Source organism: Pyrus communis, chromosome 14 (assembly GCF_963583255.1).
Source record: "Pyrus communis chromosome 14, drPyrComm1.1, whole genome shotgun sequence".
NCBI classification, from domain to species: Eukaryota; Viridiplantae; Streptophyta; class Magnoliopsida; order Rosales; family Rosaceae; genus Pyrus; species Pyrus communis.
The window spans coordinates 1,351,575-1,412,522 of NC_084816.1; the positions used below are offsets into that span (position 1 = coordinate 1,351,575).

The 60,948-nt window shown below is 35.3% G+C and overlaps 5 protein-coding genes across 6 annotated transcripts in view; all 5 read right to left on the reverse strand.

Moving 5' to 3' along the window:
• The window catches only part of LOC137715397 (multiple C2 domain and transmembrane region protein 5-like), a 3,942-nt gene extending 2,015 nt beyond the window's left edge, over window positions 1–1,927 (reverse strand). The window contains exons 1-2 of the mRNA XM_068454715.1: window positions 1,356–1,927; window positions 1–807 (exon numbers count right to left, since the gene is read on the reverse strand). The exon at window positions 1–807 is cut by the window's left edge and continues 2,015 nt beyond it. Of these exons, the coding sequence (XP_068310816.1) occupies window positions 1–547 (547 nt within the window). The 5' untranslated portion in view covers window positions 548–807; window positions 1,356–1,927. The remainder of the gene's footprint in view (window positions 808–1,355) is intronic.
• A 3,553-nt stretch (window positions 1,928–5,480) lies between these two features.
• On the reverse strand, window positions 5,481–11,260 carry LOC137715653 (DNA topoisomerase 6 subunit B). The gene is made up of 20 exons (XM_068454993.1): window positions 10,923–11,260; window positions 10,778–10,830; window positions 10,266–10,363; window positions 10,002–10,107; window positions 9,502–9,639; window positions 9,344–9,395; window positions 9,156–9,220; window positions 8,944–9,050; window positions 8,603–8,705; window positions 8,351–8,436; window positions 8,010–8,206; window positions 7,712–7,827; window positions 7,517–7,602; window positions 7,264–7,336; window positions 6,972–7,063; window positions 6,705–6,843; window positions 6,532–6,626; window positions 6,368–6,431; window positions 6,120–6,230; window positions 5,481–5,799 (listed from the first exon to the last, which is right to left on the reverse strand). Exons 1-20 carry the CDS (start codon window positions 11,014–11,016, stop codon window positions 5,650–5,652), a joined length of 2,025 nt encoding a protein of 674 aa, XP_068311094.1. The 5' UTR covers window positions 11,017–11,260; the 3' UTR covers window positions 5,481–5,649.
• Window positions 11,261–18,652: 7,392 nt separating this feature from the next.
• On the reverse strand, window positions 18,653–25,938 carry LOC137714745 (beta-glucosidase 12-like). Its single transcript, XM_068453884.1, has 13 exons — window positions 25,774–25,938; window positions 25,365–25,434; window positions 22,394–22,452; window positions 22,052–22,127; window positions 20,837–20,914; window positions 20,638–20,725; window positions 20,280–20,535; window positions 19,988–20,103; window positions 19,493–19,710; window positions 19,326–19,357; window positions 19,131–19,233; window positions 18,920–19,028; window positions 18,653–18,824 (listed from the first exon to the last, which is right to left on the reverse strand). The coding sequence occupies exons 1-13, from the start codon at window positions 25,936–25,938 to the stop codon at window positions 18,653–18,655; spliced, it is 1,542 nt and encodes a 513-aa protein (XP_068309985.1).
• Window positions 25,939–42,683: 16,745 nt separating this feature from the next.
• On the reverse strand, window positions 42,684–45,872 carry LOC137715770 (protein pxr1-like). 2 transcript variants are annotated; one of them, XM_068455117.1, is made up of 2 exons: window positions 45,538–45,872; window positions 42,684–44,355 (listed from the first exon to the last, which is right to left on the reverse strand). In XM_068455117.1, exon 2 carries the CDS (start codon window positions 44,308–44,310, stop codon window positions 43,897–43,899), a length of 414 nt encoding a protein of 137 aa, XP_068311218.1. In that variant the 5' UTR covers window positions 44,311–44,355; window positions 45,538–45,872; the 3' UTR covers window positions 42,684–43,896. The 2 variants fall into 2 exon arrangements, with proteins under 2 accessions (XP_068311218.1, XP_068311217.1); XM_068455116.1 differs by having other exon boundaries at window positions 42,684–44,358.
• A 10,273-nt stretch (window positions 45,873–56,145) lies between these two features.
• Window positions 56,146–58,779, reverse strand: LOC137716478 (G-type lectin S-receptor-like serine/threonine-protein kinase LECRK3). Its single transcript, XM_068455937.1, has one exon. The coding sequence runs from the start codon at window positions 58,701–58,703 to the stop codon at window positions 56,307–56,309; it is 2,397 nt and encodes a 798-aa protein (XP_068312038.1). The 5' UTR covers window positions 58,704–58,779; the 3' UTR covers window positions 56,146–56,306.
• Window positions 58,780–60,948: the final 2,169 nt, after the last annotated feature.

The window sequence follows — 60,948 nt, forward strand, 5'->3', positions numbered from 1 at the left end:
CAACTGTTGCAGCATCAGAATGCCATGCATCAGGAAACGCCTCGTCTGCTTGAGTTCCCATCCAAACTGCCAGCATCAGCTCTCCCTTGACCTTATCCCCCTTCCTGTCCTCCAGCCTATACCACTGCGGTGCCAATGGGCTATCTGGTGGTACGCGTTTTGGGATATCAGTGAGATCCATCATAACCCTGCCCATGAAATCATCCAGCACAACATCCTTATCTTTCACCACAACTTCCAAAACTGAAGCTTGAAGTCGATCTTTGGAGAAAGCAAACACCTGATTCCATTCAGGGTTAGACTTCTTCTCGAAATGCTTAGTAACTCCCTTATAGTTTCCGAGTTTTACTTCAACATAGGGATCAGAACTACCAGTGACATCTTTTGCAGGCAAATCCTTTGCTTTCACCACGCGAACGTAAAGGTATTGCATCTGTTCTACAAGGTCATAGGTGCATGAGAGCTTGTCACCCGTGATAGAGCCCGCGCCAATGTTTGGCGAGGTCTCTTTCAGAGCGAAATCTTGAGATGGTGGAGGCTTCTGCATTTTCTAGTTTGTGGGAATAGAAAGAGAAGCTACTCCTTAAACACCAAATTAACCGAGGTACACAAACAAATCGAATTTGATTTACAGAGATGCTATCAAAGCAAGTGAAACCTCAAAAGATTTCCAACACCAGCAATCATTTCCTTCCTAAAGATGCATATTTTTTTCTGTGAAATGGAACAGAAATTATCTCAAAGGTAAAAGAGATAACTTCACCAAGAACTTCAAAAGAAAGATTCCCTGAAGAATTTCTTGACAACCTGCAAATTCAAAGAATCAATGTATTACTCTTCCATATAGTAACCCTCTTTTGGTTTCTTTGAGAAGAAAGTAGAGAGAGAGAGATTCAAAGGTCACTTCCCTTTTCCATTTTTTGGATCACTGAGAAAATAAACTTCAGAACAACCAATACATATTTTCTATTCAATCAATACATTTTCTGAGCAACCAACCATATTAACTTCACAGTACAAAAAACCAAATCAGAAAGTGTACTAAAAGAAGAAAAATAATCAAAGTTAGCTTTATATCAACAACTCACAGATCCAGCGCAGAAACCCCATCAAGTCAAAGACAACAAGTAAGCTCAAATTTCAAGGAAACTTGCACATAACTAATCACACCTAAAGAAAAAAATGGGTTTTCAACAACTCGTAAAAAAAACACCAACTTCTAGAAAATCTTAAACGCAAGCAAGCATTCATTGTTCATCTTCACAAGCAAATTAAGTGACCTACAAAAAAAGAAGAAAGTATGGGAACAGGAAAACTATACAAGTAATGCCAACTTATTAGAGTTACACACTGACCTGAGGTAGCTAAAAGTGCTTTTCTTCAACGTGCTTCCATGGAAAGTCTTCAAATTTAAGAAAAATGGGAAAATTCAGTTTGTAAGAAAGAAGAAAAAAGGCCAGCTGAAGAGAGTGAAGAGTGTGTGGGGCTGAGATCTGCGAGAAAGACTGAATCTTCTCTCTATAAAGAGCATGGACAGAAAGAAACCTACTGAGTGCCAACTTTTCACTTTTTTTTTACAAATTTTTTATTTTATTTTTTAGTTCTTATTGTTTTGTGTAAGAGAGGGCATTGCACACGAGAAAATTTTTAGTGTAGTGGGAACAAAATCTGATACATCAAGTATTACAAAATAATGGGTTGAAAGTTTTTCTTTGAAGTATTTAACCGATTATTTGTGACACTTGTTGCACTGAGCCGTGTTTTATTTACCATTAGAAATTTTCGTTACACATGTGCGAGAAGATTATGGACAGTTTTGGCATCATCTGGTCTTGGATTGGTGTTCCTCGGTGATATGAGAAAATTTGTCTCTTTTATTTTATATGTTTCTTGGTTTCTTCATCATGTGGGGTGGTTTGGTAATGAATTGAGCATTTTGGTCACGCATTTGTAATATTTTAACATAAACAATGTGTAGAAACTCTAAGATTTTTATGCGAAAGTGCATGTATCATCTATAACTCATAACATCGTAGTATTGAAGAATAGGATCTCATGTCGGTATATGATAAAATAATATATATATATATATATATATATGAGAGATTTCGTCTTTAATATCACTAAGATTTTTACTTAAAAGGTGAAAATTGAAAAATAATATATCAAATTATGCAAGCTAGGAGAATCCGAAGGACTTTTAGCCTTAATCGCAAGTGTAAATTAATTTAGTCACAAAATTAAAAGCCTACCACAAACCATTTTATAGGGTAAGTAAAAAGTTTCAATCACTTGATTGCCAGTTCTAGACATTACTTATGGTTTTTATTTTATTTTATTTCATTATACAACGATGTTCTACTATAAAGAAAAGTGACAATTGTCATACGATCATGAACTATCAGCCTACCAACCTTAGATTTTTTTTTTTTTTTAATAATACAAGATATTCTATTCTAAAAAACTAACGACGAACGTTTATTACATAATAGACCAGCATTAAACTCGACAATTTTCAAAATCGACTTTTACCTATGCCAACTTTTATATTCTTCCCATATAGCTTGTTTTACATACTAAGGTTGAAGAGTTATTAATTGATTTTGAATAATGCTTGCCTGTTGAAAAAAAAGTAGCAAATCTTACTGAAATGAACAAGTCTCTAATCATAAATGAACATGTGGTTAAACAAAGAATTGAAAATTTAAACCAACATCACTCCAAACAAATGAACACCTATCCTTTTTCAGCATGACTTACTATTTTTTTCAACAGTCAAACATTATTCTTGATTTTTATGAGATGTTACCTTAGAAAAAGGCCAATAGCTTTACTAATTCTCGCATGGGAAATGAAAATATGAATTGATTGATGAGGGTACATATCCTTAAAAAGGTTAAAGTCACATCATTAAATTGATGACCCACAGTAGTTCTGTTCATAGCAGTAACATTTTCTTATGTAAAGGACTACATTAGGGTGAGGTTGTTCCCAAAATCATTGCATTCAACTCATGTCATCGAAAAAGTTCTCAGTGTATTAAGAATATGGGCACATACGCTAATACATTATATAAGTACAAAAAAAATAAAAAAAAAAACCCTATTTCCTATTTATATATGACATATCGTCCCATAGTATAAATACATTGAAAACTATCCAATGTCGCCATATGTATGTGTAAGTGTAAATAATATATATTAATTTCCTTAATTGAAGGAGAGAGAAGGTGACGTGAACTAAGGGGTATTTACCATATGTTTGACAAAACTCTTGTGTTTTGTTTTGCAATTAAAATAAAGAGGAGAATAATTTACGCACAAGTCTTATTTTTTCATGCACACTATTATTTAACTATAATTTTTTATTTATTTCAAATTTATCAACTTTTTATTTTTATTTTTATCTATAAAAATTCACTCAAATCTTAAAGTATATAACTGTTGAATCAAGAGTTTAAGGTTTCTTTGTAGAATCATATTCGGTTATTTTCTTTATTACAAATGAATGTCTTAATAATTTTAGATTTGTATAATTTTTTTGCAAAAATGATCCATGAATAATGTTATAAAAGATAGACGGTTAAGATCGTTAAAATACGTTAAGGGAGTGGGTTCTATAAAAACGTATGTAAAGAATTGTGTAAAACAAGTGGTGCCACGAGATCCACTCTCATATATAAATGATTTAAAACTTTGTATAAAGTATTTGATTACATGATTATTGGCCACCATGGATACAACTTCAATTCTGAAAGTGACATATGCATCAAATTATATGTCACAAACTAATTTATTTGGCCATACCGATGGCCAAAAATTCGATTTCTTGTGATATGGATGTTTCATGGGGCCAATATTGAAAGCAAAAGATAACCATCCACATTCATATACAAGAATTAAATTTGCAAAACTTATGCCCACAATGCTGGCAGTTGAAAAATAATGAGAAAGAGATTGTTGTTAGGTATCATAGGATAATGAATTAAATTTCTATTTTTTTTAGATATTAAAAAAAGATAAAACCTTTCTCTCTTTTGGTATTTAATTTATTATTCAGCAAGTATTGCCAAAATTTTGAACGCTTGAAAGACGAAGGTATTCATAGGTGCGGACAATCAGACCATATGATCCTCCGCTCATATACACGAGAAACGCCTCACTTCTTTGAAGTTTGAATCCCATTCCTTATGTTTGATGCACATAAATGGATTAAAAATAAAAATAAAAAACTAACGAAAAGTCCAAAAAAACCTCTTTTGGTGAAAAACCATTTTTAAAGGTATAATGAATAGTATCAGAAAAAATGTATAAATGTGATTTTTCGTTAAAAGTGAAAAATACCGAAAATATTTTGTTAAACCTTTCAAAAAAAGAAGTAAAACGTATGAATATGGAGAATATGAGCAACTATTAACTAAATTAAAAATAAAGAAACTAAACAAAAAGAAGAAAATGAATTTTTTTTTTTGTTTTGAAGTTGGAGTCGTATTTTGTAGGTGTGTTAGGTGGAACCATCAAGTTCACCAAAATGGCGAGATGACCAGAAAATAAACCCTACTTCGGTGTATGGTTGTTGACCTTTTCCTGATGTGACACACATAGTTGTCATGATTTTTGACCATGCGCAAGCACATGCACAAGGCGTGCACTTTAGGTTATGCAAAGCCAAAAATGAAAACGAGAGTTGATTTTCACGTGCTTAGTTTTTTACGCATATTTTGTTATTTTAAGTCATTGAATTGAATAAATAAAATAAAATATGTCCATTAACTCGAACAATTGAATCTTTATCCTCATAGGTATGTATGTACACTATTTTTTACTTTCTGCACATCTTTTTTTTTCTAGCTGTAGGATTGAAATGGGCTTGTTGGTAGAAGAAGGCCATTTGTCCACACAAGTCTCGTACATGAGTTTACTGCTCATTTGTATCCTCTTCGGACTTTAATTTCTAGAGTCTAAAGACTAGGAATCTCGACCCTTGATTTGTGTGAAAGAGAGATCGGAGCTATTGGTTTGTGTGAGGTGGACTAACAGATTTAGTTAATGAGGATCATCAGATTCAATTTAAATGATCCGAATTGCCTAGTCCTTAAACTCTAGACAATGAGATCCGAAGAGAATATATGTCCATACTTTCATTGCATCTCAAAGGAAAAGCAACTTTTTGATAGTAGAAAACCTTCATTTTAGTACATTTTGGTTTAAGAGGCTTTTAGGGGTTCCATTTTTCGGATAACTAAAAATTGCTCTCTAAAATATTCGGTTTGTATCATTTTGGCTCCTAGATTCTTTTTCATCCCAAATTGGTCTGTAACCATTTTGCTTTCACCGGCTTCTAGATCTTCCCAGCTTAGGAGGTGTCATGGTGACAAGAGAAACTTACTCGAAACCCGCTGTACTTGTTTCCTCTGACATGATTAGTCACGTGAGAAGAGAGATAAGAAGAATGGGTAAAAATTCTCCCCAAGCTAGGAATATCAAACGAACTGAATCAATCATAAATTCATAATTCAGCTTCAAGGATGCCTTTTCAATCGTTAGCTTTGAATAACATACAAACTGAAACAATCAGTAACAGCATGATTCTCAGACATAGTTTGCAGTTAGAAATGAACTAGAAGATGTTGAAATATCAAACCAATTCCTAGCGGAACAGCCGAAAGACAAATGTGGGACTATGCAAATCAATAAAGCTATCTTCAGCTGCTTCAAGTGACTGCAGAAATATCGCTTCTCTGGGTTCCTCACTCACTCCGGTTTGCGTAGCGTACTCCAATGCCATCTCATAGTCCACCTGAAAATTTTGAGTAGGGTATGTGTTTAACATCAGCTTATCTACTGGACTACATAAATGTCTACATCCACCTTCGTCCCAGTTTCTAACCAGATGTTCTCATAATCACATTGGTTTCAAGATAAAAATACCGTTAGTTCCTCACTACAAGCAATGCATAAGTAATAATAAGCAAAGTATAGTTGAGTACCAATTTTTCCACAGCTACCGATGATATGCATACTGACCCCCGACACCAAAGTAAATAAATACAAAGTGCCGAAAAAGGAAAGAAAAGCCACACGAAAATTGTTATATGAGCAGTTAAGGCATCATCCCACCTGTTCAACATGTTGTAAAAGCTTTTCCTTAAGTATTTCTTTTGTAACTGTTTGATTTGATATTTCCTTGTACATTTCATCGCGTTGCTTCTTTGCTGCATGTGATTGTTCCTGTTGGCATGTACAACTTTCATTAAGTTGTAATCACTTTTCCTTTTATTGTTTCCTAGCCTTATTTAGAAGGACCTCTTGTAAATCAGTTTATTTACGTCTATGAGAGATGAAAAATAAAATCATTCTATTCTCACCGAATTCTGCGCTTTGATCTCCTTCCACGCATCATAAAAAACAGTACAAGCATTATCGAGATACCTGCAAATTCACAGTTAGATTGCTTCAAATCCTACAGGGAGTGGAGAATGATCATTCGCATCAAATTAAGAATAAAGGCCAAACGAATGATTAGTTTTACTTGCTCAAACTTCGCTTTCTCTCCTGCTGTTCACGAGCTTGCATTTTCTTCACTATCTTGGTTTTTAGCTGGATGCAACACTGTTGAAGGGCAGACTGTCGAGGTATCGTTGTTACATAATTTGATTATATATTATACATTGAATGAAGAAAAATTATAATATAGCCACTGACCTTGACAGCTGAAGCTATTTCAGTTATATCATCTCCGATATACTCCTTCCCTGTTCCTTTAAAGGGTATTTTTGTGCTTACAATGCTCACAAAGACACCAATCTTATCCTGAGTTTGGTTGATCTTGTAACTACTCCAACTAAAAGAATATTTTTCACATTGTGTTATATATAAAAACTAGACTGCTATCTCCCTTCTTTTTTCTACACAATTCTCAACCTAAAAAGAATAGAATTGCAAACAATGAGAAAGTTTACTATGACTTACTTGATTCTCTTAAGAGCGGTCCTGGTGACAACATCAGCACCTTGTTCGAAAAGAAGTGGAATTCGGTTTGCAAATCGGAAAATATTCAAACCCTAAAATGGAAACCCAAAAACTTCATAAATGTTCATTGGATAAACAAATCAAATTCTAACATACATTTTGTAGTACTCAAGTAATAATCAAGTAAAATGGCATCTAAAGAAAATATGAGCGAGAAGAACAAAATTCCAGTTTACGATTTGTTAATTCCTTAGTCTATATTAACCATCATTATTAATACAGAATCACCTACTTGCTTGACATCTTTTCCACCCACACTGACACCAGCTTCCACAATGAATGGGTGGCCTTCAAAAACTCGGGCACTGTATAGAATATGAAGTAAAGAAACAGCGTTTGGGTACAAAGTCAATCATGCTTGTGTACAAAGTCAATCAATCAGTAGAAAACACAAATAGGCGCATAAAGAATAGTAGCAGTCAGCTGTTTACAGGAATTCTTAGAAAATAAATCACATGAATTAGCAAAGTTAGAATTCAAATAACCTTCCAGAATAAGTTGCGACCATGTCTGGATGCAGCTCCTTTATAATTCCTAGACGAAGATTGTATTCCCCTGCAGGACTCAGACACTGAAAACAGCGAGTAAATAATAGCCCAAAGTTCCAAACCACATAGCCAAGACTATCTATTCTATGCTGACTGATGTAAAGCGAACAGAGACCAAAAAGAAATGCTTACATCACCACTAGGATCATCAAATTTAGCTTGACGAAATAACTGATGGATGCGAACAATTTGTTGAGAAGTTAGAGACTTAATAGGCATTTTTGGACTGAACTCAGGACCCAATTCCCCTGAAAAAAGGAAGAAATACCAGCTTAAGCATCTAAGCAATAGCACCACAATCATGACAAAAATCCAACCTTTAATAGTGTACAAAGGATGTGCACAGAAACTCTGCAAGAATGTAACAGTACAACTACCTCAAATTCTGTTTACACTAAATATTATTCAGATCACAGTGAAAAATACTTACCAATTAGTCGTTCAGCATATGCTTTTCGTATATTAACAAATTCATGCTGAAGAAACTGTAAAAGGTTTTGCTTTGGATTTTCTTCAATGAGGCGCTTTATTAGCAATAAGTCAACAGATGATGGATGGTGCTTTGTCTCAAGAGGAACTGGAGGCATCACATCTGTTCTCCGAGCAAACCTTATGGTAATGCTTTTACTGCATGAAAAGTAAAATGTTAGTACGAATTTGTTCAGGACATAAATTCTAAAACTGCGCCTTTGTGTGTATGTGCACGCGCACGCGCGTGTGTGTGTGTGTGTGTGAGAGAGAGAGAGAGAGAGAGAGAGAGAGAGAGCTTACTCTGCTGCACCTGATACAAATTTAAAAAGAAACTCGGCATAAGGAGTTATAACTGCCATTTGTCGCATGTAATGCAATATCTTGGACTGCACATGCCAACATTTTCATTAGCTTAAAATGAAACGAGCTTAGTGAACTACACTGAACAATATTTTTCAAAGCTAACCATAACACATCAGATTGACATATATGGTTAAGCATGTATGTATCTGTAATGAATTAAATGTCATTAGTCAGTTACTTAGCACATACACGGTAACTTGTCCAATTTCCTTCAATAACAACTTGGATCTCAGCTCCATGCCATTGAACCTTGTTATCCCGTTTTTCATGTAAATGGACATGAGGAATGTTCCTGAAAGCATAAACAAGCATTATTGTGATGCGTAACAAGCGCCTAAACCTTAAAAATAAAGTATATTCTTTACCATTGGAACTTCCATTTTATGATATGAACAAAATAGACACATTAACTTTTTATAGGAATGATATAAACACTAATACAAGCATATACGGATATATATGATAAAAATAAGATTCAGGTAGCAACCACTAATCCAGAAATTATATCTTATACTATGCCCAAGTCATACCTATGAATATCTATATCCAGCCTGCAAAATGAAGTATAATTTTGGCCCTTCATAGATGACGAGATCTCTATAGGAAGCCCTGTACTCATCTTTGACCAAATTAATGCCTGCATAAAAAAAAACATAGGTCATAACTGGGGTTATACATATGCATGCAACAATTATATAACAGAAGAATGTCATGAACATATACATGATATGCCAATAAATACCATCTTTGCACCTAGACCGAACTTCCCACGTGTCTGCTTCAAGCCATATTTTGTTCCAGATAACACTGGAAGAGTTCATAAACTCACAGAAAGATTAAGATGTGATAAAAGTGACATGCCATTGAGGGTCATGTGGTTTACTAGTTAAAAGACAAAACCAAACGAAAAGTTTTGCAAAGTTACTTTACCTCGTCCAAACATATTTGGAATGTCAACATGTGGCATCCCTTTTCCATTATCCTGTATTTAAATCATAAAACCAATCATGTGAGTTACAGTTATAGTGAATAAAAAACAACACATACGCTGTATGATTGGAGACTTGTTGATGGGGAGCACATCATACCTTGCACGTAACCCTGTAAAATGAAGCCTCACCTCGACCCTTTATGGTCTTTGCAGCTGGAGGTTCTTTGACCATCTTTCCAGAGGAAGCATTTTTTGCCTGTAATTCTTGAGCACGAGCTTCCTTTGCTAATCGTTTCTAGATAGAAAAAACAAATAACAAGAGGAATATATAAGAGGCTAGTTATCTACAAAATAATGATAATAATAAGAAACAATGAGCTTAAAATAATATTCGCAGAATCTGATACTTCCTATATAGCGTTTTCCAAATTCATGAAGTTCATTTGCTGGTAAAGTAATTGGAAGACGAAAGTTATGATCCATTAAGAATGAACTCCCAAATCAAGACATGCAACAAAACACATAATTTGGAAGAGAGAAAATAATGTTGATGAAAAATAAAGCACCCCAAGTCAATACATGACTACATGTATAATATAAGATAATCAAGGAATTGGAAATAACATAGCAACAAAGTCACATCATAAGTATGCACACCTCACGAGCTTTAGCTGTTTCATAATCATCGTATAATGCCTCATCAACACGATCTCGATCAATAAGACCAATCATAGAATTGAACTTGCTTTTCTCAATATCTTCACTGCAATAGCCAGATTCAGTATATACAGAAATATGTCAATATCACAAAGGTGACAACGATACCAATCAGAAGACAAACTTTACCCACTATATTCACCCCTACTCATATGAACCAACATGCCCGACAAATTTCATAAACGTATAATAACTAGCACTTACATCGTTATTTCTATCACAGGAAGCTCCGATATGGACTCCGTGGAATCAAGTGAGTTCTCAACAAGTTCCCTCACAGTAGTGTAAAGACATTTCCCTGGCTGAAAATTCCCAAAGAAAAAAGGGGAGAAAGATACAATGAGACAGTTAAGGTTCCAAGCTCTTTGCTTTCTTGAATCAATCAATTATTTTTCAAAACAATCTAAGGTCCACATAAACTTCCATGCTTCTATATTTTAGAGCTAACTTCGAATTACGAAAATCTATTTTCTTTTTTCAGTTTACATGTGCGTGTGAAAATCCAAATTCCAACTCATACGATCATAACTGCATAAGAGATAACAAAATTATTTCCCGAATTCATCAAACATTGAGAATTCATAACAAAATTGTGGGAAACAACTTCAACCTCCACTACACCATTCAAATTCCTAGTCTTTAAATTAGAAACCATAAGATTCCAACTTTCGTCCAAAAAAGAAAGGTAAAACAATAATGTAATAGAAAAAGCATACATTATCGAACCCAGCAATGTTCTTGTTCTCCGCAAAGAACTCCGCCGGCGATTCTGCAGAAAAATTGAAAGCATGGCTAATGAATATTCAAACTAAAACATGCGTACAGAAAACGAATGCAGAGAGGGAGAGGAGAGAGAGAAACTCTGTTCGAGAACGCTATCTTTGGGCTTTCTGGGCGTCTTCGATTGGCGTTTCTTAGGCTCCGTCTGGCTCTTGCTGCTCCCTCCAGCTTCCATTTCAAATTCCCAATCAAATCTTCGCCCCCAAAAAACCCTAAATTTGAAAAAGGAAAAAACCCCAAATTTGAAAAAGGAAAAACCCCCAAATTTGGATGATAGGAGGAGGAAGAAGAAGAAGCTAGGGTTTTGTTAGGTACAGTGTGTGAGCTATGGCGCGATCAGCTGCATAGCCGTTTGACGGCGGACAGTGCTTTTTCTCTGGAGGTGTGATGATAATGGACGGTGCAGATTGGGGGTTGGATTAGACATCAGCTGGACTTGTGTGCGTACAAGATCAGCATTTCATAGACCGTTTTTTCTTTCCCGCTAAATGTTGTACATGTGTGACATAAATTATAGGGATGTTATCCACACATTCTTTTTTAATTCTCACACATTTCTTGTTAATTTATATCCGTTGATCTTCCTCAATTCATCCGATCTAATTGCCGAAAACTAAAAAGGTGTGGGAAAAATAAAAAAAGGTGTGTGAATATCACATCTCAAATTATATCTTACAAGCATTTGGCCCTTCTTCTAAAACCACTATCAATTATTTTACGATCATTAGTGTTTTTTAGAGTTTCAAATGATCCTCACAAAATGTTAGAACATTTCAGTTTCTTGATTTGGCATGACAAACAATCAAAATGTCTTAAGATATCACGTTGATACAATCCATGAGTTACTAAAATCTTGCGTCGTCTTATTTTGTCTTAAAAGAAATTTCCATGCATGTCATCTACGTGGTAATTACTTGTTCAGAAATGTTAAAAAAAGAGAGAAAATAAGGGGGTGTGGAAAGTTAATAAGTGCTAAATAACATCAAGTCAATTTATGCTTTTTGTTGACAAAATGAATTCTCTTAAGAGAGTTGTTATTAATATTTCAAAAATAGATTTGTGAATAAAAACATGCAGAGAATAATAACAATTTTGAAGTGTGGATAACAACATCATTTCTCTTGATAATATGGGTAGATAAACATATAGAATTATGTTTAGTATCGTAGACTTAATGGCACCACTCAGACAATTTCAACTTTCATAGCAATTATTGATAGCATATAATAATAAACATTTTCAAAATGTTGGCCCTGGTCCCGGGCCCTATAGATATCGATTGTCATACCCTCTAGGAGAGATTTTTCAGCGTTCTCAAAATACTGAGGAGAACACATATGTCATTATAAATCTGGTCGAAATTTTTTATTTTCAAGTATCTTTCTAATTATATAATGATATATGATGTTTCAACTAATATTCCAGATACGTCTAAAAATTTCTCTACAAGTAGTAGACTGGACGAGAATATCAATATCAATATCTTCTTCTTACGTTTAACAGTACTCATTCGATGCATGCTTCGTATATATGTCTAAGGAATCTCTCCCTCCCCCTCTGGCTCTACAGTCTCCACCACCACTCCTGACGTCTCCTCCACCACTCCTCACGTCTCCTCCTCCAATCTTCACGTGCATTGGCTTTGGTGCCGACTTTGTTTTCCTGACTTGGTATTGAAGCGACTCATCGAAAGCAACTCATTACTTGCTTAAAATGTATTACCAAAAACCAGATAAAACAAGGAAGATAAGGTCCATGAAAAGCGAAGCTAGAACAAGGACCAACTGTGCCATTTTGCACTCATCGAAAGAAGACGATTTGATTCACATAATTTTTTTTTTTTGTGTGCTCTTTCACACATCACAGGTCTGTTATTTTCAAAATCAAATGCTGCACGTTATGATTTGAAAGAGACGAGCTTATAGCAGTGCATCTATGCCCCCTTTTCACTACAAATTTACAATAAAATACGATGAATTCATGATTGAGTACTGCTACTCACCAAAGTTCACAATATATTATCCATCAAATGACGATTGTGGTAACAGATCGGGCTTCCCGTAACTGGTATATGATCGATGCAACTTACCTTGATCGAGAGCCTCGCACGTTTCTTCAACAATAGCTGCCGACTACAACATCAAGGTAGAAGTTATGCCATGTAGAGGAGATGGAAAGCAGGAATCAAGTTTTCTATGTTACAGTTAGTACTCAAGTAAAATGGGGGTGAGGGTGTATATCCCTTTTGTACTTATTTTGGCTTCTAGTGAATTGTTTTCTGAATGGCAAAAGTGTTCGATTACATTCTACAAGTGCTACGGTTCTACTATTGAGGGTATTAATCTCATGTCGGGAAAATGAAGGATCTTACACATGCTTATAACTAATTAAACTGTTTTCTATATTACCTATTGATTTTATGGTTTATTTACGTCATAAAATCTTTCTACACTATGAGTTAATTATTGTTCATGTATAGTGTATAGTTTTGTTGTGTGTAATATTGATATCCATTTGCCGTCTTATTATATGCGGATTTAACGAATTATTGCCATTTGCATTCGTGAATACAACTTATATGGAAACATTACATTTTGACGTATTGGTATCATGGGTAAATGAATATCAGTATAGTTTATTTGACTCTTCTTTGCATTTTTTTCTTAACAAATAAAACTCGTCTTTACTTGAGTACAAAAGAACAGCAGGACCATTTCTTTTGACAAAAAAAAAACTCTTCTTTATATATATGGACCACATTTCGATTCGGTAAATTAATAACTTTGATTATACAGTAGAAATTTGATAATATAATATTCGACAAATTTATAACTTCGATTAAATAACATTTTTGGCAGGTTGTGACTATAAATAACATACTCAATAAGTAATTCGCTAAGAATTCGGATCCTTGCCGGATTCTCTTTGTGAAGATTTCGAGAATTCGTTAATTCTATCTGTTTATTGTATATCGTGTGGTTAAAAATTATTTCAAATATTTTTATTTAAAATTAAATATAAACAGTACTTGACAAAAATTGACCGTATGATGTACGATAAACGGGCACGATTAATGAATTTTCAAGATCCTCACCAAAAGGATCTAGAGAGGATACTGTTGGATTCGCTAAATCTAAAAGATCATTAATACATTATAAAATATTATATAGGTCATCTTGTATATAAAGCCAGCAGGGCAATGAATAGTATTTTTGGAGTAACAAGCTTCACCAAAAAATCGAATGAGTACTCGAAACAATTTCGTCCATATCATTCTCTCTTCCTTCTTTCCACTTTGATTTCTCTCTTTTCCCTCAAATTTTCTCTTCTTAAAAGGCAACTGACCTTTAATACATTTTTTCATTTAATTGCAGCAAAAGCCAAACCCTATTTTAGTGCTTGTAAATTTGGATCGAGAGAGGAAGCAGATGGAGGGAGAAGACAGAAGAAATGAAACCCACATATAAATCAGAGAAATAATAAAAATTAAAAAAATCAAAATTGAAGGATTTGGGTCTCCTCCAAGAAAAAGCAAACCAATTACTTCAACTCCAAAAATCCATCAATCAAAAATCAAAATTAAGCAAACCCAGTTCACAAAACCTACAAATGAAAAGGTAAAACTCAAAGAAGATTGGGTGGGTTAGAGAGAGAGCTCTTGTGCATATTCGAAATGGAGAGAGAGAGAGAGAGAGAGAGAGAGAGAGAGAGAGAGAGAGAGAGAGAGAGAGAGAGAGAGAGAGAGAAAGAGAGAGCTTGGATGAAGAAGATGGTGGGTTAGAGAGCGAGCTCTTGGATGAAGAAGATAGGTGGGTTAGGGTTCTTCGAATTGGAATTGGGCGAGAGAGATTTTTTCTCTCTCTACAAAAATGAGAAATTAATGCTGGAATTTCTGGATACCCATTTATATGGGAGGACAATTTGGTCATTTCAAGGTGTAGAAAAAATCCTATTTATGTTTGATTGTTATGCATTGCGTGTGCATATTCGAAAATGTCTTATTTTTGTCCCAAGATTAAGAAATTGTCCCATTTCAGGGTATTTCCCAAAATTATTTGGTATACGCATTAAAGAAAGTTTTATACATATTGAAGGATGTTTTATATGTTGTTCGAAAATAGTTGGACCATTTATTAAGACCCAAAAGTATTTTTTAAGGATTTTTAATGTGTAAAATAGGAAAATAAATAAAATCTGGTTGACAGCAAAAATGATATCCGATTTTCTACATAAATTATTAAAAGCCCTACACAATTATTGAAATGCTTACCGAACGACCAAAATAACGTGAAAATAGCTTATATTCACTACTTTAGAAAATAGCAATATCGATAAAAAAAATTGTGGATTATAGCTCACAATTTTCATGAAAAATAATTTTGAACATTCGCAAATTTTTTGGTATGTGCATTAAAGAAAGTATTATAATTTCCTTGGAAGTAGTTGACCATTTATAAAGACCCAGATTATTTTTCCAGAGTTTTAATGTGGTAAAATAGAAAAATAAATAAATATTGGGATAGAGTGAAAACGATATATGTGATCCAGAAAAATCATTAAAAGCCTTACACAACTTATTGAATGATAAAAATGACATGTAAGTAGGCTTACGATTGCTACTTTTGAAACTAGCAAGATCAATCCAAAATCGTGGCTTATAGCTCATAGCATTTTGAAAATTTACAAAAAATTTTGGCATAGCCATTAATGAAAAGTTTTATTATTTCTTCAGACGTAGTTGGACAATCTATTAAGATGCAGATTACTTTTTATGAATTTTTAATGTGTTAAATAATATTAATTTGTACAGGCGGAGTGTCACATCCTGGCCCGGGCCGGATCACTTCCCCGGCCCGCTCCACCACCGTAGCACGATGTTGTCCGCTTTGGGCTTACCATTCCCTCACGGTTTTGTTTTTGGGAACTCACAAGCAACTTCCCAGTAGGTCACCCATCATGAGATTGCTCTAGCCCCCTTCTCACTTAACTTCGGAGTTCCTACGGAACCCGAAGCCAGTGAGCTCCCAAAAGGCCTCGTGCTAGGTAGGGATGAGAATATACATATAAGGATCACTCCTCTAGGCGATGTGGGATGTCACAATAAGGGGCTTCTTTATTTATAGAATTTGAGATGCCTCTTTGGAAAACATGTGACTGTTCATGAAGAGTCAAAACCTGTAACTCTTCATTAGGATAAACACATATTTTACCAAAAAGCATTGCTTTTAATCTCCGTTCAATTAATAAATTAAATATAATAATGATAATATAAATTTTCAAACAATCGGCATATGCATTAAAAGGGTTTACAAATCCTTTTGCAAGGAGTTGGATCAAATATTGAGTCCCAACAGCATTTTTCACAAAAAAAATTTAAGGGGGTGTGGTCAAACTATGATTTAGAAGGATTTTAAAAATGATGGATTTTATAGGATTTAGGAAGATTTAAGACTCCTACAAAATCCATATGGATTTTAAAGAATTTGAATGAATTTGGTTTGTAGATTTTGATGAATTTTGGTGGATTTTCATATAATTTTTTTTATTAAAAAAAAAAAGAAGGAAAATCTTTTTCCTTGCCCCACTGAACTTGATAGTCACTTTATCCCCTCCCTATTTCGTGTCCCCTATCACACCATCACAGCTCCATCTTTCTCTCAATTGAGCACTGCTACATTGCCAGCAACCTTCATCAACGACTAGCCTTTTGTTCATTCGATTTTTTTATTTATTTAGCAGATGTTCTAGTTCGCTAGCAATTGCAGCAACCTTCGAAAAATCATCCTTATCAACCTCGTCTCCAAAATCTATTTCATTAACAAGTCCGGCAACATTTGGAGGAACACCGAACCCATCCTCATCGACATCTAGAGACCTGGATGAAAAACAGGTTATGCACCAACATTGACATCTGGAGAAGCATATGCAGAGAATACATGGCCAAATCATTTTCTGCATTGAATTCACATTCTGGGCACCATCCCAGAGATTTAATAACCGCTGAATTTTGAGGCCTCTGACGGAAAGAAAATGAACCAAACTTCTCATTTGCAAAGTCTTTGTTGTTGGTACCTCAAATTTCTAGACATTGTCACTACTCAATGTGGAGCATGCATTTGAGCTACTGACATCAGGGCATTTATTAGGATTAGTCCTTTTGGAGCTTTTCTTTCTTATGATGGAAGGAGTATTTTTGAAATTCTTATTAGACCAATGTGGCCATGTATTCTCTACATATGCGTCTCCAGTAGTATTTGGTGTTCGTCTGTTTGTCACTGTGTGGCTAAGGTTGGTAGACATTTAAGGACTGCCCAGATGGAATAAGATTTGAAATCCTAGGTGGTGAGGTTGGATTCTTTTTGGTCTTGGTTATATATACTTCTTGCTCTTAAATCCCACAAAATCCACCACTTATTAAAATCCTACAAAATCTTAATTTTCTGAATACACTTAGATTTGGATGGACTTTAAAATCTCTAATAAAATCTCAATGGACTACACCTAGATTTGCATGGATTCTAAAATCCTTTAAAATCTTTTAGTTGACTACACTAGGATTTTAAAGTATTTTAAAATCCTCTCAAATCCAAATTTGACTACCCCCTCCCCCCTTAATGTGTAAGATAGAAAAACAAATAAATACTACCATCGAGGGAAAGTGATACCCGAGATTCGGGAAATCACTATATATCCTACACAAATTATTGAGAAGCTCATTGATTGACAAAAAATGAACTAAAGTAAGCTCGCAATCGCTACTTTAGAAATTAGCAAGATTAAACCATAGTCGTGACTTAAAACACACAATTTTCGTGAAAAATTAAAATTTTGAACTGTGGTAAATTCTTTATATATGCGTTAAAAGACTTTTGCAGGCTCGTTAGAAGTAGTTATACAGTTTATTAAGACGGAGAATTATTTTTTGTGTAAAATAGAAAAATAAAAATCCCTGGCAGAGAGCAAAAATGATATCTGATTTTCTACACAAATTGTTACTTTAAAAATTTGCAAAATGGACCTCAAATTGTGACTTATGGTTCACATTTTTATTTTTTATTTGGTGAAAAGTGAAAATTTTATTGGTATACCCTTTAAAGAAAGTTTTATAAGCTCTTAAGAAGTAAATGGATTATTCATTAATACACAAAAATTATTTTTACAGATTTTAGTATGTAAAATAGAAAAATATATAAATACTGGCGGAGTGCGAATTGATATTCAATTTTCTACACAAATTATTAAAAGCCATACACAAATCATTAAGAAGCTTATCGATCGTCCAAAATGACACAAAAGTAGGCTTACAATCACTACTTTAGAAATTAACAAGATCAATCAAAATTGTGACTTATAACTCACATTTTTTTGTGAAAAATGAAAATATTGCACGTTTGCAAATGTTTTGGTAAACATAGAAAGAAAATAACTGTAGTACATTTAGCAGACCAGGTATGTATGGATGTGGGCGGAGGTGAGGTGATGCCTAGGGTTAGGTTTAGCGTTCATGATACATGAGAGGAAATCTGACCGTGAAGAATGTGTGTATAATATTTTGATGAAACATTTCTTCGGTGTCCAGAGAAAATGTGAAAAGAAAAAGTGGGTGTTCAGAAAAGGGGTGTCCAAGAATTGAATGTAAACTTAGATGTGACAAGAACAGAATAATAAAATCAGACTAACATACAGTTATTTTTGGTATTTTGTAAGGAAGTTGATCACTCGACATACATATATAGTTATGTTCATACACAAATTACATTCACATTAGAATTCTTATGCAACAAACAATAATATACTATAATTAGATTTCTTCAAAAGTTACTGAGGAAATTTTTGAACCATTGCGCTGAGAGTTTTGGGAATCTTTTTAGCCCATTGTCATAATCCACATAATTGATACCAAATCGAACAGTGTATCCAGAATTCCATTCAAAGTTGTCTAACAATGACCATAGAAAGTATCCCCTCACATTGACACCATCCCTTCCCAAAAAATCAAACACAGTGACTTCAATGCAATGATTAAATAGCCAAACTATAAGAATGCTAGACCATAAATAGTCTTAATTAGAACTTACTGGATTGCTTTTTGAAGATAATAGAGGTGCCAGTAATGATAATCAACTCTTAAGGTGTCATTAAGGGCTTCTTCAAGTGGTAATTTGGGATCATTGAACTCATCAATGCCTACAATATAATGTGTCAGCGTGTAATTTTAATTTGTGGGCTATACTTAATAACATTTTACACTGGACATATACAATTAATTTAAGGCCTAAAGGTAATTACCATTTTCAGTAATGTAAATGAGTGGATCGTGATAGTTTTCCTTTATGTAATGTAAAAGATCTTGAATTCCTCTTGGATAAACATACAGCCAATCAGAAGCAGCCTACAACACCATTTGAAGAAAATTGAGGCTTTTATATATAAATTAATTCCCATATAGGTGATGCTAATAGTTTAAGCTAATTTGATGTGTACCTTTGGACCAATGGGCACCCCATTACGCTCATCTGCCACAATATAGATATGAATATCATCAAAATAACACATTTATAGTTATTTTATATTTAGATATGAATATCATCAAAATAAAACATTTATAGGAATTTTGAATTTGTTGAAGGAAATTATCAGTTTGCACTGACATAAGGGTTTAGCATGTATGTCTATCAAGTAGCTTGCATTTGATGAATTAGGTTGAGGTGCATAAGCTGCATAATAGGTAGTATAGTAATTCAATCCGAGAAAATCGAATGAACCAATTAGCATCATGGATTGTTCCTTTGTGAATTTTGGCAATCGGTTTCCAACAAGACATTGCATACTTTGCGGATACCCACCACTAGTCAATGGCTCAGCAAACCTACAAAAACATGTGGCAATTACAAAGATCAACTTAATAAAGATAGTATTGTTGATTATAATCAACCAATAAACTGCTAATTGAATTTCTAAATAGAGAAATGCTAAGGGAACTCTTTCAAAGTGAGACTTACCATAGACTATTTGTCACCTCATAGTTTAACGTTAATTCCCGTGCTAGCATTATAAAATATTGTGCAAAAACATGAGGTGGTAGAGAGTTTGTGGAGTGTTCGACCTTTGAGAGAGTCTCCTTAGCAACTATAATATATATTTACCAGCCAAACATGAAATCCAAAAATCGTAATGCTGCATTTTTATGTTGGTTTGCCTCAGAAATTGGTATAAACCAGTTTGATACCAGTGTTATTCCTATCGTACCTTCTTGAGATATCTGCACATGTTCAACTTTTAAATTGGTTAAATATTGTAGCCTGAAAATTTTATCCTTTGTTTATCTCTAACTTTGCAGATTATTCCCTCTTTATATGTTATAAAGTAAAACCTGTGACTCAAAATATTTTCAATGGGGACGCGATATTCAAAACCGCCAAAAGAAAATGGTATGACCTGATATTTATTCTTGTACAATTTTACAGCTGCGGCGTGAGCTAGGAGGAGGTTGTGTGCCACTAAATATGGTTCGGTAGCCGAATTTCCACCAGTGCAGTTTAGTTGTTGCCAAGCAGAACACCGTCCGGGTGCCAGAAACCCACGTGTATAACCACCATAACTATAGCTCCATGGCTCATTTATTGTGATCCAATGCTTTACCCGGTCACCGAACTCCTTGTAACAAAGCTCTACATAGTTCCGAAAATGATTGCTGCATATTCACAAAGTGCATGAAAGATTTAGAATTGATAAAAAACCCAATTGCATAATGATTACTAAACATATTTTATAATCGTTCTTATTCAAGGCTTACACAATTTTAGGGCTTAAGAAACCTCCATATTCGTCATGTAAAGCTTGCGGAAGATCCCAGTGAAAGAGTGTCACAAATGGCTTTAAACCTAGCATAACCAATAAAACCGAAAATTTGATAGAAGGATGTTTATGAGTGGATGTTACTCTTATTAATTATGTAATAATCTTAGATTTAAGGTGAAATTATGTTGTGTCACCATTGTTTATGAGTTCATTGATGAGATTGTTGTAGTATTTGATCCCTTCCTTGTTCACGCCACCACTGAGCTTTCCATCTAATAATAATTAGAACAAAATGAGAAAATAGGTAAATCAAACTATATATGCTTAGAAATTAAAGTTAAATTTTTTTTAACTGTATGTTCTAGCTAGGCCAGGAATTTAACTTTTTCTTTTCCTGAACAAACGATAGTATTTACATTAGGGGGGAGGTGGGCTAAGCCTTACAATGAGTTTTTCATAATAATGTTGTTCAACTTTGCATTTGGTGAGAATCGAATCTAAAAATTTTCATTTAAAGATGAAGAAAAATTTGACTCTTAACTTGATGGGAATAAAATCCTATTTATTTATGTTGTGAACGACCAGAACACTTCAGCTAAAATTTCAAGGCCACAAAGGAGTTAAATAACTAAAATCCTCATTTTATTACACAATAAACTACTCATCTTTCTATAACTTTTAAACAATACCACAATATAAAGAGAGAAAGTAGTTATAGTAGAGTGAGTTTATTTTCTCTAACATAACCCTTGATGAGTTTTCTTATTTTTTCTATAAAAAGTTTAGTATTTGTCAAAATATAAGGCGAGAAAGTATGTTTGAACTTTGAACCCCAAAAAAAGAGAGCTTTAATGAAAAGTTTTAGGATTAAAGAAAGTTAATAAAAACGCTTAATGAAAATTTAGTAGTAATAGCTAATAAGGAAAAAAACAGTAATATTCTTGTAGATTAGTTGAGTTTCGTGGCAGTATCGTAATAAGTTGAAAAAAAGGCCGTTGCAAATTTGTGAACAAGGTGAAGTTTGGGAGTCCGTCGCTTTTTTGTAAATAAGTTAAACTTCAGTGGCATCAGCTATTTATACACGATTAGGTCAATTGCTAATACACGTGTTAGACTTTATGGTGTCATCTGCATAAATAGTCGGTGCCACTAACGTTCAACTTATTTACAAAAATGCCATCTTTTTTTTTTTCTTGTTCTTTGGAAAATTGTTATTACCACTCTAAAAATCTCATTTGGGCTCCAAACTTTCTATAATTATAAAGAAAAATACACTTGTGAGGAATGTTGAATGAGATTTTTGAAATCCTAATAACAATTCCCTTTCTTTTAATGGTTTCTTCTTTTATTGCTCTTAGCAAAGTTAACTGTTATGTTCAATGTGATGCAAATGCGGATGATGAACTTACTTGGTAACAATCTGGGCCACAAAATAGAGAACCTATAAGCATCCAATCCCATATTCATCATAATCCTCACATCTTCCTATTATATGTGACACAAAAGATACTATGATTAAGAAAAAGAAAATTTTTATTGACATTCTAAAATTTTCATTATGTACTCTAAATTTTCTATATTTTGAAAAAATGATACACTTAAGGTGTGCACAATTTAGTTTTAGAGTGACAATAACAGTTTTCAAATTAAAATGAGAATTTTAATGTTCTATGTTTATATTAAGGCCCAAAAATCTAGTCTACACATATTACGAAGGATGTAAAACATATTGGGTCTCATGTGATTTGAACCTTATAGTTGTGATATTCATCAACAGTTACATCTCCGTTGCTGTGATCCTTGATTCTATCTACAATTAAATTCAAAAAACAATCATATTATTTGGAAAGCATAATAACCACAAATATTATATGTAAAATAAACTTATTGAAGTGATACCCTTTGGGATTCCTTAAAATATTATTTTAAGTGTAATTCTAGGGATCACATTTATACTACATTGAGATACTAATTATGGAGGGCAACTTACATAAAACAGTTTCAATCCAATTATATATTGGCATTTAGAGAAAAGTTTGCACATAGCAATGCATTATCGGACAATGGAAACCACATGGCAGTGAACGAGTTCTATGTAAGTCATTATCCATCTTATGTGGTAAATGGTGTATACAATCAACATTTAATGACCCCACCCCCTTAGTGTAGATAATATTGTTTGTTAAAAGAAAAAAAATCATTAATTGACTTGGCAAGTACACATCACTTATCACATCAATGATACATGAAGATGGTACAACAAATATGATCTCTTTAACATTACTCTTATTTTAATGGTTTGAACAATTAATTTTGTTTAATTCTTCATTCCAGATCAACCATGCATTAGGTTAGAGAAATCCAACGCCATTAGTTTTAGCAAAAGAAAGAAAAAACACAATATTTCAAGAAAATACTTCAATTGACATGTATTCAATTGAGTAGTCAAAATGGTCTTTGTCTTGAGTGAATTTTTTTTTTTTTTTTTTTTTTCAACAATGATCTTACAAAACTCTCTCAAATAAGCTTACTTTCGAAGCTGTCCTTAACTGAGACTCTTCCCGTCGCTCTCTCCATATGTGAGTGTAGGCCAGGCATATTTACTCAATAATTAGCATAGGATTCAAGACAAATTGATCTCGAATAATTAACTCTGTATAGACTCCAGCAAGATGATGACGATGATAAACAAAGTTAAAGAACCTTTCAATAATTGTACCAGCCGACCAACTACTATAAGAATATAAACTACTGTACGGTTTTGTTTTTAGAAAAAAAAAAAAAAAAAAAAGGTATGGGGGCCCGAGCGTGTCGGGGTCTCCCAAGACTACAACAAGTGTTAGGAAGCTATATGCTGTATATGAATGTATAGGGATAGAGCCATACGAGGACCAGGAGACGCTCGAGCCTATTCTGAAATTTCTTCACTTTTTATGCTTTTGTTTATGTTCTTAGTTTGAAGTTTTGGTGTGTGCTTTTGTTTCTCTCATTTTGTCAAAAAATATGTTTTACCGTATTGTTATGAAACTAGTCTATATCAACTACCATTCTTAGTTCACAATTTTGCATGTATTTTTGTTTAACAGCAAAACCATACCTATATGGAGTGGAATAATAATTAATCTTAAAAAAAAAAAAAAAAATCTCATAAAATTGTAGTTCTGGGCCATGATTATTTATTTTAGTTCAACTTCAATGTAGTGATATTTGTTTTAATAAAACTTACAGACAAGTCTGGTTATGATCTCAATGCCTTTTTTTTTTCGTGATTAGAAATTTACATTCCAATACAAAATAAGAACCTTAATTTTTCTCCTATTAATTATATTATATTATTTCTAATTTTTTCATATGGCCTTGAGGCTTCTACTAACTTCAATTTCTTGCTCTGTCACTGTGTAGGTATGTTTTCTCTTCAGTATTCGTTATAGGGTTTTAGCATTCTACCAAAGAAACTGTAGCGATGAAGGCATACAGATCCTGAGTTTCCTATACTCTTGTTTAATTTGCAAGTAGGGGTAAAATGAAGGCATACACCAGAAAGCAAACCACACAAATACTCTTCAAATTATGGTCAACATTTCTTAGGTTCCTTCTGGGGGAACTGCACTCAAATGTATGCCCCCTTCTCAACAATACCATTTAATTAAATTATCACAAAAGATAGAAACATCATTACAATTTCACAAGAAGGATATCTTATTTAAAATCACATTCCCTCTCTTTTCTCTTTATATCGAACGGGGCCGATCCTTACCTAATATTCTTTTCCCACTCGGACTTACCCTAAGACCAAACCTAACTCTGGGCTAAATGCTATTTTTTAGGTTTTATTCCCCCCCTCCCCAAACCCAACCCAACCCAACCCAACTCAACCCATGCTAAATGTGTGGTTTAAAAACTAAAACCTAAACAAAAGTCAGATTTAACCCAGGATTAGTGGGGCTAGCCCACCATATATGTGTATTTTATTTAGTTTTATATTTATAAATTCATTGAATCCAACGGTTAAGATATAATTTGATGAAATTCAATGGTAAAAAAAAAAAAAAAAATTTAACGGTCCAAATTTAAATCTAAAGGCTAAAGTAATTAAAAAAAAAATCTTTTATGTGTTTCATATTTTTTCATAGTGTTCAACAAGTTTTATGGTGTCAGTTTGTGATTTTTCAATATTTATCAGAATCTAAATATTTTTAGGTTAAAATGTTCATAAAATTAAATTAGAATAGTCTGCATAATTTTTTTTTTCTTTTAAAAAAGTTACTTTAAGAAAAAAAATTAGCCTAAATTCATTTTTTAATAATCTGAGGCTAAAATTTTAGATCAGAGGGGTTGGAGCAGAAAAGTTATTTCTGGACTAAAAATTTTAAGTTTTAGCTCAAGGGTTAGAGATGGTTTTAGCGGCGCACCAAGCAAACGTTATAATTTGCATGGAGTGATGACACTATTTTGGCATGTTTTGACATTGACCGGATCTTTAAAAACTGTAGTCCCCACAAGAAAACGCTATTAATTTTCACTAAATTATTAAGGCAAAACGGCACCATGCACCAGTAGCTAGCTAGTTGAAACAAAAAAGTGATTTATAGAAAGATTAGCTAGGACGAGAGAACCATTGATAGCAGAGGCAGAGACATAAAAAAAGTTATAAAAAGAAGAAGAGATTAGGATGAAGTAGCATAATTTTCATATCTTAACTGATTACTTGATCAGACAGACCTGGATATTTGTGGGTATAGGTATCCCATATGCTTGGTCCTTTTCCACCTCCTTTTGCAGCACCTTCATACTGAAAAAATTAAACTCAAACACAATGCAAGAATTTTAGCAATTTCTAACTGAAAACCAGTTGGGTTCACTTTCTCAACCTGGGGTAAAGCCGACACGTTGATAATATGCTCTAATACCGTGCTAAACTTTAAGCATTCAAACAAAAACCAATCGGTAAAGAGTAGAAAGGGCGAAACATCTCTTAAACTATTACGCATGCACGTATGAGCTCTCAACACATAAGAGCACGAATGAAGATGTCAAGGTTCATGAATTGATGATTGGTCTGACATTACAAGAATGCTTAAGGAAGTAAAATACAAATTAAAGAGCAATATTAAGTCGCAGCAGGACTCACCTGGTAAGATGATGAAGCCGTGCCAAATATGAACCAGGCTGGAAAACTGCTTCTGTTGAGGAAGACGGTGCCGTAATTAGGTGGAACTGTGACAGCATCGTTGCTATTTGTCAGTGTAATTAGTAGCACCAAAGCTAACAGAGGAAACCCTAATGGCATTGCCATAACTTTGGGGGTGGAGGTTCCAGAAAAGTTTGGCTCTGCCTGGCTTGACCTTTTTATAGAGGATCGAAAGTACACAGGAGAGTGATAAACGGTCATATAAGTAAATGAGTAAACAATTATTAAACAAAACTAGTCTTGATGAGGGGCAAAAAGAAAAAAACAAGTTTGGCTCTCCCTGGTGACATTTTTTTTCGGAATGATTTATGCACCTTTTTTTCACTTTTTGCACACGCGTTTTAATTATGAATTTTAATTGTCTTTTCATTTGTCTAATCTATAAAAAAAAAAGTCCGTTAAAAAGGAAAAAAAAACATGTATCATCATAAGAGCTAAAAACTTTGGGACAGTCCAATATATGAAAGTTGGATCAAGATGTATATATTATATAGACTATAGAGGAAGATGGGACATTTGTGAAAGTGCTTCCCCATTTCATGGACTTGGTGGTGCTCGACAAATGAAATCAAGCCAAATTCATGAATTGAAAAAAATAAATTTATAAAGAAATAAAAACTTTAAAATTCATTTGGAACTTGTTCATTCTTCATGCAACATACATGTCGTACCACTTTGATATGGGATTAGTGTAGGGAGAGTATCTTGTGGTGAAAAGTAAAGGGTACCACAATTTTTTTTTTCCTCATGTTAATTTCAAATAATTTTAAGTGCGCCTCGTATACCACCATGAGTTTGACGGGGGTGTTGGAAAATATTAGTATTTTAGGTATTATATTGTTTGGGTTTTCTTATAAGTTTAGTTTGAGCCTAGCCTATTAGTATTAGGGTTAGGTTTGTTCGTTATAAATATAGGGTTTTTTTATTGACACCCCACAATTTGATGAAAACACCCGACAATCAAAATTTTCTTCTATAATTCCAAATTTACCCTTTATTTAAACCTGCATAAAATAAATCTCCCCAGTCCATCACCATTGTTCAGATCCTCGCCTTTTATTTATACTGTTTGCATTTTTTCAACATCATTATAATCATCTTTGTAATTATTTTTGTTCTTTTTCTTTTTTATGATATTCATATCAATTTTCGATTTGAGAACTACACCAAATCCAACCAGGAATTCCCAAGCAAGGATATGAATATTATCCAGAAGAAAAAGTACAAAATAAAAACAAAACCTTAATGCAGTAACGTGAAACTTGGATAATAGGATATGATTTTAGTTTCTAGATCATTGTCAAAAGCAATTAGCTAGGAATGAACTCCTAATACAGTTTCTAGAAACCTGCAGAAAAATCTCCTTAGAAAACAGGGTACAAGCAATGCTCTTATTGCCACTCCAAAGGTTCAGATGATTCGAAGGACACAATGGAGTTACAGGCCATGGTGTTATGATAGGGTGGTTGGTTGTGAATTTTTTTTTTTTTGGAAGGTGGGGGGTGGATTTAACAAAAAGAAGGGTAGAATTGGAATTATTGAGAAAAAAATTTAATTGTGGGAGTGTATTCAACAAATTATGGGGTATTAATAAAACAACCCTATATATAATGTTTCATATCTCTGAAGAATAAGTTAGACACAATGTAGTTTATTGGGTTGTGGAGTCGTCATGGCAATCTTTCTTTACGTTAATAAAATTATATTAATTTATATTTACTTTGTTTGTTTGTTAGTTGCGTACTTTGATATTCAACTAATTGATCTTGTTGTATTCATCGAGCTCGTTGTAATACACATCCCAAAATGCGCTGAATGCATCAGTTACTGTATCAATCGTTGGCCTCCGGTTTCTCTGGTGGCAACAGAGATGGAGTCGCTTTCTCTACCGATTTGGCATCTTATTCTTTCGGCTTTGATTCTTTGATTGTTGAGCAATTCGACTCTTCATTGCTGTCGTTGCATCACCTCCGTTGTTGGCCGTGGGATACTCAGGATGGTGGTACAAGTGCAGAAGGGTGGTCGGATTTTGCTTCCGTCTATTTCACTCATATAGATATAAACATTTTGAAAAGAAAAAGTGTATAACAATAAAACAATTATTTAAATAATTGAAAAAAATAGAATGGAAGAACAAGCTATAGAAGAAGAAATCAAGCAACATGAAGTCTTGGATGTGATCGGATTTTGGGGTTCGCATGGGCAAGGGAAGGAGGAGTTGTGCTGGTGAGCCATGTCGAAGGCAGGGATTGAAAGGTTACCTTGTGGATAATGGTGGGTGGGAAAATAGTAGGGTGTTCTTTTTATTTTTTTACTAGTATATGGGCACACACAAAGTGTGTGAGAAAATTTTTTATTTTTGTTTTTGAAATAAAAGGAGAGAGGAAGAGAGTGATGGAGAACGTGGGAGCGAGAAGTTTTTATTTTTTTAATTTTTTTTATTAGATATATATTAGAATTACATGTAGGTGAGACTTTGAAAAAAAAGCAACAAAATTTAGTTGTGTGAAATTACATTTCTGTCCCATATTTCTGTCCCATGTTCTGTTTTAATTAGAGGGTTAAACTGGTAATTTAAAAGGTAATAATTAATTTAAAATTATCTCCAAAAAATTACTTCTCTGTCTCTAAATCTCTTTCCCTCTCCCTCTCTATCTTCTTTCTTCTTCGTCTCTTTCACAAGCATTATACATCTTATTCTCCGCTGTGATTACAGATTCAGATGCAACAAACCACATGACTGCATATTTGAAGAATTTGTCATTGGCAACCCCTTTTCCTTCCACTGAGATGATTCAAACTGCTAGTGGTGAAGGTTCGAAAGTCTCTCATAAAGGATCTTCCATATTGCAGACTCCATTTCATAATCTAAAATTAAATTCAGTTCTATATGTGCCCATGATATCTCAGAATCTACTCTATGTGCATAAAATATGTCTTGACAATAATTGCTGGTTGATATTTGATGCTTGGTGTTTTTGGATTCAGGACAAAGCCACATGGAGAATATTGTTCAAAGGCCTCTGCAATGATGGATTGTATCCCATTTCCTTCACATCATCTTCATCTCATACACCAAAAGCCTTTACTGCTGCTACTTATATTGGCAAACAAGTAAACTCCAGTCTATGGCACCATAGATTAGGCCATTCCTCAAACAAAGTTGTTTCTCTTATGCTTAAGAAATCAAATGTCTCTAGCATTTCTGATTCTACACTTGTGATGTGTTCAAGTTGTATTGAGGGCAAAATTAGCAAGCTACCCTTTGATTCAGCTACATATAAATCTGTCAAACCTTTGATATTGTTCACAATGATGTATGGGGTCCTACTCCATGTTTGTCTATAGAAGGTCTTAAGTACTATGTTACCTTCATAGATCAATGTACTCGATTTTGTTGGAATTTTCCACTTGTCAAAAAAGCTAACGTTTGTACCACATTTATTACATTTTATTAGTTTGTACTTAATCATTTCTCAGTATCTATTAAAACACTTTAGAGTGATGGATGGGGTGAATATATAGGGAACTAGTTACAAACTTTTCTTGCTGCTAAAGGTATTAATCACCACTTATCTTGTTCGTACACACCAGAACAGAGTGGTTTGGCTGAGAGGAAACATCATCACATTATTGAAACTACAATTACCCTTCTTTAAACATCTCACCTACTTTCACCATTTTGGTCATTTGCCTGCCAAACATCAGTATATCTTGTTGATTGAATGCCATCACAAACACTGAACCAGAAATCACCATTTGAAATACTATAGGGTTCTGTCCTTGATGTCAGTCACCTTAAGGTCTTCGGTTGCTCTTGTTATCGACTCTTAAGACCTTTAACCTCTACAAAGTTACAACCTAGAACAACTAAGTGCATTTTTCTGGGATATACATCAAAGTACAAGGGCTACCTATGTTATGAAGTCATAAAAAAGAAAGTTTATATTTCCATTTGTTTGATGAATCTGAATTTCCCTGTTCAATTCTTGCATCAACACATGCACCAAGTCTCCATACATCACAAGTGTCACAACCAAATTTACAACCATCAATGCCTAATCTTGATGATGTGCTAGTCTCACATTCTACAGTTTCTCAACATTCTTTCCCATCTAATATTACATCATCACCATCATCACCATCGCCATTATCCACTGATTCTACCCTACTACCTTCAACACAATTCATCAATGCAAGTGAACAATCTTCATCTCCATATATCCTTATGGCTTTTGAGGTTCAAATTGAGAACTATAGTTTCTGAGTTTCAACCTGAAAGTCTTCCAGTAGTTCTATCCATTCCCCCATTGAATTTGCATCCAATGCAAACTCGATCAAAGAGTGGTATCTCCAAAAAGAAGGCATTTCTTACTACAGTTCAGGGCAGTAGGACAGTGGATCTCTCTACTATTGAACCTGCAAGCTATAAGTCTGCATTGAAGTGTAAAGTATGGGTTGATGCAATGAAAGAAGAGTTATCTGCATTCCATTCACAGTCAACATAGAGTCTAGTTCCTCTTCCAGCACAGAAAAATCTTGTTGGTTGTAAGTGGGTGTTTAAGATTAAAAAGAATGCTGATGGGTCCATAGGGAGATATAAGGCTCGAATGGTGGCAAAATATTTCAATCAAGAGGAAGGCATAGATTATGGGGAAACATTCAGTCCAGTTGTTAAGCCAACAATTGTGAGACTTGTGTTGGCTATGGCAGCTCATTTTGGGTGGAATTTGGGACAACTCGATGTTAAGAATGCATTTCTGCATGGAGTATTGCAGGAAGAGGTGTACATGTCACAACCTCCAGGTTTCATTGATCCTCAACACTCTGGATATGTTTGCAAACTACACAAGTCCCTATATGGGTTAAAACAGGCCCTAGAGCCTAGAATAACATGTTTACATGCTTCTTACCATCACTTGGTTTCAAAACAACTCATGCAGACCCATCTTTATTTGTGAAACAGTTTGGTTCTTCTATTGTGCTATTGCTTCTTTATGTGGATGACATTATCATCACTGGTAATGCTCCAAGTTTGATAAATGATGTGATTGTTACCTTGACAAAGGAGTTTGATATAAAAGATTTAGGGAGGAAAGGAAATATATTGAATCCGGATTTTGGTCGGATTCTCGGATTTTGAAGATCTGTGAATCGTTTCCATTCATCGTGCATTGTGCGATCATAAATCATTTAAAATTTTTCTATTTAAAATTAAATACAAACAGTATCTGACAAAAGCTGACCGCACGATGTACGATGAACGAACATGATTCACAGATATCCAAAATCCTCACAAAGAGAATCCAGAGATAATCATGTTGGATTTGGGACGTTCATTTTTTGTTTTTAAATGTCTATTCTACCTTTTTTTTCCTTTCATTCTCTTTCCACCACTTCATAGTTTCTTATGCTTCTATTTTGATGAAAACAAATTTCAATTTAATTGTCACATCATCATATAATATTTTTAATGTACTCATATTATAACACGTCAACTTATGTATTAGTAATACACTCTAATGCCCATCCCTATATCTCATCTCCTCATTTATCGACTGACACCACCCATTCGCATTCACACGTTCTCTCACAAGCAACTTAATGCCACCACCTACCCACAATCACACATCCTTTCACCGGTATCTCCCCATCCCAAGCCATACCCAACCCTAAGAAAGCATAATCATTCACTAAATAATAATGTTATTTGGACACACAAAATTTACCGAATTGCTAAAAAAACTCTATGATGCAGGTGAGTTCTATTTTGTATATAGGTTGGACCATCTTTATTAGAAAGTGTATTTAAATAGCATTACTTTTCATTATATATTTTTTTAGTACAAGCAATGTTACTACTTTAATTTACACCAAGGAAAAGAGGAAAAGTTTGAACCCCAACGCACTGAGTTGAACATTTATACTTTAATCACTAGCACAATCCATCACTTGCTTCTCCATTAGATGTTAGACGTGGCAAATGTGAGTGACCAAGTTTTATGCCTGCTTGGACAAAAATTTGACAGAGTAATTGGAATAAAGATAACTTACAAAGGTCTCTAGCTAGAAGGAACTCCGGTTGTCATTTGACCATAATTCTTCTAGGATTTGCTTAGCTAGCTGACAGTACGTATATTTCTAACCCTTGTTTCAAGTCAATATATAATATCATCTGCTCTATGCAACATTCTATCCATTGATTAGTAATTAAGGGTTTTTTCTCTCCTAATTTGTAAAAAGGATTTGATTTTCCTTATACACACAACCATGAACAATATCTTCTTAATATTCCTCATCTTCTTCATTGATTGAATCAAGCATGCATGCATTGACTTATTATTCGTTCAAACCAGGCCTAAACCTTAGGGACGAGTCAAAAACTAATGTGGAGTATCAAGTGTATATTCTCTCTCTCTCTCTCTCTCTCTCTCTCCCCCCGTCCTCCACCATCTCCTCCTCCTGAAACGAAAACAGATCACTCAATACAGCCCCAACGAATCCCAGTCGCTGCACCACTGTTGCATCACTGCCGACAGAATGATTTAGTAGTCCCGTGTCACCACCGGTTCTCCAGAAAGGCACAGGTCACTTGTCGACGTGAATGATGACATGTGCAATTAGATCTTTTTGGTTCTGAAAAGTGGTGGGTCTGATAAAGAGATGGATTCGTATTTGCTATGGGATCATTTGACATACTAATTAACGATCTGATTAAAAGAAGGCATTACGTATATCTTTTTCTTGAGTTTATTTACCAGTACCTAAGGTCTTATTACAAAGCCAGATGCCAATTTGATCTTTGCCTTAGTGTTTCAGATGTGTTATAGCGTTTTTGTCATGATACCGAGAAAGCCGGAGTGAGTTTAAGGAGTATCTACTAGCTCCTCGTGTAGGGATCCCCAAACCTTAATGCATGCTAAATTAAATTATTGGTACGTCCAGCCCAGCCAGCCCAATTCCTTTACCACTTTTTTATAGGTATAGGTACGTCCACAAGTTTGCAATTATTATGAGTCAAATTACGTCGGGACTAATTAAACTTCATCGGTTAACCCGTTTTGCCGAACTTTAGGTCAATAGACTGTTATATTAGGTCATCTCCAACCGAGGGCTAGTCAGAGGGCTCGTTTTAGCCCTCTGGTCCTCCAAGATTCTCCAAGATATTAATATTTTAATGAATAGTACATGACCATATTTGCCTTCGTCTCCAACCGAGGGCCAAATGGCTCGTTTTAGCCTTGCCACAAAAAACCATCTCCAACCAAGGGTCAAAGGGACAAACATAATTTATTATTTAAATTTAAAAACTACAACAACTTAAATTTAAAAACAACTTAAATTTAAAAACTACAACTTATATTTAAAAATTACAACTAAAATTTAAAAATGACAAATTAAATTTAAAAACTACAAATTAAATTTGAAGACAAGGCCCAAAAAACCCCTAAAAAAAGGCCCAAAAAACACTAAAAAATTAAAAAAATTAAAAAATTTGAATCCAACGATAACTGGCGCCAGCTAGCCTTTGGATTCAAAATTCTTTTTAAAAATTTCTGTCGGTTATAACCGACAGGAAAACTGAATTTTCTGGCCAGCCCTACAGCCTTCTAGCCTTATCTGATTGCGTGGGGCCCTCTTAGATTCTACAGCCCTCTGGCCTAGCCCTCGGTTGGAGACGGTTTTCGAGTTATTTTCGGCCCTCTAGACTCTTCGGTTGGAGATGGCCTTAGGTCCTTGCAGACCATGCCAACCCACCTTACACAAAATCAATCAAGATGGAAAATGTTGAATGAGTCTTCGCAACTACCCACTTATATGGGAGGGAAATTTGATAATTTAAAGTTTTAGGAAATCTTATTTTTGTCATATTGTTGTGTATGTCGTGTGCATGTTATGTGCATATCAAAAAGAAAAAAGAATTCCTATATTATCCCAAAATTAAGAAAATAGCCCATTTGTATCAATTTTCCAAAAATAAAATTGACCTATCACTCCCGCCCATCACAAGATGGTAGACAATGCATTAAAATGCCAATAAACGCCATTGTTGATATGTATCATTTTTAGTGTATATTTCTCAATGTCCTTCTGCTTAATTTTTAGTGTATCATTTTTAGTGTACATTCAAAAATTTCTCCCATCATGTTATACATGGCAACCAATTTGTAAATTTAAAATAATAAATGAGATAGTAGCCAAATTTGCAATAGATCCCACCAGATACGTTCAAAAATATTTTAGGGCAAAGAAAAGTATATAATGAGTTATCAAGTAACAATAGGAAATTTTCTTAATTAAAGATTTCACCATCTCATTGATTATCGTCAAATGAATTTGACTTAGTCTAGCTAGTAGATTTATCTAACGCTAATCAATAGGGTGGTGATAAAAAATATTTCTTAGAAAATTTTTAGGATAAGTTTATGAGGATGTGAATGTAAAAGAGTCTCACATCGGTGAAAAGAGAAACCTTGTAATTAATGGCTTATTGGTTTCATGTTGGAACATCAACCTTCCTCTTGGTATCTAAGTAGGTTGTCTCACGTCTAAAGCTCCACTTACTCCCACCCAACTTCATGTTGTCCACATAGTTGACTTGAAAATTCGCCACACATAAAATGGTGTGTGAGAATGTAAAGGTAAGAAACCTTATAAGAATTTATAAGAGATTGAGATACTTCTTGTATTGCCAAATAGTTGAAGGTAAAAACAATTTAGCTTCAAAGAAAAAACTCAAATTTGCAATTACTTTTATTATAACTAATGAGAAATTGGATTTACAAACAAAGGGTCAGCCTAAAGCCACAAAAGCCCAATACAAATACAGGAGGGAGTACATAAACAACATTTAAATAATAAGGTATTTTTCCAACCAAATTCACGAAGGACGAAAACAACTTTGTCGTAATATCCAACTGGCTTGGTTACACCAACAACATAAAGCAAAAGTAAAACTAAAAGGAGAGACAATAAACTCAGAATGAGTTGCTCTAACTTATTCTGACTCATAATGAGTCAAACTATAGCTAAAACTTGAAAAAACAACTTGCCCAATGATTCTGGTGGATTCTTGTACTTTATTCATCATATTTGGGATTCAAATTTGATACACAAGATTGATGTCCTCAGCATTATCATCCACATATACTTGAATATATTTTGCATTTTTTTGGCTTTTTTCAAGAAAGTTTTGAACCATTTCGCTGAGCATTTTGGGTACCTTGTCAGTCCACCTTCATAGTCCACTTAGTTGAGACGAAATCGACTACTATATCCCTTTGCCCATTCAAAGTTATCCAGTATCAACCATGCAAAATATCCCTTTACTTTAGCATCCGATTTGCGTACACACATAGAAAACAAAGTGCATTGATATAGATAACTATAAAAAAAAATGTAAGAAGGCATATTCATGTATATTATATGTAGCCTTATCTAATTCCTTAACAAGTACTAACTGAATTGCTGCTTCAAGGTGACAAAGGTGGTCACGATGATAGTTGACTCTTATGGTATCTTTAAAGGCTTGCTCAAGTGATAAGCTGCGATTATTGAACCCATCGACACCTGCAACATAATAAATTATCAATTGTGTTGATAATTTTATCTATAAATAAATAAATTTACATTTAGTTTTGAGTTTAGACTTTAAAACACCTAGATTTACTTATATATACACATGTGAAACGTTGATGATGCAATCAATTAAGGATGAAAGTATTAATGCTTACCATTTTCAAGTAATGTAAATGGCTAGATCATTACACTTTTTCTTGGTATAAATTATAAGATCATGAATTTTTTTTGGATAAATGTATAACCAATCTGAAATAGCCTACAAGACCATTTAAAGATAATGAAATTTGTTGATGCACAAAATCGGCGAGAACTTTGGTACAACAGAAAGTGTCAAGTTTGTGACCTTCGCTAGGTTGCTCTGGTCATTAGTGTGGATAAGTATGTAAATGAATAGAGACAGGGAAGCAAATGACACAAGATGTACGTGGTTCACCCAGATTGGCTACGTCCACAGAGTAGAGGAGTTCTCATTAGTTGTGAAAGGTTTACACAAATACATAGGTTCAAGCTCTCTTTTAGTGAGTTCTAGTGAATAGTTTAGTACAAATGACATTAGGGATTATTGTGGGAGAATGATCCCCTTTTATAGAAGAGAGTTTCTAGTTTTGTTCTGACATTGACACGTGTCGTGTTGTGATTGGCCTCTTATATCGACACGTGTCGCGCTGTGATTGGCTTCTGATACCGACACGTGTCGTGTTGTGATTGGCCTCCTGGTTGGAGGAAAAGTCTTGTGGGTCCTTGACGGTATGCTATTGACCGGTGCTTAGTAGTTTCGTGATTGGTCAAGTATGGTACAAACAGTACTCCCCCAAGTTCCTGAGTGAGGGAAGCTCCTCGGTTGGGGACTTGCAAGATCCAAGCCATTGAGTAATCACGAAACTTCCAAGTACCAAAGTGTGGTGTCGCTTTCCCTTGCCTTCTCTGTCCTGTAAGTAGATGTGGCATCTTCTCTTGGAAGTACTTTTCCTTCATCCAGGAATGGTATCTTTAGTTGGCGTTGATGCACAAGGTAATGTATCATTTTCATTTGAAGCTTACTTGTAGTTTCGAGTTTGGTCAAGTGCGATACAAACCATATAGTAGGAGTCCCCCAAGTCTTTAAGCGAGGAGATTTGCCGAATGAGGTGACAGGCAAGGTAAGCAATCAGGGTTCCAAGCAATCAGTCTCAGATAGGTAAGTTGATCTTGGGTTCGGCTAATTGTACTCATTCTCCCTGTCTCTTATTCAACAACAAGGATAAAGAGAAGAAACAGGGAGAAGAGATGATATGAGGTATTCTTGTTTTTGGAGAAGACGGACGAATCGGCACGTCCTTTGTTGTACTTGACTTTTCACATGTGTATTCTTGAACTGGGCTTGAGGGTTTTCTGGTTTCCTCCAAAGGAGCAAGCCGACTCCAGAATTTAAGGGTCAAAACAAGTCCATCAAACCTAGAGTATGTTCGATCCTGATGATATGGGATACTTTTGCTGTTTGACAAAGTAGTAGATGTGGTATGGCGAAGCTTTGTTCTTCGACAACGGTGTTGGCAAATAGCTGTTGAGGCTTCTCGATCTCTTCAATTAGAGCAATGATGTCGAGCCTGGATTTTTTATTTTGTTGAAGTTTGCATGTTGAAACTTTGTGGGTGGACCCTGTAGGTTGAAGTAGTGCTCCCTTAATTTCTTGAGTGAAGAAAACTTCTCAGTTGGGGACTTGAAAAATCCAAAGCACTGAGTAGTCGTGAAATTTCTGAGTACCAAGGTGTAGTGGTATATGGTAGGAGTCCCCTAAGTCTCCGGTTGAGGGAGTTGACGAGGGAGGTGTCTTGCTAGTAGGCAATTTTCCAAACAAAACTTCACCATTTTCCTTTCTAAGTGGTTACCCAAAACTCCTCCTTTATATATATTTGGTATGAAAGTTGTTAGGCCCAAATAAGGGGAGGCCTAGGCTCATTTCTTTCTTTCTTTCTTTTTTATTGTTTTGTTTTATTTTTTTTATTTTTTGAATTTTCGAATTTTTGAATTTTCGAAAATGTCTTTTTTTTTTTGGGTGAAGCTTTGATGTTGAAGTTTTGTAGGTGAAGTTTTGATGTTGAAACTTTTGTGTTGAAGCTTTGGTGTTGAAGCTTTGTAGTTGAGAGTTGAACCTTTGTAGGTGAAGCTTTTGGTGTTGAAGCTTTGTAGTTGAAGCTCTTGTGTTGAAACTTTGTAGGTGAAGCTTTTGTGTTGAAGCTTTGTAGGTGAAGCTTTTGTGTTGAAGCTTTTGTGTTGGAGCTTTGTAGGTGAAGCTTTTGTGTTGAAGCTTTGTAGGTGAAGCTCTTGTGTTGAAGCTTTGTTGGGCACCATAAATTGATTTTGCTTCACACTATCTTGATCAAGAGTGTGTGAACCTTTTGAGAATTGTAGTTGCTTTCCATTGATGAAACTTTGTTTGATGTTGAAGCTTTGTTTGATGTTGAAACTTTGTAAGCTTTTGTGTTGAAGCTTTGTTGGGCACCATAAATTGATTTTGCTTCACACTATCTTGATCAAGAGTGTGTGAAGCTTTTGAGAATTGTAGTTGCTCTCCATTGATGAAGCTTTGTCTGATGTTGAAACTTTGTAGGTGAAGCTTTTGTGTTGAAGCTTTGTTGGGCACCATAAATTGATTTTGCTTCACACTATCTTGATCAAGAGTGTGTGAAACTTTTGAGAATTGTAGTTGCTCTCCGTTGATGAAGCTTTGTTTGATGTTGAAACTTTGTAGGTGAAGCTTTTGTGTTGAAGCTTTGTTGGGCATCATAAATTGATTTTGCTTCACACTATCTTGATCAAGAGTGTGTGAGGCTTTTGACATTTGTTGTTGCCTTTCAGTTGTTGAAGCTTTTGTTGGCACCATAAGTTTGTTTTGCTTCACACTATCTTGATCAAGAGTGCGTGAGGCTTTTAACATTTGTTGTTGCCCTTCACTTGTTGAAGCTTTTGTTGGCACCATAAGTTGGTTTCGCTTCACACTATCTTGATCAAGAGTGTGTGAAGCTTTTGAGAGTTGTAGTTACCCTCCATTTGTTGAAGTTGTTGAATTTCCCAATTTCCTTTTTTTTTTTTTTTTGTTTTTTTTTTTTTTTGGGAAAATTAGAAAATGGAAAATGTGGGAGAGACAACATATACAAATTTTGCTTTTACACTGTTGAGCAAGAGATTGTGATGCAAGCCACACCTTGTAGTAGTTGAAGGTTTGGATGAACCATATAAATTGAATTTGTTTCGAACAGTCTCGATCAAGAGTGTGTGAAGCTTTCTACGAGTTGTAGTGTTTGTAGTGTTACAGAGGAGAAATGTCTAAAGCGGATATAAGAGGGCTGAAGAGCTTGATCTTTGTATACCATGCACTGAAGCCGTTGTTGTCTTGCAATAAGACTTTGTTTGTGACTATAACTCTTGTTAGGCATAAGTGCTCCTCTGGTTGAGTTGTAAAGCTTGAGGGTTTTTGATTATTTGTGAATGCTAGGAGTTCACATGTACAAGTTGTACCACTCGTCTTTTGGTTGGTGGAATGAATGGTGAGTTGCTTTCATCACTTGGTTAGTGGTACGAATGTGAGTTCCTTTATCACATTTCATCACCTGGTTGGTGGCATAAAGATAAGTTCCTTCTTCACTTGGTTGGTGGCATGAGTGGCAAGTTGCCAAATGATATTAGAGTATAGGTTATACATTTTATCACCTGGTTAGTGGCATGAATGAGAGTACAGGTTGTACATTTCATCACCTCGTTGGTGGCATAAAGATGAGTTCTTTCTTCACATTTCATCACTTGGTTGGTGAGAATAAGGGCAAGATCCCGACAGTCGCGATAAACGGTTTTTTATCCTTTTACTCCTTCTGCAAGAAGGTGCCTTCCTCCACTTCTCCTGCTTCGAGTTGAAGCAGCTGGGTTGAGAGAGGTCTCTTGTTGATCAACACCTTGATGAGTAACTCACTCCCCATTAAGGATATCCATGTTGAAGGCAGGTGATCCCCCGTGTTGGGGGGCACCCAGGTGATGGTTGACTTCCCCGGGGGCAATGAGTTCGTGTGTTTGAGTATGCCTAGCTTCATGGAGCATTCCGAAGGGCTTCTCATACTGCTCCTGGAGGATCTCATTCTTTATCGCTATCTTGTTGTTCTGAGCCTCTAGCTCATCGACTTTAGCCTGAAGAGCAAACCTCTTTCGTTCCTTCTTTCGTTGCTTTGCACTAAGTACGAGGGGGTGTCGTTCTGCGTGTTGTGGCTCCCTTCACTCCCCATGTTGGAAAGGGTGCTTGGTCGAAGGAAAGTGTGCGAATGGTGGAAACCAGCTTGACAAAGCTGGAGAGAGTAAGAATAAGTGTGATTCCCACATACGGCGCCAAATGTTGATGCACAAAATCGGCGAGGACTTTGGTACAACAGAAAGTGTCAAGTTTGTGACCTTCGCTAGGTTGCTCTAGTCATTAGTGTGGATAAGTATGTAAATGAATAGAGACAGGGAAACAAATGACACAAGATGTACGTGGTTCACCCAGATTGGCTACGTCCACGGAGTAGAGGAGTTTTCATTAGTTGTGAAGGGTTTACACAAATACATAGGTTCAAGCTCTCTTTTAGTGAGTTCTAGTGAATAGTTTAGTACAAATGACATTAGGGATTATTGTGGAAGAATGATCCCCTTTTATAGAAGAGAGTTTCTAACTTTGTTGTGACATTGACACGTGTCGTGTTGTGATTGGCATATGATATCGACACGTGTCGCGCTGTGATTGGCTTCTGATACCGACATGTGTCATGTTGTGATTGGCCTCCTGGTTGGAGGAAAAGTCTTGTGGGTCCTTGACGGTATGTTGTTGACCGGTGCTTAGTAGTTTCGGGACTGATCAAGTATGGTACAAACAAAATTCTCATCATGAGTTATGTTTTCATGAAGAAAATATACATATTAATCCTCCAAATGCTAAAAAATTTAAGTTCAAATTGGATGTATACCCAGGGACCAATGGGCTTTCCATTAACCGCAACTGTCATAATATACCCAAATATTAGAATCTAACTATTCCAAGAACTTAATTAATTGCTTGAAATAAGTTTTTAATTTGCATTCACTTATCTCATTAACATGAGGATCATTTATGTAGCTTTCAGGGTCAGATGAATTCTTTAGTGGATTGCTTGCATATCTAGAGTGTAGTAATTGATTCCTATAAAATCATTTGACCCGTTTAGAGAATCGGACTGTTCTTTTGTGAATTGAGGTAATCTTGATCCAACATATGTTCGCATGCTCTTGAGGATAGTCACCAGTTGTGATTGGATCCATAAACCTACAAAATACACCGATATTCCAAGCATGAACTCATGGTAGCATATAAAATTGTATTGCCCAGTTGCGCTCAACGGTCCTATCATGGCCACCTTGACTAACACTACTACTAAGACTAAGTATTGGTTAAATGAGAAAATTTATCCATCTCCAGCCGCACCAACACCTTCTTTCATGAGTATCCCAATCCCTAGCTATGCAAACTCCAATAAGGGGGCAAGGAAGTAGAGGTTTCACCATAAAATGAATTGGTAATATAAGTAGTAGTTTAACTTCTTATAAGCATATGCAAAATCTCTTAACTTTCTGAAATGCAAAAACACTTCACATTCTCACACGTCTCCTCACATTTGACAACACTCAAACTCATGTTAAGTTATTATTATTATTATTATTATTGCAACTTGGGTTGGTTGAGTCACAATTTGAATATTTAAATTGAGAATTTGAGCATTTAAGATGCAGGCATCAGATGACATAGAAAAAAAAAGTATTTTCGACCATGAACCCCTGCTGAATCTGAATATATGGCTTCGTACAAAAACATCTGAATACATAGCCCAATGGGCTTGGATCTGATTGGTTTTCAACTCTATGTCACACTCACCCAAACCACTTTTCGAAACTTGGTTTGTTTTTCCAAAAGAATAATACTAGGCAGACAAATTTTTTTAAACTATATTTACAAATTATGTGATATGCCATCAATAAAAAATAAGCAAGTTAATCAACAATTAAGTAATAATCTAATCATCGTCAATCACGTTATATAATTTACAAAATATAATTTAAATGTTTGATCTCCGTTTCATTACTCTTTCTAAAAAGAATCACAACCAAAAATAAATAAGAGACTAACTAGTCAAATTAAATAAGAGACAGGCGTTGAATTTTTTGATGGCGAAAAGTTTAGGGATAGGAGGTTACCCCATGAAGGCGAAGGTATTAGGTGTGTTCATCATCAGTGGTGGGTCATTAGTGTGGTGTGAGAAGGGATGAGACACAAATGGGCCAAGTGAAGATGAAAGCAAAAGGGTTGGGTAAGGTGGTTGTGTTTGTGTCTGGGGCCGTGTGAATTACATAGTTCGACACGTGATAATTAGCGCATACCACAAACTTCTTTGAGAATTTATGAAGACTGGGTTAATTATCAGGTTAATTGTTTTCATTTTCTATGTTTTTCCTTCACAAGCATTTTGAGACATTATGCATTTTAGTAGACACCTTTAATGGAAAATTGCAGAAACAGATATATCTACAAAGCCTGTAATAAGAACTATGAAAAACTAGTATCTTCCAGACTGCAAACAGTTATCATGAGAAACCAAAGATTACAGTCTTCACTCTTCGAGGGGAATTTCTATAATTTTTTCTCAATAGTACGACCGTTCAGAGTTAAATTGAGAAAATAAAATTGAGAAAATAATATTCTTACTTGCCAATCTAATGAATACAAGGCCGGACTACTAGTAGTCCGAACTATTAAAAACTTATTTCTAATGTAACTTATTGTATATCACGCGCTATTAGAATCTTTGTGTGACGTGATGAGATGGTTGCGAATCAGGGAGTATACCAGGTTGTACCTAAGAATTCCTCTCGGAATCCGAGACACAGCTGGAATAACCTAAAACAAGAAACCAACCCGGGATAACATCTTATGGGTGGTCCTATCCACATCCCTTTTTACCTTCCGCACACCCTTTGTTAATTTTTGTTTTTTAATCATCTTGAATTCAATCAATTTGACGGCGAAAATTAGGAGGGATATATGAAAAATAAAAATGATTATGGATAAAACCGCCCTATCTTTTCACGTTAAACTTGTCATTCTCCTAGAATTCACCTGTTCCAAGTGCCGAGTAGCCATACAAGAAAACTTGAAAACCATTGTGATGTCCTAATTGACAATTTTCAAGCCACTACAAAACCTTTACCAAGAATTCTGAAAGCACACCTTAAAACTATTTCACATGAAAGAAAGCATGTAATGACACTGCAGTTTAGAATATCGAACTAGATAATTCATATCAGTCAAAACACCCTAAATAGTATCCACAACTATGGCCTAGCAACCGATATATGATCCTAGGAACATTATGTTTCCATTCATAAACACCAAGCAAGGATAAAACTCCTCCGGGTAACTAACAAACATATTACAGGAAAGCGAAAATTACAGAAGTTAACTACAAGTGTAATAATTAGAGACTGACTGAACACAGGTCCAAATTGCAACCCTGAACTTTTGAAGCTAAAACAAAGTCTAAACAAAAACCTTGACTTCAATTTGCTACTCAACCCTCCATGCATTCTTAGTTTTTAACGTTTGGAAAAGCTTTGCCTTCAAGAACACAGAATTCGTTACAACCATTTAAAACAAGATACTAACCACCAAGCTTTTAGCTGTAGGCTCATCATATCAAGGCTCAGGAAGAAGCATATACCTCTGAAACCATAAGAAAGGTCTGGCCCTAACTAGCTGGTGGAAACTTATAGCTAATCGTCCATATGAGTAATACATCCAGTATAGTCTAGAAAATGTGTGCTTACTCTGAACTGTATTCCACGCATGCACATGTGTGAAAGTCCGAAGAGGGACAAAATGATCTGATGGAAGCCTAAACATCTCCCAAGTCCGATGTTAATCCAAAACCAAGTTATATAGGCACCATAAAGTAACAATTCAAAACTAAAGTAGATCAGGAGAAGATGAACTCTCCTTTCAGTAAGGCCTAAATAAAAGTGCTCTAACAGATGCAAATTGTTATAATTAGGGGGAAGCGTTAAAGCTGATTTTCTCAGAACTGTTAATCGTACAGAGTATAGTACAAACTTTTAGTTAAGTTAACTAATATGAATCTACATGATATCTCATTAGTTACACAAAAGACAGATAACAATGTGAGAGATAGCAACTGCTTAAACATGTTCCTCAAATTATACAATGCAAAAAATAAGATAGTCAAAATTTAAAATGTCAGAGCACCATGGAAAACCACATCCATCAGAATGCATTGCAAATTTCACAATTCAAATAAAAAAGGAATGATGGTACGAAATTACTGAAGAAAGAACAATTAAGCAGCAAAAGAAGAAAGAAACTAGAGATTTACTAGGCCTCACTTCCTGTCCCCGTAATTTTTCAGCAACGAGAAAGGATGCATAGGTTACCATCTGTCACTTGCATTCAACACCAGCTTCAGCTGCTCGACGGGGCTTGTTTTTCCGCCTGCTCCCATTATGCCGAAATCCATTAGACTTAGTTGAGTCATCAGTGCTTGATCTTGTTCCATTACCATTTTCCTCCTTAACTGAATCTGACTTCTCCTTCACCTGTGATTGCCGCTTCCTCTTCTTACCATTCTCTGAAGCAGAGGGGCTTTTTACCTCCTTGCTTGAGATACCAGACTTTCCATTCTCACTATCATCTGCCTCTATTCTTTCAGCTTCTTCTTCATCAATCTCATCTTTTAATGGCTTTTGAGGCCTTCCCCTTCTCTTTTGTGCCGGTATTTTTTCTTCCTCACCACTTCCAGGATCATCATGATTGTTGACAGTTAACCTCTTTCCCTTTCCTCTACCTCTACCCATGATCTCAAAACTCCAGAGAAAAATATTTTATGCAATATAAGTTTTCTGCTGCAATGAAAAACATATAAGAACGTTATTTTCAGTTATTGTTACTTAAGGTACAATTCAGAACTGAGAAAGCAATTCATTCCCCCTACTATTCAGTATTCACTGAACACGGGGATAACACAACTTATATGCAATCCTACTTAAACATCTGGTGGCTTCTCAAAGGATATAACGATCCCATCATTGATGTTAAGTAACATATCAACCAACTAAATAGCTAGACAGCGTGAGGTACATATATAAGGAACAACCAACAGGACATAGGATCAATACTTGTAATAAATATGTAAAACAGGTAGTAGCAGGCATCCAATACTCATAAACAACTAACTTCAGAATATAAAAGCAGTTCATAATCTATTTATCACATGCAAATCTTTTAGGAGTTCAAAATTGAGTAGGTTTCGTTTTCATTTCAAACATCAACTGACGCATCTTCCGTTGGAACGCCATATTAAGATTTAGTCAAATGAAACAATGAAAAACACAACTCTAGGTCACTTTACTCAGTTATTTTGACTTCCAAAAGATGATATTGAGAACTGTCCCTTCTTTTTGCACAGCAAACCAATCAGGCAGTAAAGAAAGTTACATATTGAAAACCCCATACAAGAGACTCTGTGATTGCAGCCAAATCTTTTAAGTTTGCGTCACTACAAGATAGGGGATCTTACATGCCTGGAACCGAATCAAAACAATGAACTACTGCTACAAAGATTCAGAGTTTTCGGCCACCAAAGTCGAAATTCACACAGGTTTACTGCCTATGGTGAAAACACATCAATTTTAATCACAACAGAACCAAAATACAAATAAAAAGGCACATCTCCGCAACGACTCGAACTTTCAAAACATGTAAAATCAAAGTAACAAATTTTATTACCTTGAAATTCACACCCAAAAGCACACAGAAAAATCCAAGCAAGATCCATAAGGCAGCATGAATTACATGCACAATGAACTGGGTAGAACTCAACTTTCATCAAAACCATTTATCGTTTCATTTGTACCATCATATAAACCATTTCTTTCAATCAGCTTCAACATCCAAATCCCACAAATTTTTTTAAACAGAAAGCAACAAAATACACAATTTAACGCATATTCCAAATCCCAATCACAAAATGCAAAGAGAGAGAGAGAGAGAGAGAGAGAGAGAGAGAGAGAGAAGAAACTGACCTGTTGTGACAAAACCCAACTCTCAGAATCTAGTGAAGTACTCATAGGAGGCTCAGAGAACACCAAAACGGAGATGGGATTTTCTCAGTCTGTGGATTCGAAGTGAAAAAAAAGGATATTTTAATGGCAGAACATATGATCTGAGGGTGAAATATTGGAAACCCAGATCAAAAAGTTCAGAGATTGGGGATTGGCATGTGAGGCTGGGCAAGCTTCTGCGAACCCAAGAAACTGGTTCGACTGAAACGGGAAGAGAGAGAGAGAGAAGGAGGTGAGAAGGAAGGGAGAGAAGAAGAGATATTTGTTGATTGGCTCTGTAAACTGCGACTCTGTAAACTGTGATGTGTGAGAGTATGTATGTGATGGGTCTGTATGTGTAAGAAGCTTAAGAGAGTAAGGGCATTTTGGTAGTTTCAACTTGATGCTTTGCTTTACCATATGCTTGACATCACACAGTGATTTTCCGAAATAAAATATTTAAAAAAAATAAGAAATTCAGAGTCTTGTTTGCTGGTTATGGTAAATGTCTGATAATTTAATATCGATAAATGTATGAGAAAAATCATAACGAGAATTTCTCAAAAATGAGATTCTTCGTAGATTTTATGTTCCCTTAAAATTTAATATTAATTTTCGTGTCAATATGGTCAAAAAATGAAATCACAGAGAATTCTTAAAAAGTTTGAGTAAACAGCAGTTTACCCCTAAATTATTACTGCAGTTAAAATTGACTTCCTGAACTAATTTTTTGCTAAATTAACCCTTGAATTATATAAAATCAGCCAAATTAACTCATTGCCATTAGATTTCATCAACTATGCTGTCAATGACAAGTTACTTTTTTCATCATCAATTCTTACTTTTCAGTAAGCCGCTCAGTACTATAGTTTGATGATATTCTTCTTCACTTTGAAGTGAGAGGTCTTAGGTTCAAATCTCGTGGATGATGAATTCGATACCAAATTAGACTGCTTGTGTTGCTTAGCTGAACACCCCCTCCCTTTAGGGTAAAAATATTGATGTACTAAAAAAATAATCTTACTTGTCAGTTATAATCACCAATAAAATAATGACACGGGACACAGAATAATTCAAAATTTTATAGCATAATAAGAAATATAAAGAAACAAAACGTTTACATAACGGATCATTTCACATTGTCATTACATATTATTATGCGTCCACATGTCATAATTTTATTGACGGTTATAAATGACATATAAGAATTAATGATAAAAACACTAAGTTGTCCTTGAATTCGACGCCATAGTGGACGGAATCTAAAAACAAGGGATTAATTGGTTTATTTCAAATAGTTTGCGCGGTTAATTTACCAAAAAAATAGCTTCAACTGGAATAATGGTTCAGGAAGTCAAACGACACTCTGCCCGAAAAGTTTTGCATTACAAATAATTAATGATGCAAAATTATCTTATTAACTAGCCTGACTGGTCAATGAATTTAACCGAGGATTTTCATGTTATTAAGAGGAGGAAAATGAAATGTGATCAACTTTTATAGTTTTATACATATAAATGCACGTAACTAGAGAGTTTTAGGAAATGTTTATACCAAAAAATAAAGACAGTTTTAGAGAATGTCTTGAAAATTTGAAATGACCCACTTTAATGAGTCATATACTCTTTTGATTCATAAATTAAAACTTTTACAATTCCAACTCTTTTAACATTTCTTCATACCAAAATGCACCCATGTTCAACCCTATAAATACACATCTTTGACTATACATTTGGCGATTTTCGAACTTTCATATAAATGTTTATATTTTTTACCCTTTATCCGTTTTAAGTAAAGGGATCTTTTCACTTGCGAAATTGAGAATTATTCAAATTTCAAGTCAAAAAAGTAGATGATTCATTGATGAGTCTCTTCATATGCCTAGAGCTCTTGATTGTTTGAAATGAACTTGTGATAGCTAGTTTGATTTTAAAATTTGCCCAAGTACAGTGAATAAGAAGGAATAAAACAATAGTTACTTTAGGTCGCTTCCAAGTTCCAAATACAATAAATGAATGTTCAATAAATTAGTAACTTCAGTTAAACTAAAATCTTCTGGTCCTGACTTAGGCCAACCTACTAAAATAATAATTCCGTTAAATGTATAAGATCATTTTTTTTTTCTTAAAATCCTTTAAAACCCAGCAAATATATAAATTAATAATTGACGAAATAAAATAAATAACACATATTGATTTTTTTTTTTTTTTTTTTACTTTAACAAATTATATTTTCTCAATTCAACTCAATCTTAAACAGGGGTGCAACTTGGGTTGAGCCAATCTGTAACATCCCACATTGGGAGTGGATCCTGTAAGCCTTATATGTATATTCTCATCTCTACCTAGCACGAGGCCTTTTGGGAGTTCACTGGCTTCGGGTTCTGTCAGAACTCCGAAGTTAAGCGTGTTCGCGCGAGAGCAATCCCATGATGGGTGACCCACTGGGAAGTTGCTCGTGAGTTCCCAGAAACAAAACCGTGAGGGCGTGGTTGGGCCCCAAAGCAGATAATATCGTGCTACGGCGGAGTCGTGCCCGGGATATGACACAATCCAAACTCGCCCATGTCCAACCCAACTTTAAACTCGAACAAGCGGTTTTTTTTTATAGTTATAACCGTTCGAACCCAACCCAATTTCAACCCGTTTATTAATTGGGTTGAGTTGGGTTGATCATTTGCCTGTCCATCTCCAACCCAACCTAACCTGACTAACCACACCCAATATAACCAAATTGTAACCCATATCAATTAATTCCCAGAAACAAAACCGTGAGGGACTGGTCGGGGCCCAAAACAGATAATATCGTGCTACGGCGGAGTCGTGCCGGGGATGTGACACAATCCAAACTCACCCATGTCCAACCCAACTTTAAACCCGAACAAGGGGTTTTTTTTTTAGTTATAACCCGTTCGAACCCAACCCAATTTCAACCCATTTATTGATTGGGTTGAGTTGGCTTGATCATTTGCATGTCCATCTCCAACCCAACCTAACTTGACTAACCACACCCAATATAACCAGATTGTAACCCATATCAATTAATGCTCATACTACACCCAAGTGTGCCAAGTCCAAAAACTAACACCCTTTCTAATAATTTTTTAATAAATTACCCTTTATATTTACTTAAGTTTTTAGGGAATAAGAGGATTTGATTAGTCAGCCCATATTTGTAGCCTATAAATCCTAAAGCTTTATAGTAGATTGATTTATGAAATTAGAGTTAGCTAGCTTTGATGCTACTTAGCTTAATTTTTTTAGGAATTCTTGGAAATTAAGTTGTTACAAGATTAAACTTGAAAAAGTTGGGCTGTAACATCCCACATCGTCCAGAGGAATGATCCTTAAATGTATATTCTCATCTCTACCTAGCACGAGGCCTTTTGGGAGCTCACTGGCTTCGGGTTCCGTAGGAACTCCGAAGTTAAGCGAGAAGGGGGCTAGAGCAATCCCATGATGGGTGACTCATTGGGAAGTTGCTCGTGAGTTCCCAAAAACAGAACCGTGAGGGAATGGTAAGTCCAAAGCGGACAATATCGTGCTACGGTGGTGGAGTGGGCCGAGGAAGTGATCCGCCCCAGGTCAGGATATGACAATTTGGTATCAGAGCCTTACCCGGCCACGTGTGTGCCGACGAGGACGTCAGGCCCCTAAGGAAGGTGGATTGTAACATCCCATATCGTCCAAGGGAGTGATCCTTAAATATATATTCCCATCTCTACCTAGCACGAGGCCTTTTGGGAGTTCACTGGCTTCGGGTTCCGTAGGAACTCCGAAGTTCAGCGAGAAGGGGGTTAGAGCAATCCCATGATGGGTGACCCACTGAGAAGTTGCTCATGAGTTCCCAAAAACAAAACCGTGAGGGAATGGTAAGCCCAAAGCGGACAATATCGTGCTACGGTGGTGGAGTGGGCCCGGGAAATGATCTGCCCTGGGTCGGAATATGACATGGGCAACGAAACCCAACCCAAATAAACCCTAACCCAATTAAATCTGAGCCCAAATGAACCCGAATGAAAATCCAACCCAAACCCGAGCCCAAATTGTAAAAGTTGGGCAAGAATTGGGTTGACCTTCCAACCCGTCCAATCCACCTGAGTTGCATCCTTACTCATAAAATATGTTTCCAATGTATATTTTATCTTCTAGGGCATTAAGTTTTGAAATAGTAATAACCTCTTTAAAAAAGTAATTATTTTTATTAGTCCCAAAATGATTTTTTATGGAGATTTTACTATACCTCACCTCATGCAAGAGGGAAAATTATAATACCAGTTTCCTTATTTTATTTTCCTCAACTAGTAAGTGCCATTTATTATATTCGTTTGCCTTTCAGATACTTGTTAGTTGTTAGCTAGATAGAAAGTGGCATAAGAATTTTTATAGACATTGAAGGGTATTTACTTTTTATTGGTTTGCATAAAGGGCTAGATAAATCGAATAGAAGAGTGCTTTAAAAGGCATTGAATCAAAGGCGTGAGAAGGTGATATTGGATTTTAAATAATACTACGATGTATTGATATTTTTCTTTACTTTGAAAGTAAAAGATTTTATGTTTAACTCTTACAGATGGTGAATTCGATTTCCTTAAATGAGTAGTGCGATATTATATTATTATGATTGGCCATGATGTGGTTTAATAGGATCAAGAAAGAGAAGAAGAATTGTTGACATTGGATTTGAAGAAGGATATTCTGATTAATATCATTGATTCACTGTTGATTAGTTTATTGAGCTCAAATTTTGCTTTACTTTGTTGTATTGTAGTGACGTGTACGTTTTCATGACACCTTTTTGGTGCAACAAACCGTATTTAGTCAGCTAAATTTGCCAAGCCATATCCCTAATTCCATGCCTTCAACTTTGTATGGAATAGCTACTTCTATCTTAAGGCCATTTTTAGGAGAAATACTAGGGCTCAGCGGGTGGACCACGTCATATTTCCGATCAGCACGCATAAAGAATGAAACTCTTTTACATTCGGGTCTCATTCGTTTCTATGATAATTTCAACTTGAGTACAAAAACATTTCTTGTTGAGTACAGTCGAACAAAAGATGTGATCCACTTACGATACTTCTGAACTCAAGAATTTCTTTTGGAGGCTTTTGAGGGCCCAAGAAGCCATTTGGAAAAGGAAAACAATATACATGGGCTGGACGTTCCCCATGTAAGCTTCCTAGTACCCCATATGCTTCCTTTTGTGAAACTTCTATAGGAACCAAGATGATGACACTTGCAATTGGCCGACATAACTGGATCAAAGCTATAATATATTGCCAAAATTCATATTTCTCATAAAAAAAACCAACAAATTTATATGGTTTTATCTTCCATCTTTAACTTGGCATGATTCTCCTCCGATGGCGATTCGTGCTGTTCTGTTTTCAGACTATGTTAGCTTGCCTGGTTACTGCTTCTCAAATTAATGTGCATGTCGGCATCCAGGTTTGTCTCACTTTTTTTTTCCCTCCTAACTTTACGGGATTGTTTGACTTGTTTTGCAGGTTTAGACCTTTGTATTTGGTTTTAGAGGGTTTTGGTTTCATGTCCCCCCTCTTTTCTTTATTTCATTCTCGTTTTTTGTTTCTAGAAGGGTAAGGTTTATGTCTCTCCTTCTTTTTTGTGTATTCCTTTTTATTGTCTCTGTTTTTTTAGGGGTAAGGTTTATGTCCCCCCTGATTAGATGTAACTTATTTTTTCGTTATCAATAAAATTTCCCTTATACCGCCGAGGTTTCCCAAAAAAAAAAAAAAAAAAGTTTTAGAGGGGTTTGGTTTCATGTCCCCCCCTTCTTTATTTCATTCTCGTTTTTTGTTTCTAGAATGGTAAAGTTTATGTCCCCTCTTCTTTTTTATGTATTCCTTTTTATTGTCTCTGTTTTTTTATGGGTAAGGTTTATGTCCTCCCGAACTAGATGTAACTTATTTTTTCGTTATCAATAAAATTTCTCTCATACCGTCGAGGTTTTCCAAAAAAAAAAAAAAAAAAAAAAACCATCTATCCAAGATCATACTTTTGTTTCCTTTTTAAAAAAAGAAACTTAATTTTAAGTTTATTTTTAACCTAAATAAATTGAGTTACAAAAAGCCAACCAAGAAAACGAACTCAATTGATTGGATATATTAATGGATGACAGCCCAGCTGCATGTGTGTCAATCCTTCAATTTTGTCTTAAGTATCAAAGGTATGGATAAGAACTACACAACATATGTATGTAAACAATCCTTAAGTTTTCTCCTTAAAACTTTCTCCTTAACACTTTCCAATAAATGATTTGAAAACTTGAAGTTTATATTTTTATTTTGACTTTTTTGTTAGCCCACTTTTTTCTGCATCATGGAAAAGGAAGACTAATTAATTAAGAATAATGCTATTTATACTATGTTTTTGTATCATATTTTCATACCACATTAGGTGGTATTTGATGTAAACAGTCACATTATTTGAATTAATCAGATTTTTTAATTTAGTTCATTATTTAATAAACTAATAATTAAGAAAAACTAGTTAATTAAATGATGATTGTGGTATACGAAGAGTCTTTCTTCTTTCTTTCCTCGAGTTTTGGAAAATTTTCAAATGGTGTGGCTGTCCACATCAGATGCCACTTAAGATGATATAGAAATATGATATAAAAACATGGTATGAATATCATTAGTCATTAATTAATATGCTCAAAGTCTGTGCCTTGAAACATACACATTAATCGAAACTACACAACTACCACTTTCAATGAAATTGGGGTCCTTCGTTCTCAACAGGAAGATTCTGAACACGATTCATAAGTGATTACACATAAAGGTGTGATATTCACACATCTTATTTTATTTTTCACATACTTTTTAAATTTTTGACCGTCGGATTAGATGAATTAAAGAAGATCAATGGACATAAATTATCAAGGAGTGTGTGAGAAGTAAAATAAGATGTGTGGATAGCACATCTCTTACACATATCTAGAGTTTATTTTAAGATATTACAACAAATGAGATTAATTTCTTGGAGGTGTTCCTTGTTACTCAAAAAGTTAAGAGGCAAAATTGCAAAAATAAAATTTCAATATAATTGTGGGGATATCAAACTAACAATAAGCTCTATATGGAACATGATTAAGTGCCTCGTTTTGGATTATTACGGTAGGAAACCGTTCTTCTAGTAAGCACTTACGCAAAAAGTTCTTTTATTATAAACATGTGAAATATTTTATTAAAAACATATCATTCTGAAGAAGTACACATTAGGTGTTCTCGCTAAAGCGTTTATAAATAAAAATACGTTTTTAAGTTTTTATACTAAGCATAGTCAAAATCACTTTTGATTGTCCAAAAAACACTTGCAAGCATTTTGGAAGCTATCCAAAGCAGGTTAGTGTACTTTCAGTTATATTTTTTTTTTATTTAAAATTTTATAATCAGTTCTATTTATACATATTTTTTACAAATTACCTTAAACATTTGTACATTTGGGGTCTTTGAAACTACAACAAAATAAAAAGCGTGAGCAGATAAAGTGGTCCAAGAGAGGCCTACACTCCTCCAGTGCATTGGACAACCACCACACAACGCAGGGCATGGCTTCTTCTATTTCAACCTCTTACAGGAACTTTTTCTAGCCATGCAATAATTGGAAGAGTGGGTGATTTTAGGACTTTTTTTGGGACCCCTTTTGAGTTATCTACAAAACATTTTCATTAATTCGGGAGGTCTAGAGAATTCATAAGCAATTTTTGTCCCTATTAAACAAAGTCAGTTCCTAATTGCACTTTCTCCATCCAAATTTTCACCTATTTTCTTTTGAGTACTAAACACTTCAGAAAAATATGTGATTCACAAGCCATGAAGCAAAACATGCATTGACTTCAAAGCAACATTGTCATAAGTGCATGCATTTTTAGTTTCATGAGCACGTATGAAGTACAATGATATCTCCAAAGACATTTTTTGGGGTAGCAAAATTAACAGTTCATCTACTTAAGAACAAGTTCTGCTAATTACTTATGCCATGTGTTGATAATATTTATTTGGATCATGTAATCAATCTTAACTATAATTAAGTCATATGGTGTCAAACTTGTTTTCGAACATTAGTGGCTTTAAGGGTTATAAATGTATAATTTCTTTTGGGAAAACTGTTTTAAGGAATTATGGAACGATCGAAGGAATGTAAGCCAGAATGTGAATTGTAAACCTGGAACTCGAGGTTGAGTAGTAACTGTACTCGTTCAGCCGCCAAGTCCATCAGTTCATCTTTAGATTCACCATCATCTTCTCCATTTTGGTCTTGTCCGCATATAGAAAATTCACGTGGCAAGATGAGTAGCTTGAAAAATAAGGGTATCGAGCAATTCAAAGTAAGCATTTGGATTCTCAATCTAAATTGATTGCGAAAAGAATCCATTCCTGAAATCATAGCACAGAAGAGTATTTCTTGAAGTTTGTTACCAGTGTCGTCAAATTCTTAAACTTCATGCCCTTGAAAGATGAATGGATCAATTGTGTCGATACAAATTTTCAAAACATAGATTCAGTTGTACAAAAGATCTCTTTTGTTGAAAACAAAAACGAAAAACTGAAAATCTTCTTAACTGATAATATCCTATTAGAGGCTCACCTTCGATACATAATTTGCTTTCATCTTTTCTACTTCAACTCCGACAAAGCCATCCCTTTATCAAGCCAACTAAATCCAGGTTGCTTGAGAATCTTCCTCTGCTTCATCACCATCCTTATACGTCCTCAACCTCTTCCCATTCTCCATCAGCAGCATAGATATTTGATAGCGTGACAAAACCTCCAGGTCTCTTTAACTTCATTTTGGCAGAATAGCTTCAGCCATCATTTTGGCAAGATCTCTTCTTCCATGGACTTTAGGCCCTTTAGAAAAAAGCTCCATTGATGGATTGGAATGCCCACTTCGTAAGCTTCTAACATCTTTCCTGACCAGCACAAGAGATCGACAACACAAGCATAATTTTCTTTACTTGCCTCTACTCCATGACTCTCTTTCATGGACTTGAAAACTCTTAAACCTTTCTCTACATAACCACAATGGCTGCACGCAGAAAGTACGCATGTCAAAGCTTCACTTCATTTGCCTGCACTCCTTCTTTCATTCTTTCAAAAAGCTCTATAGAGGAATCAACCATACCGTACTAAGCATAACATCCAGTCAACTCATTCTATTTTGTATTTCCCAACGATAGCCATTTTGTTTTTAATTTGTAGTTAAAACTAAATTTGCAAATCAAATGATGTATCATTAATAAGAAATAAACACGTTAATCAACAACATCCATATCATCTAGCTTACAAAATTTAATTTCTCTAGTATTATCCGATAAGTAATAAGGAGTGTTCAACACTTGAGTAATTCAATCAACAACATCCACATCATCTAGCTTACAAAATTTAATTTCTCTAGTATTATCTGATAAGTAATAAGGTGTGTTCAACCCATCCACTTGTCTTATTTTCTTACCCTTTTAAAAGTATAATTATTATTAACAACTTTGTCCTTAGAGAATGACAAACCTAATATAAAATTACAAAATAATTAACCAGCAATTAGGTAAGGTACTTATGACGATTTAGACCTGGTATATGGCGGCAATGTCCGTACATGTCAGGTTTGCGTATGTTTTGGGCAAATTACAGGGCTCGAGTCTAGATGCACCTATGTAATGAGTCCTTCATCTTCACAAACGACTAAATAAACGTTCCATCATGCTAGACCTGCAGTTGGAGATTTGCCATTCGGGCAATGGATGCAAAGTCTTTATCAATCTTAATATGCATGCAGGCCAATTACTTGGAAGCTGCCTTCTTTGAATGCTTCAAAGAGATGAAACATCAATGCTGTTCTGAGTCTAGTTTTAAACTCAAGTCTTTCCTCTCGTCCATGGCCTACAACAAGCATTCTTTTCTACCCCCTTTTTTGGGTTGAAGCCCTAACTAGTCCAATCTAGACTTGGAAACTCTATACAGCTATTATTTTTGTAGAATTTAGAAGCTTCTAGTCAAGTCACTTCCCGCCCATCGCATCAATGAAAAAGAAACCACAATCCAGATGCATATCGTAAATAAAACTTATCACGATAATAATTAATAATATACATGATTGAATTCAACCGATAATGCATTAAAGATTGCATAAATCATATGCCATGATCAATTATTTGTACCATATTATATCGATCCTGAAACTACCAAGTATTGGTCAATTATGAAGCACTTTGCTTCAGAGGCACTTAGGCCTGTAACACACCGGTGCCCTTCGATACCTATTTCACCTTCCTTGCAGGTTGCTTAGCTAGTCCACCCACGATCAGAGCACCGTTGCAAAGGTCTTTACACCACACTTTACGTTGACTCGAGGTCCACCCGGTTTCATGCATCAACCTTGGCGCCCACAGTGGGAATCAACACTTCGAATCCTACTCATCTCGAACGTGAAACACCAGGGTAGTTTTCCGGCTTACTTTGCAAGGTTTGAGAGGTTCTGCAGTACGTGAGAAAGCTTGGAGTTTTAGTAGTTGCTATTAAGAAAGAGTGGAAGAACGCGAAAGCCATAAAAGAATGAGCATGGGTTTTATACCATATATAATTCCTCTATTTATTCGGACATTTAAAGATAATTATTGTACGTTCGATACTAAACGTACGGTACATTAAGAACTAAAGAGTATTTGAAAATAAATAATACACAAACTTTTGATATAGAAAAGAACTGGATTATAATTGGAAGTAGTTAAAGTATTGAACTTATGAAAGAACATGGATCGGGTGGAGCTGAGACTTCGACAGTTCCTTCAAGCATCAATGCGACTTTCTTCATGGTAGGTCTGAGCGACGGATCCTCCTGAATGCACCATATTGCAATCATCACATACTTCTCCATCTTCTTGACGTCATGCATTGCCTCATGGTCATTCTTGAATAGCTGGTGCAGATTATTCTGCTTATAGCAATCGTATGCCCAATCAGCTAGTATCATTTGATCTTCATCCTCCGCCGCTGCCTCGAAATGCTTCCTGCAGAAAATAATCTCTAACAACAAAATTCCATAGCTGTAAATATCAACCTTGGCCGTGATAGGCAACCTATTCAACCATTCAGGGGCCACATAACCTTTCGTTCCCCTGATTCCGGTTGTGGTTAGAGTTTGGTCGATTTTCAAAAGCTTGGCTAGTCCGAAGTCAGAAATTCTTGCCGCGAAAGAGTCATCGAGAAGAATGTTTTGAGGCTTGATGTCACAATGTACGATTTTTCTGCTGCACTCCTCATGCAAATACAACAACCCTCTTGCAATTCCCAGTGCAATTTGCCTTCTCTGGCACCAGCTTGGCCTCAACTCTCCGAAAAGGAAGCTCGCTAAAGATCCGTTGCTCATGAACTCATACACAAGCATTTGGTGCTCTCCCCCGTAACAAAATCCAAGCAGCTGGACTAAATTTCTGTGGTTTGTTCTGCCAATAGCACTCACTTCCGCTTTGAATTCCAAATCATTTTCTCCGACCCTAGCGACTAAGCTTTTGACAGCAACGCTCTTCCCATTATCAGGGGCTAAAACTCCTTTGAAAACTATTGCAGAAGTACCGCGTCCTAGTTCTTCCTCGAATTCGTTTGTAGCGTTTTTTAGCTCCTCATAAGTGAAATGCCTCAAATTCATATCAGAGATGACTCGATAAGGTTGAATCAGCTTCGCTTTTCTATAAGCAATACGAAAAACAATCAAATAGGTTGTTAATAGCAAGATCAAGTTCAGAAACCCCGAGCTACTCAGGAGCACTGATCCGATGAGGATCAAAGTTGAGCGATCTTTCTTTTTTGTATTTGGAACTTCAGGTATCAAAGTATAGTTATCTTTCCTTACTTTGATGAGAGCTTTTCCACCAACATTCGGGTCCATCCTTCCGTTCGAAAGAGGAATTCTCTTCTTTTCACACTCTCCATTCTTGAAAATGGCGACGGCACAAAAACAATCATCGAAGCAATTCTGTCTACACCAATCCTCATCTACCGGTGTAAATTGCTCATAACCACCGCCAGACCACTCTGTGTTTTGCATCTCACGAAATTCAAAACTCTCTGTCTCAGGCGAGGCCTCATCACAACTTTGTGAAACAAAGTTTTGCTTGCATCCTTTCAAGACATCATTGGGATCAATCAATGTGTAGCCATAAGGACATTGGCAAGCTGGTCCTTCATCATTATAGCTGCAGAGGCTGTTGTATCCACATGCACCACTGCCTGCGTCTCCTTCAATTGTTAAGCAAATATTCGAAGGTTCGGAGGTCAAAGGGGACCAAGCCATGGGGCTTCCGGCACTTGAGGCAGCGGTTTTAGGATGAGCAGAGTGCCGCAAAACTCCGTCATGCTCCAGAGTTACTTTATGGTAGAAATTTTGCGTGGAAATTGTGTTGGATGATATCATATTCAGTACGCTTCCATTCCTTGCAGTAAGGTATAGATAGCCAGACTGATTGAAGATGACCTGAAAGCCGGTATTAGTCGAGGTTGCATAGTAAGCAAAATTGTTTGTCTCCAGTGGGAATTTCGTTGTGTAAATCGTGAGATTTCCATCAGATTGTAGCGAAAACATGAATCTTCCCCGTGAGTAATTTGTTGCCGTGTAGCGCGCAAAGAGTTTGTCATTCTGATTTAGAATCTGTGCAGGTAGTATTGTATCCGTTGGTTCACCAAAACTCTCCCACACATTGGATGAACTTCGATCTGCCAGCACAAAATTTCCAGTGTCTAGCATGGATGCATAGGCAACTCCAAGACCAATAGATTGAGCAGACCATATGCGCTTGCCGGTTGCATCGTTCAGCATAAACTCGCCACCGTTCGAAAGCTCAACTTTGGATCCCCCTGGCACTAGATTATCCCCATTGGCTGACCAGACAATAGTTTTATCTTTTATCTTATCGAACCAAATGGCTAGTAGGAACCCATCTTTTCCGATTCTTTGAAAACCGAAAGCAAAGTCGCCAGATGGGGATGTCCATGATGATGAGTTATCATCATTTAGTGCTGTGAGAGATGAGCCTAAAGAAATGTTTTTGGAGGTTTGAGCTAGGGTGGAAAATGGTAGAAACATGAAAAGGAAGAAGAAGGGAAGATTTATCAGTGGACAAGCCATGGGAAAATTACAAAGGTGACGAAATTTTTTTTCAAATAAACTATATTTTCTGCGTCAATCACTTGCAATTTTTCAGTTCATCTTCTTTAAGTATGAAATAAAAAACTTGAATGATGGACGATGGTGTGATTTCTTGTGCTTAAATTAGAGGATCAAACCGCAACAAAGTCAACAACGAGCTCATTTTCGTCAATGGTTCAATTGACTTTGATTCCAAGTCTTTTTTTATTGGATTCTTCACGGGCATTACTTGGAAACTGTCCTTTGACTCCTTTAAAATTTTATATACTATGTACAATTTTTGCATGGAGTGTAAGATCATTTAGTGGCAAGTCACGATTATCCACCCCTGCCAAACTCAGAGAGACTATGAGGAGTTTCACCATGCCTGTGACCACAGTCAAGCAAATTCAACAGTTCAAAATATTAATAAAAACTTTTTAAATGGAAGGTATGTAAAGGATTTGAAGAAATCAACTTACTTATAAGGCAAACTTACTAATAAAACGACCAATTGATAATATGAAGATTAATCTGACTTGTTTCCAAACACAATCTCTTACGTGTAGCAAATTTTAAAGTCAAACATGTGGAAACACAAACAGGGTGACATGAGTGTGGGGGATCGTTGTGCTTCACACGTGAGACAACTTGGTCTGATATCATAAAGAAGATTGAGGTTCCACCACAAAACCAATTGGCAATGTGCGAACCAACTTACTTATAAGTTCTTGCATGGTATCTTCTCTCATCAATTTGAAATTCATTCTCACCATATCAAATCATATTACTCTATTTTCATAAAGTGCAGAGTGACCAAATTCGGTTATTTGATGCACTGTGCAGAGTGACAAATCATATTACTCTATTTTGTTAGGAATAAAATTACAATATGAACTATCAAATTCACTCAACTAAATGTTAGTGTGGACGTGCGACAAGTAAGGTGCTTATGATATAAATTTTGAGTTAAACCAAATTTAACAGATATTTAATTTGATGAGCATGCTTTTTTACAATAATTTATATTCCTAAAACATATAGTACCTTCTTGTTACATAATTTAAAACACGCAGTACGTACGCAATTCACAATTTTGAAGGATTTATTGACTGATTCATGTTGAATAGGTCGCTGTTGGAATATAAGTATAGGTTAGGTCATAGTCCTCACTTTATCTCTAGTTGTGAGGTTAGGTTGTGGTTACCACCTTACGTTACTCAAATTGTAGTCAACTTCTCTTCATTGATTTATGGCTGCTGTCTTGTTTTCTCTAATTAGTTTTGGTCCAGCAATTAGGGCTTAATTCATGGAGAAGGTTGTGGTGAGGAGTGCGGCGTGTTGTCCAGTGGTATCTGTTCGTTCCCATTCACTATATTAGCTTGTATCTTATAAATCTAACACACATGATGAAATACATAAATTTTGAGGTAGTTGTCAATTTTCTCCCGAACTTGTAAAGAAGCTAGCATTTTTTTTTTTTGAATTTTAATTTTAGCCAATTACTCCCTTGAATTTTATAATTGACCCATTTCTCACTCTTTCTAGAGACACTCTAGACCACTCACACTCTTCACAAGACTACTCTTACTTTTCACTCTCACTTGGTTGCCTACTATCTTCTTCGATTGGTTTATTGTTGTTGTGCTAGGATAGCACCAAATCAATTTTTGGAACCAACTCAAGCTAACCCACAGGAAATATATCAAATAAAATGCAAGAACAAAATATAAAAGACACCAAGATTTTAACGAGGTTCCTCAACAGTCAGTGTAACTGGAGTACATCCTCGGAGCAGTAGGAGCTCACCCAATAATCCACTATCAACCAAATGGGAGTTTACAAAGTGTTGGCAATCTCACAACCCTTAACCCCAATACACCCAAAAGCTCTCACACACCAAAGAAACAAATAGAGAAGAAAATATAGTGATTAATTTCTTCTCTATACAAAGCTCAAAGCTATTACAATTACTTTGATGGATGATTACTAACCAAAGAGAAGAGCACCTTCTTCTCTTCGAAATGGGGTTGCTGCTCCAGATTTCTTCTTCTTCTCTGCTCTGTTTTTCAGCTCTCATTCTCTCCCTTAAACAACGAGGATAATTGCTATCCTTTAATTAAAACCCCAAAGCCATCCCTGGCTTTTCCCATGGGTCAAGACCAAAAAAAAAAAAAAAAAACCAATTCCCTTTTTTCCTCCCCAAAACAAGGAAGACACAATGATGTTGTCCACCTTTTTTTTT

Excerpts from the sequence above, each read along its gene's own strand:
- LOC137716478 (XM_068455937.1), bottom strand. The coding sequence starts at position 58,703 with ATGGCTTGTCCACTGATAAATCTTCCCTTCTTCTTCCTTTTCATGTTT.
- LOC137714745 (XM_068453884.1), bottom strand. The coding sequence starts at position 25,938 with ATGGCAATGCCATTAGGGTTTCCTCTGTTAGCTTTGGTGCTACTAATT. Across the intron at positions 20,726-20,836 it reads CAATGAACTCATAAACAATG|GTTTAAAGCCATTTGTGACA; the intron begins GTGACACAACAT and ends TGGTTATGCTAG. Across the intron at positions 19,358-19,492 it reads CATACATGCTAAACCCTTAT|ATGAGCGTAATGGGGTGCCC; the intron begins GTCAGTGCAAAC and ends ATATTGTGGCAG.
- LOC137715653 (XM_068454993.1), bottom strand. The coding sequence starts at position 11,016 with ATGGAAGCTGGAGGGAGCAGCAAGAGCCAGACGGAGCCTAAGAAACGC. Across the intron at positions 7,603-7,711 it reads TTGATGATCCTAGTGGTGAT|TGTCTGAGTCCTGCAGGGGA; the intron begins GTAAGCATTTCT and ends CGCTGTTTTCAG. Across the intron at positions 6,432-6,531 it reads AGAAAGCGAAGTTTGAGCAA|GTATCTCGATAATGCTTGTA; the intron begins GTAAAACTAATC and ends GTGAATTTGCAG.
- LOC137715770 (XM_068455117.1), bottom strand. The coding sequence starts at position 44,310 with ATGGGTAGAGGTAGAGGAAAGGGAAAGAGGTTAACTGTCAACAATCAT.